The 50,550-nt window shown below is 28.7% G+C and overlaps 5 protein-coding genes across 7 annotated transcripts; 4 read left to right on the top strand and 1 right to left on the bottom strand.

The window, feature by feature from the left end:
• Positions 1–1,093: 1,093 nt before the first annotated feature.
• Positions 1,094–2,609, top strand: LOC124928924 (alcohol acyltransferase 9). The gene is made up of 2 exons (XM_047469178.1): positions 1,094–1,565; positions 1,647–2,609. Exons 1-2 carry the CDS (start codon positions 1,131–1,133, stop codon positions 2,607–2,609), a joined length of 1,398 nt encoding a protein of 465 aa, XP_047325134.1. The 5' UTR covers positions 1,094–1,130.
• Positions 2,610–22,343: 19,734 nt separating this feature from the next.
• Positions 22,344–25,353, top strand: LOC124931468 (transcription factor bHLH110-like). The gene is made up of 7 exons (XM_047471938.1): positions 22,344–22,659; positions 23,078–23,699; positions 24,069–24,290; positions 24,384–24,449; positions 24,572–24,637; positions 24,745–24,810; positions 24,931–25,353. Exons 1-7 carry the CDS (start codon positions 22,502–22,504, stop codon positions 25,078–25,080), a joined length of 1,350 nt encoding a protein of 449 aa, XP_047327894.1. The 5' UTR covers positions 22,344–22,501; the 3' UTR covers positions 25,081–25,353.
• Positions 25,354–30,767: 5,414 nt separating this feature from the next.
• Positions 30,768–33,696, top strand: LOC124929387 (bifunctional nuclease 1-like). Its single transcript, XM_047469738.1, has 10 exons — positions 30,768–31,035; positions 31,274–31,556; positions 31,657–31,827; positions 31,908–31,957; positions 32,026–32,082; positions 32,155–32,220; positions 32,301–32,375; positions 32,458–32,576; positions 32,661–32,752; positions 33,393–33,696. The coding sequence occupies exons 2-10, from the start codon at positions 31,280–31,282 to the stop codon at positions 33,443–33,445; spliced, it is 960 nt and encodes a 319-aa protein (XP_047325694.1). The 5' UTR covers positions 30,768–31,035; positions 31,274–31,279; the 3' UTR covers positions 33,446–33,696.
• Positions 33,697–34,862: 1,166 nt separating this feature from the next.
• Positions 34,863–37,803, top strand: LOC124931118 (phosphatidylinositol/phosphatidylcholine transfer protein SFH6-like). Of its 3 annotated transcripts, XM_047471509.1 has the most exons (11): positions 34,871–34,941; positions 35,014–35,098; positions 35,331–35,628; positions 35,751–35,850; positions 36,101–36,367; positions 36,445–36,522; positions 36,630–36,731; positions 36,812–36,861; positions 36,933–37,038; positions 37,433–37,498; positions 37,577–37,803. In XM_047471509.1, the coding sequence occupies exons 2-11, from the start codon at positions 35,065–35,067 to the stop codon at positions 37,694–37,696; spliced, it is 1,221 nt and encodes a 406-aa protein (XP_047327465.1). In that variant the 5' UTR covers positions 34,871–34,941; positions 35,014–35,064; the 3' UTR covers positions 37,697–37,803. The 3 variants fall into 3 exon arrangements, with proteins under 3 accessions (XP_047327466.1, XP_047327464.1, XP_047327465.1); XM_047471510.1 differs by having other exon boundaries at positions 34,863–35,098; positions 36,149–36,367; XM_047471508.1 differs by having other exon boundaries at positions 34,866–35,098.
• A 7,127-nt stretch (positions 37,804–44,930) lies between these two features.
• Positions 44,931–45,668, bottom strand: LOC124928923. Its single transcript, XM_047469177.1, has one exon. The coding sequence runs from the start codon at positions 45,666–45,668 to the stop codon at positions 44,931–44,933; it is 738 nt and encodes a 245-aa protein (XP_047325133.1).
• Positions 45,669–50,550: the final 4,882 nt, after the last annotated feature.

The following is a 50,550-nucleotide window of genomic DNA, read 5'->3' as shown; positions in this document are numbered from 1 at the left end:
AAAAAAAAAAAGTCTTGGGTTAAAGTTCTTTCTATAGTTTGCTTATGACCTATTTGTCGGCCCAATACAATTGGGCCTAGTTCACCTTATTTGGATATAGTGGACCTTCATGAGTAGAATTATTGTCATTGTAACTGTTATCTAAAACTAACAACTGCCTGCGGTACCACCAGTTGACAGTTGAAGGAGGGGGGGGCATAGAGCATTTCATGCATGTTAGTTATTTGCTTTAATTTTCTCTCTTATGTGACAACAAAAACTTTAAACCGTTCAAATTGAATTCATTTATTTCTGTGGTTGATGTTTATTTATTTTTCATTCATTCATTCATTTATATAGTTATTCTCTTTCAGATGCTTCCTCTTAGGCGTCAGAAGTATATAGATATATAGCCAGAATATGTTCTTATTTTATTGATGCTAAATTATTTATGTGTACATTTTTACCCACACAAATTCAACAACTCATAGACTATTTTTGTCTATCAAATTGAGATTCCTATTTATGATATAAACTAGCGTAATCTTCTGACGATTACTATGACGTACATTTTAACTTGAGTCATTCTAAATAAGAATTATAAAAAACATTCAGATTCAATTATCACTAAAACTTTCTCGTGTTTAGAGGGGGTCACGATAACAACCAAGCCCACCACCTAGAATAAATCCCAGAAACATTAAGAAAAAAGTGCAGAAGAATGATTAAACACCACAATATGATAATGAATTGATTCACATAAGAGTCATATATAAGAGTCTCACAGCAGACAGGTTTACGTGGAATATGTAAATAAATTAATATAGTACATGATGAATTTGCAAGAGGTGAATAAAAGGGAAACAATTGTGGGGTTCAAGAGAGATGTTTCATTCAAAAAAATGTATTAATTAATTAAAATGCAATCGCATAATATAGAGTAAGGCTCAGTCTCTTTTGTTAGTCTTTTTTTATTATGTATGGGAATCTAGCTAGCTAGCTAGCTAGCTTTTTAAATCTTCAATCTTGATGACCACCTGCATATTATTGCTCCGCATGTACAAACCTCTCTTCTTAAACTTCTCTCTTCTTAATTCCTCGTTTGTCTGTCTGTCTGTCTGTCGTCAAGTCTCAATCCTCAATCGACCAATATGGTAAAATCTGATCAAGCAGAGCTCCCAGATATATTTCATTTAAACCCACCCATCTTAATTTGTCCAAAAAATCCAACACCGAAACATCCATTGTACCTCTCAAATCTAGATGATCAAAAGTTTCTTAGGTTCACCATTAAATATGTTTATCTATACAGGAAATCAGTCAGCTCAGAAATGTTGAAACACTCCCTTTCGAATGTTCTTGTTGAGTATTACCCATTTGCAGGGAGATTGAGATCAAACCCAGATGATAATGAGAAACTTGAAATCGATTGTAATGGAAAAGGTGTTGTCTTTGCTGAAGCATTCATGGACATGACTGCTGATAACTTTCTTTCACTTTCTTCTCATCCTAACCGTTCATGGAGAAACCTTCTCTATAGAGTTGAATCTTCAACTTTCCTTGATGTTCCTCCTCTCGTTGTTCAGGTAGCTAGTAATATTTATTTATTTATTTTTATTTAGGAGAGGGCTAATTTCGTCATTTACTCTGTTTGGGTTGGGCTGCAGGTTACGAATCTCCGGTGCGGAGGAATGATCCTGTGCACCGCATTCAATCATTGTCTATGCGACGGTATTGGAACATCGCAGTTCCTTCACGCCTGGGCCCATCTGATCACCTCTACCAAACCCACATCAGATTTACCAATCACGCCATTCCACACTCGCCACGTGCTGAAATCCAGATCCCCACCACCATCAAAACAACATACCTTTCTTCCCCAATTTACCAAAACTGCCACTTCCAAGCTTGATGATGATCATGATCATGATGATGATGATGATGGTGATGGTCTTCTTGACCTAAACCAATTCCTCCAATCCCAGCCAATTGTTCCTGTTTCCTTAACCTTCACTCACTCCCATATCCTTCACCTCAAAAGACTCTGTTTTCCATCCTTAAAATGCACCACTTTTGACATAATGGCAGCACACACGTGGCACTCATGGGTGAAAGCACTTGGACTCTCATCAGTTCTCAACACCAAACTCCTTTTCTCAGTCAACATTAGAAAACGAATCGAGCCTTCATTACCAGAAGGGTATTATGGAAATGGGTTCATATTAGGATGCGCCGAAGTTAACGTTAAGGAGTTTATAAATAGTGGTAGTAATTACTTGTACAGTGGAGTGAAATTAGTGCAACAAGCGAAAACATCGGTAACCGACAGTTGTGTAAGGTCGGTGGTTGACCTTTTAGAGGATAGAACGGTTAAACCAGACCTTTCAACGAGTTTGGTTATATCACAATGGTCAAAGTTAGGGCTTGAGGATTTGGACTTGGGACAAGGTAAGCCCTTGCAAATGGGTCCTCTTACAAGTGATATTTACTGCTTGTTTTTACCCGTTGTGGGTGAAATCGACGCTGTAAGAATTCTCATTTCTTTGCCTGAGGCCGTGGCAGATAAGTTCAAATATTACATGATGAACATGGACTACTTTGATCGATCGATCGATGGACTCGTCAGTTAATGGGCATTGGCAGCCAAGAAACTGTTAATGGAAGGTAAAAAAGTTAATATATATCTTTTCTAATTAATAAATGGCTTTTTTAATTTGTTTGAGTGAAAGAGATCGAGATGATCATCTATGAATTATTATTATCGAGACAAGAAGAGGAAAAAGTAACGCACGCTAGAGAAAGAGGATCGACTTGGATGATCTCCTGCATTATATTATTATTATTATTATTATTTACTAAATTAATGGGCTAAATAAATTAATTAAAGAATAAAAAGATGTGATTCTGTGTGTATGATGTTAACAGCTAGCACTATCTTTTTTTATAGTGCTTTTTCTACTTGTACCAGTATCAAATTATGAATGAAGAATAACACTTCACTACGTAATAATTCTGAAATATTTCAGCATTTTAAAGTTATTGGATGGAATCGATGGGACATCATTAATTATATTATGGAGAGACACTAATTAATTAAGCCTTGTACAATTAGTTTATTTATGTTATATTGAGATAACCTAAAAAAATACAAATGAATGTGTGACAGATAGATAATCATTATTGGAACGTAAAAACCCTACTATTACATTCTAAATAAGATGATTCATCAAAGCGAATAATCAAGATTAAGAGTCATTTAAATTATCAAATGGGAGATATCTTACACATTCGATCACAATTGGGCAGAGAAGAGAGTCCAAACCATATTTAACCCTAATCACATTTTCCCATACACCATTTTGAGAGCAAAAACTGTATTGATCAAAGTCCTGTCCAAGTGTTTTTCCTTATAAAAAATATAATGATTCTCATTTTTTAAAACAGCTCTTAAAAAAATTATCACAAGAAAAAGACTAATGATAACAAGGCGAATTAAAATATCATAGCAAAATAGTGGAGGTACTTAATTACCGAGCTTCCGATTTAGACACTTATGGCTTCAAAATGGCATTAAGAGAGCTCAACAAGAATATACAGCTCCATCATGAAGCTTTTAACAATGGATTCTATGATCTAATAAACATTTCATAAATAGATAGATAGACAGACTAAATGGTTAGAATTTAAAATGAATGATTCCTTTAGTTGACTAACAATTATCAATAATAAAAAGAGAAGAGAAAAGAAATGATTTATATTGTAACTGCATGTGTGTAAATGGTGTATGAGATCATCAACTTGATTCTTGTCTTGGATAATGCTCACTATCTTATAATTACTTTATATATATATATATATATATATATATATATATATATATATATATATGATCAAAAATATGTATTTTTAACCGATGTTTTTCAAATAGTTAATTTCATTGTGTTTGAGTGTGTTTGGTGACACTTTTGAGACTGGTATTTTTCAATGTATTTGTCGTTATACTTAATCTACTCTTCATTTATATTTGAATTTTTAATTAATATAGATATATATAATATTAAGACAACTTAATAATATATTTTCATAAATTAAGCTATCTTAATTTATTTGTGCAAATGGATAGAAACATCTCATACTCATAATAAAAGAGTTACAAGTTGTCTTTAGACTCAAATTATAAATTGGTGAGATGCAAAATATAGTGATGCAGCTCCTAGTTCCTCCTTTATGACTACAAATTAAAGAAGAAGAGACGGCAATATCTTTATATATATATAATATATTTCAAGTCAGATGAAGGTGTCATAAACCACTATACACATCTCAATCTTAGTGATCATGATCTTATGTGTTTGATTATCATACATGTCTTAGTCTATAGGATATGATTCATCAGCAATTCCCATATTTTCAATCTATATAGAAAAGTATATCTGCAATCACAAGTAATATGATCTTAAATCTTACAGAGACTTTTTTTTTATTAATCTTTATGCATGGATTAAGCACATAACTTGCAAACACATTTAACTAATTAATCAGACAAGCAAAGTTTAGACGGGTTCAAACCTATACCTCAAGAAGACTAAGTATATCCACGTCTTGTCGTGACATTTTTAGAATTTTCTTGTTTTAACATTGTTGTTTATTCTGTTAGACTAAGACTCTAGTTTCTATTTGTTGCTTAATTTACCATTAACAACTTTTAAAATTAATTTTTCTTAGAAAAAATAAAATAATATATATATATATATATAAATTTTCTGATTTATCATATGGGTATTTATGTAAAAATAGTAATTAAAATATATAGAAATTAGTGTAGAGAATACGAGGTTTTATTCGTTGGCAAAAGTCAATGAATGGATTAATTAGTCATAAGAAGTTGAAGATAATGGAAGCCATAATCCAAAGTTCCCCTAAGATAATGGTTTTTATTTTATATTTAATAGAAAAAGGGGGTGAAAAGCAAATCCCATATCATAAAATGATGAAGAAATTATATATAATTAATTGTGATCATGATCATGATCATGATTAACAAATAATAAAATGATCCCACTAGGCCACTATATAGACCACACTTTATAGACCCACATGGAAGATCATATACTATTATATTATATCTCTTGCAAATCTAAACCAGGTCATGCGCGAGGCTTAATTTCTTGGTTGACCATTACACTTATCCAAGGGCTCATCGAAAAAGTAAAGTATTTGGATTTTTAATAGGTTAAATTATTATAATATTATTTTTAATTCAAATTTTATAAAAATAAAATAAAGTATTTTAATATTTTAATTAATAAATTAAATGAATTAATTATTATTATATATATATATATATATATATATATATATATATATATATATATGTGTGTGTTTTTTAGATTAAAAAAATATATATAACCCATATCAAATAAAAGATCTCTCAACGTGTTAGTTATGTTGAGTTATGGAGCCTACACTTATAATAAACTCTACATTGTTAATTAGAGTTTATTGGGTTTATCTTTTTTTGGTTTTGGGCTTGGGCCTGACCAAAGTTATTTAGGTTTATTACCTGAATGTTTACCCTATAAATATGTGATTATTAAGGGTTTACATTAGTAAGACAGAATTCTAGAGATAAAGTGTGAGGCAAAAACTCTGTATTCCTTCTTCTTCTTCATAGTAAATCTGGTGGTGGCTGAAGTGGATGTAGCTCAATTTGAGTGAACCACTATAAATCTGTGTGTTCTTGTGTTCTTATTTCTTGTGTTTTTACAGATTGTTTTCAAGCTGGTAGGATTTGGGAGATACAAATCCTAACAACTGGTATCAGAGCAGCTAGGCTAGATCTGAGCATTGGAAATAATGGCAAGTGAGAATAGTATAAGACATGGGATTGGAAGATTTGATGGGACAGATTATGCCTTCTGGAGAATGCAGATTGAAGATTATCTCTATGGAAAGAAGCTTCATGTTCCTTTAAGTGAGAAACCAGAGAAGATGGATGAAGCTGAATGGAAACTCCTTGATAGACAGGTTTTGGGAGTTGTCCGATTGACGCTAGCCAAGACAGTTGCTCACAATGTAGCAAAGGAGAAGACCACCATGGGTCTGATGAAAGCTCTTTCTGATATGTATGAGAAACCATCTGCTAACAACAAGGTACACTTAATGAAAAGACTCTTTTACTTAAGAATGGTTGATGGTACTTCTGTCACTACTCATTTGAATGAATTCAATACAATTGTGAATCAATTGCTATCTGTTGAGATTGATTTTTGGGATGAAGTTAGTGCCCTGATTTTGTTAGCATTTCTACCAAATAGCTGGGAACCTATGAGGGCAGCAATTAGTAATTCAGTTGGAAATGCTAAACTGAAATTTATTGAAGTTAGAGATCGCATTCTTGTTGAAGAGGTTTGTAAAATTAATTCTGGTGAAACGTTCAAAGGTTCTGCTCTGAATGTGGAAAACAGGGGCAGAGGTAATGATAGAAATTTCAACCGAAGTAAGAGCAGATCTATGTCAAGGAGCAGGAGGAGTCAGTCAAAGTCTGGGAGGACATTTGAGTGCTGGAATTGTGGTAAACAGGGTCATCTGAAGAGGAACTGCAAAGCACCGAAGAAAAACGGTGATGATAAAAATGATACAGTCAACGTTGTTACAGAATCTGTCACTGATGCGTTACTTTTGTCTATTGATAGCCCGATAGATTCATGGGTTTTGGACTCAGGAGCGTCTTTCCACACCACTGCTCACAAAGAATTAATGGAGAATTATGTGGCTGGAAACTGTGGGAAAGTTTATCTCGCAGATGGTGAGCCACTGGATATTGTTGGCATTGGTGACATCAAATTGAAGATGACAAATGGTTCTGTTTGGAAGATTAATAAGGTGAGACACATTCCAAGTTTAATGTGCAATTTGATCTCTGTTACACAACTTGATGAAGAAGGTCACAATTTCAGTTGTGGAAATGGTGCATGGAAGGTGACTAAAGGAGCAATTGTTGTTGCTCGAGGTCACAAAACTGGAACGTTATACACGACTTCAACTTGCAGAGAAACAATTGCTGCTGTAATTGATGACTCGAAGAACAATGAGCTATGGCATTGCAGGTTGGGCCATATGAGCGAAAAAGGGATGAAAATTCTTTTGAAGAATGGACAGATTCCAGAACTGAAGTCTGTTGAACATCAGTTATGTGAAAACTGTATTTTTGGAAAACAGAAACGAGTGAGTTTCTTAAAAACTGGGAAGGAGCTCAAGGAAGAAAGACTAGAGTTGGTACACACTGATGTGTGGGGACCTGCACCTGTTTCTTCTATTGGCGGATCATATTACTATGTGACTTTTATAGATGATTCAACAAGAAAAGTATGGGTTTACTTTATGAAGCACAAGTCTGAAGTATTTGCTATTTTCAAGAAGTGGAAAACTTTGGTTGAAAATGAAACAAATCAGAAAGTTAAGTGCTTGAGATCCGACAACGGAGGTGAATATATCAATTCAGATTTCAAAGAGTATTGTGCTGAGAATGGGATCAGTATGGTGAAGACTGTTCCCCAAACGCCTCAAGAGAATGGAGTAGCTGAAAGAATGAATCGAACATTGAACGAGCGTGCTAGAAGCATGAGATTGCATGCAGGGCTGCCTAAAACCTTCTGGGCAGAAGCTATTAATACTGCTGCCTATTTGATAAACAGGGGACCCCCTGTTCCTCTTGAATTCAGAATTCCTGAAGAAGCTTGGAGCAATAAAAAGGTAAACCTTTCTTATTTGAAAGTGTTTGGATGTTTATCATATGTTCATATTAATGAATGTGATAGGAGCAAGCTTGATCCAAAGTCTAATAAATGTTTTTTCATTGGTTATGGTGATATCGAGTTTGGTTATCGTTTATGGGATAATCAAAATCGGAAGATCATTCGTAGCAGAAATGTTATCTTCAATGAACAGGTTCTCTACAAAGATTGTGTTGGGAAGACATCAGGTGGTGATTCCAAGTTGGAAGAGACTGGTACAGTCGATTTGAGAGATTTTTCAGCTGAATATATACCGACTGTCGAAGAAGAACAATGTGTTGTTGAAGATGAAATCGTTGAGAACGTGGCCCCAGAGGTAAATCAGCAAACACCGGTTATACAGTTGAGAAGATCATCAAGGAATCGAAAACCAGTTGAGAGGTGGTCTCCATCTCTAAATTATATCTTGTTGACAGATAGAGGTGAACCTGAATGCTATGAGGAAGCAATACAATCTGATGAATCGGTTAAGTGGGAGTCTGCGATGAAAGATGAGATGGACTCTTTGATGTTGAATCAAACTTGGGAGCTCACTGAGATACCAAAGGGAAAGAAAGCACTTCACAACAAATGGATCTTCAGGATTAAAGAAGAACATGATAAAACCATGAGGTACAAGGCAAGGTTGGTTGTAAAAGGATTTCAACAGAAAGAAGGTATTGACTACAATGAAATCTTCTCTCCAGTAGTTAAATTGATGACAATTAGAACTATTCTGAGTTTGGTTGTGAAAGAAGACCTTCATCTTCAACAAATGGATGTCAAAACTGCTTTTCTTCATGGTGATCTAGATGAAGAAATTTATATGCGACAACCAGAAGGATTTGAAATCAAAGGAAAAGATGAGCTTGTGTGTAAACTTCAGAAGAGTCTGTATGGTTTGAAACAGGCTCCAAGGCAATGGTACAAGAAGTTTGATAGCTTCATGAAAAGTAACAATTTTTTGAGGTGTGAAGCTGATCATTGCTGTTATATCAAGAGGTTTGATAAATCGTACATTATTCTTCTTCTCTACGTTGATGACATGTTGATTGCTGGAGCAAGCTTGTATGAGATTAACAAGCTTAAGAAAGAGTTGTCTGAAAAGTTTGCAATGAAAGATTTGGGTGCTGCAAAACAAATCCTTGGGATGAGAATTTTCAGGGATGAAGAAGTTCTCAAGCTTTCACAAGAAGAATATGTGAAGAAAGTTCTTAACAGGTTCAACTTGTATGATGCAAAACCAGTTACTACCCCCTTAGCTAGTCACTTCAGACTATCTAAAGATCAATCGCCTTCAACAGAGGAGGAGAAAAATTACATGGCCACTGTTCCGTATGCCTCTGCCATTGGTTGTATTATGTATGCGATGGTTTGCACAAGACCAGACATAGCACATGCAGTGGGAGTTGTTAGCAGATTCATGAGCAATCCGGGTAGACAACATTGGGAAGCAGTAAAGTGGATACTACGATACTTAAGAGGAAGTACGGGTCTCGCTTAGTGTTTTTGAAAGTCTAATATGGGTTTAGAAGGATATGTTGATGCTGACAATGGTGGTGATATTGATAGTAGGAAGAGCACAACAGGGTACATTTATACTCTGGGAGGTACTGCAATCAGTTGGGTATCAAAATTGCAGAACATTGTTGCTCTTTCTAGTTGTGAAGCAGAGTATGTTGCTGTGACAGAAGCTACTAAGGAGATGATGTGGTTACAACCCTTTTTGCGAGAATTGGGTCAAGACTACGAGGAAAGTGTGTTGCGATGCGACAGTCAGAGTGCCATTCATTTGGCAAAGAATCCTGTTTATCATGGTAGGACGAAGCATATACAGGTTCGTTATCATTTCATCCGTTCAGCTTTAGAAGATGGAGTATTAGCTCTTGAGAAGATTCCCGAGAGTGAGAATCCAGCTGATATGTTGACGAAAGTTGTGACAAATGAGAAACTGAAGTTGTGTGCAACTTCAGTTGGTCTTCTTCGTTAAGAAACCGAATGGAAAGCCACTACCGAACGAGAGATGATGAAGTTAGTCTCCAAGTGGGAGATTGTTGAGTTATGGAGCCTACACTTATAATAAACTCTACATTGTTAATTAGAGTTTATTGGGTTTATCTTTTTTGGTTTTGGGCTTGGGCCTGACCAAAGTTATTTAGGTTTATTACCTGAATGTTTACCTATAAATATGTGATTATTAAGGGTTTACATTAGTAAGACAGAATTCTAGAGAGATAAAGTGTGAGGCAAAAACTCTGTATTCCTTCTTCTTCTTCATAGTAAATCTGGTGGTGGCTGAAGTTGATGTAGCTCAATTTGAGTGAACAACTATAAATCTGTGTGTTCTTGTGTTCTTCTTTCTTGTGTTTTTACAGATTGTTTTCAAACTGGTAGGATTTGGGAGATACAAATCTTAACAAGTTATGGAAAAAATAAATCAAATAACCCATCAAACTATTATTTATGACTTAGAAAACAAAAATTATACTTTTTTTTGTTTTTATGTAAGGTGTCTTAAACCCGCCATCACCATGACACTTAATCAAGTTATTTTTAATGAATGTCTTATGTTAATAACATGTGGCTTTAGGATAGTAATTAACTCTATTAATTAGCTTAATTCATTTTTAATTTAACTATGTTGTGTTTGTGGTTTATTATTGTTTTCTAGGGTTTATACCATCCTTGTTAAAAAATAATAATTAAAATTATTGAATTAAAAATACCATAAATTTAGTCAAAAAAAAAACTAATAAATGATTTAATAACTTGCGCAATAATTAATGTAATTGGTTTAATTAAAGTATTATTATGATTTTGGTTGTATTAGGGATTAGGGCATAGGTAGCGGATCTCTCGTGATCTTGACTTATGAGGAATGATAGAAGAATAAATTTTAATGAGATGGGGGAATGTTAAAGGACAAGAACCTATATATGAAAATAAGCAAGAAAGACAGCAACTTTTCCCTTTGTTTAAGCAATAGAAATGACTAGAATTAATTAATTAATTGCCTAGCTCTCAATTTCAAAATAATTGATTCTAAATATATAATTGATTTTTAATAAAGTTGGTGTTGTGACTGTGAGATGAAGCAGCCACAAACCAAAGGAATCTATCTTGATGGCCAACTTAAATAAATGGGTGCAATTCTTTTGTACAACCATGATCGATGCCATTGAAATTTGAGATAATTATTATATGTTTTTGTTGATTTTGGGTTGAACCGGTTTTTTTTGTTAGCTGTTTTTTGGTCCGATTTAATTAATTGTAAAAACCGGGTCATTCATTTTAAGTTGATATAAGAAGATAGGTGGTTAAGTCTTTAGAGTAATTTCTGGTTTTTTCTTTTCTATTACTTTTTTTAAGAGATTTTGGTGAAGAATTTTTGCAAAGAAATGTGTGTAAGAAAAGGAAAGATAGTGTGAGTGATTCTAATCTGATATTTTTTCTTTATAGTGGAATCAAGCTCTAAGCTGAGCTTGACGGAGACGTAGGTTCAATTTGGGCTGAACTCCGATATCAAATTTGTGTCATCTTCTTATTCGTCTTGTTTCTGTTTGGATTTCTGGTTTACATTGGAAGATTGTGTTGATCTAACAGAGTATTTTTGAACAGTTTCAATAGTCAATATTGCTTATATTAAATGTTAATTAAATAAAAAAAAGGGGGATTGATTTTTATTCACTAAAAATGGCAACAAATACAAGTTATGAAAAGTAATGTTTATTTTGTGATAGGATTGATATTGTTCAATAATATTTGGAATCATTTCCTCCGGTCATGTGTAGGATCAATGTGATAAAAAGCTTATAAATTAAACTACTATTATATATATGAATGCTTTTAACAGTACTTAAAAAAGAAGATGCCTTATAATTAGCAATATATAATTATTTCTTTTTGGGAATAGCCTTTAATTTTAATTAGTCTTTTTATAAGTAATCAACAATACTACTACTAATTGCATGTTATATAAATATTATAGTATTTTTGAAATAGAGCATCAAACTTAAAAGCAGAAGAAAAAAGTGAGATTAGTCATAGTTTTCTTCTTTTTTGTCATCCATATATTTATTCCTTCACTCCTAGGTGGAAAATATATATAGATCCATATACTTCAAAGTTAATTTCAGTCACACACATTATATATATATATATATATGCAATAAAATAATATAAACTAACAAGAACTATATATGCCTCACACGATTAATTGAGTTTAAAACAATTGATTGGAATTGAAGAGAAACCTAGCTATTTAAAGTAAAATCATAAAGATCCCAGTAAAAACATAACATAAAATAGAAATGTGACAAAAAAAAAATAAATTTTTATAAGAAAATAAGAATACGATTTTTAGATAGCAATTTTCAAATTTGAACTTTATAAATTAAATTATGCTAACTCTAATATTAATTCTCATTAAAAATTAAATTATATATATTTTTTTGTTGTATTTATTATTTAAACAATTTGTATTTTTATTTAAAACTAAATTATGCTAGTCAAATCACAAATAAAAATAAGGCATACTAAAACTAAGCACAATAATATTTACCAATTACCCAATTCTCTACTACTAGTTTAAAATAGAATGGGCTCTCCATAATTGTATCGAAGGCTTTTTAACAATATTTCTTGGAGTCCAATATATTGGGTTCATATGGGTCATTGGCCCATTTTCAGAATTGAGGCTTTTTTACTTTTAACTTACACACGGAACAGACTTTTGTTTATTCTAAAACTTTCTATTTTTTTATTATTGTATTACTACTCATTGTGATCTCAATTTTAATTTGTGGCCTCAAATTGTTAATTTTTTTTAATCTGAGATGGATGGCAAATTTGAGAAATATATTCTATAAATTAAGACTATTTTGGTGGATTGTTCTAAATTTTGGTATTTTAAGTAGTTTAAGTGATAAATATGGCTTCTAAGAAATCAAAAAGATTATATATATACACTATGTAAAGCTCAAATAAGAACATTGCATATGTTAGTTGTCACATAAATAACATGCAAATATTATATCAAAGTCATTCTCAGGCATACTTTAATTAGAAAATTCAACAAAATCAATAATAATAAAAAAAAGTAAGTCTGAGAAATCTTTTGCTCTGTTCTTCAAACAATTTCTTCTTGTTGTTGAGTTTTTTTAATTTCATTGTTTGATTAAACCACAACATGCCTTAAACCTTTAGGATGAGTGTTTCAATTAGTTCGTAAAATGCACGTGTGCACTGTTGATTTAAAGATTCCAAACATTGCCCTACAATTCCGGAAGATATCCTCCCATTAGAGATCGGACTGTCCTTGATTTTTGGGGCATGTAGTATATAGTCTAAAGATAAAACCTTTATCTTATGGAGATTCATTCAATGATCTTTTTCTCTTGTCTGTCTTTTCTCATGTCATCTTCACATTTTCTTAAGTAATTTGTTGGCCCCTCTATAAAGTTTTTTGATCTATATATCTAGTCTTCTCACTGAACAGGTTTTGACGTCAAAAGGTGAATTCTACGTACGTAATCCCACTTTATCATATCTATATATACTTTATCTTGAACAGCTGATCGAAAGAGAGATCCATTAATAAAATGGGATATTAGAACGTTATAATTTTCATGATTAATTTTATGAAGCAATAATAATTCCGTCAAAGATATACTTTTTCTTTAATTTGTTCGTTCGTGTGGTCGTCTAACTTTCTAGTCCAAGTCCTAATTCATCTTTCTATCCCTTTATTAATATAGCAGTATGTAATATATATAAAGCAATTGGCAAGCAAGAGATCATGATCGATCGATCAGCTGATGAGGCCTCTCCCTTTATGCTTTCTACGTACCATGTCCGATCGATTAATCAATCTCATGAATTCAAATTAATTTCTTCAAATATTATATCAATTCTATCACTAGCTATATATATATATATATATAGCATTAGATTTGATATTGACAACCAACAATTACATTGTCTGAGGTTTCAAATATGCCTGGTATATTCCTAGTAATTCATTTTCAAATAGGCGTTCGATTTTCGGGTTATTCGAATTTCTCAGTTCGGGTTCTTCTAATTTTTTTAAGCCATTCAAAATCTGAACCAAATTCGAAGTATGTATAACCGATTCGAATTTAATTTTTGGTTTTGGTTCGAATTCGAATTTTAATCAATTATATATAATAAAATGTATAAGTATTTAATTATATCTAATAAATTATATAATAAATAATAAATAATGTATTCAGTTTTCGGTTTGAAACCGATTTGGTTTTCGAGTAAAAACACAACTCGAAAATCAAATCGAAAACCTTATTTGAATTCAAATTTATTTAAAATTTAATACAAAAATCAAAAATAAAATTTAAATTCGGTGAATTCGAATACCTTCTTCGTCCTAGAGCATCAATTCTAACGACAAATCATTATTTAAAAACTAAGTAATATCAATATATACTTTGTAATTACATGAACCTGGCTTGACAAGGTCTTTTCTTCTTCAATTAGAGCTTGTTTGATTTGATTTTTTTGTGTGCTTTTTGGGTTTTTGTCAAAATAAACAAATAAATTGTTTGATAAAAAGTTGGTTATTTGAGTTTTAATTGATTTAATTATTATTATTTTTTTGTATTTTAAATAAAAATAATAATGTAAGGATATTTTAGTTTTTAGTTTAATAAGATGATTGATTTAATGATTAAAATGATATTGATGTGATATATAGAGAAAATCTAAAAAAAAAAAAATAGAATTTCGAAAAATTTATAAAATTCGTATAAACAACCTCTTAGAAAAATAATTAATGTGCATACCAAATTTATGAAAATGTTCCATATATATAAAAAATTCAAAATCTTGAATATTAATATCTAGACTTTGTTGTGAAATATTAATTTGAATGTTGTAGTTGATTTTTGGGATGCTATTAATTTTGTAAGGAATTATTTGACGAATTATTACTGACGTGGCAATTGACTCAATTTTTCTTTGTTGGTGAGATAGTTGCAAATTGTTATGTAATATTTGTAAGTCTCTCTTGTATTAAAGCAAACTCAATAGAGATAAAGACTTTAGTAAGTACAATATCAATAATTTGTTCATTACTAAGGATAGATTAAATAAAAGATTTTTAGAGCAGTTCTTTCACTTACAAGTTGAATTTCAATGTATTTAATACGAATAATGTAGTTTAAGTGAAAATAGTGGTTTTTAAGAGACCAGTGATCACGAGTTCAATTCTTACTTAGATGGCCTTAAATAGAAATGGAAGTCAAGATAGCGCATAAATAAATAAAATACGAGAAGATGACATTTACAGACAAAAAGTGAGCTCCAATATTATCACACTATAATAATGAGAAGATGCAACAAGATGTGGATATCCTTAGCTTCCTTGAGTCTTAAGTTCGAGCCCGTCAGGCGGCACATTCTGCGTCTGGTTAAATGACTAAGTGTGTTTGCGGGCTATATCCTTAACCCGCGAGGATTAGTCGCATTCCATAGGAAAAACAGAACCCAGCGTTCTAAACAAACAAAAATATACATGAAAATGAAAAGATGACAATAAAAGTTAGCTAAATTAATTCAAATGTGACCATGTTAGTTTATCATTGGAGTTAGTTGTATATGTTTTCTAATATGAAACAAAAAGTAACATTATATCAAATAAATATAAAAAATACATTAAAATCATAATACATAATACAAATCCTTTTATTCTTTTACCATTTTTTTAAAAGTTATTAGGAAGACTCAAATACTTACATTATCAACATATATACTATTATTGCACAACAACAACTCACATTTCTACTCATTAAAGGTAAAATGATAATAAATTTAAATGTTATATATATCACTATTCATAAAAAAAAAAAATCGTCAATCCAAATCTTAATGAATGCTAAATACTTCAAATAAGATTTTCGTAACATAGTAGATACACCTCAAAATGATTATATATCTAAACTATGACAACGTTATCACACAATTGAACTCTTTTAAAATTTATTTAAATTGAGTTTAGATGTGAGAATACTGAAAAATATTAAAAGTAACATAAAAAACATACATGATAAACAGATAAAGTGTAGTATACATAAACCCTAACTAATTATACATAAAATAGAAGAGGGGATGTATTAATTAATAGTAAAGGTGGGGTGGGGTGGGGAAATGGAAAGCAAAGAGGGATGGCCTTAGCATTGGGTTTCATGCCCCAAAGTTAATGAAAGCATATATTCCCCAACTCCAATGCTTTGTCTTCTTATGAGACATACCTTTAAATCCCCAGCAACTTTAGACCTCCTTTCCCCATTTTTACTACCCTTTCTGATTCATTTTTCTTATTTATATATTATAATTATTATTATTATTATTTGTCTTCTCTATGCTAGCTAATTAATTATATATATACATATGCTTCAAAATTGATGATCATGAGTGGGATATCATTACGTGTACTGGTGATGAAAATATTCTCAAAACATGTGCACACTTACTTAATTATGAATTGATCTCTAGGCTAGCAGCTGCTATAGTTATTATTAGTATAATTGATGAGTACATTCTACTAATTAATTAATTAATTAAAATCTCAATAATATTATTGATAAGTTCGATATAATTGTTCTTTCAATTTAACCTAGCTAGCTAAAAGCGCAGTTGACTGAATGTGACCTAGCCAAGCTACGTACGTACCTTTTTTCATAAAAAAAAGAAGTTGCCTAGTCTATTTGAAATGATAGTGATGAATGATGATGATGATATTTGGCCCCTAGCTAGCTAACACCCACATCAATAATGCTAAATATCTTTGAGAGGATATTAATCAAGATTCAAGATCTCCTCTTTTGGATAGTATATGTCCATATGATCCAATAAAACAATATTGAATTTAAGGCTTGTATATGCCTAAAAATAATTTGAAAACGTTACAATATCATGAATTTCTGACCTATAGCCTCAATAATGTACAACTTGTTATAGGTGACCAAGGGTTAACATGGTTTCCTTTATTTTATTTTATTTTTAACCATGGTACACTAAAAATTGTGCATAGTTAAATTGTTCATGAAAACCAAAATCATTACCATTAATCACTAATTAAACAATATACAATTGAAAAGAAATGATAAATAATAACATCAAACTCGTAATTCGGTGTTTCAATTGAATTGATATCGATTGTTCGACCCTTCATTCATTTTTTTATGAGATTAAATTAAAATTGGTCCCTTCACTCATTTTTTTATGAGATTAAATTAAAATTGGTCCAATAATTAGGTACCTTAATTTTCTAATGCTATTTTTTTAGGCTCAAACGAATGTATATATATATACCTTTCTTTATGTTGTTGCCACATATTCTTTTGTCCTAATATATTTTAAAATTCGGTCGGTTCCTCATTTTCATTTGCTTAGAATAAATAGTTTTTTTTTCAATTTTTTATTTTATTTTAAAGGTTCAATGTAATTAATATTAAAAATAAAAATTGTTTAAGCATAATAAAACAAATAATGACATCAGAAAATTAAAATAAGACAATAAAAGAGAAAAATAAATATCGAAGGCCAAAGACAAACAAAATAACGTGCACGAAAGTCTTCAGAAAAGGCCGGCGATGGACTCTCCACCGACTTAAAGTGCTTTCCAGAATGAATCTTAGATAGTCTCATAATAATGACGTTATAAATAATACGCATGGATCGAATATCATTTGACTACCGAGAGACTTAGGCATCATCCACTTAATTTCAGTCATGCTCCAAAAAAATTCTAAATACCCGTCACCTCACGAAAATGAATTAAAAAGAAGGTGAGACGCGGATTCAACTTCTATAAGAAAATCAACTTAATTATAATATAATATTTTTTCAAAAGTTTAAATTATTTATTAAAATAAGCTTATCATAAATTTACAAATAATTTTACAAAAATAAAATTTAATATCACATAAATAAGAGTTGTTTAAGTATACGAAATAAAAAAATAAATAAATAAGAACACAAGTTTCAAAATGTCTCCAAATTAACCTACGCCAATTAATCAAAATATATATATATATATATATATATATATATATATATATTTTAAATAATAGTAAAGATATATACATCTTTTGCTGTTTAATCATAGTTTTTAAATATTAACATTAATCAAAATCGACTCAGTAATGGGCACAGTTAGAATATTGTGCTGAATTAGCTAGAAGGAATAACAGAAAAGGAGCTTCTAGAGACAGAGCTCCACTCATGTGAATCATTTTCATATAATTGTAAGTTATAATAATGTTTTAACCGCATAATTAATACAAAGCACACGATCGTTTATATATATACTGTTAGTTATAATTTATGTAGGGGTAATTATATTATATAAATATATATCAAGTTAATTAATTGTTTATAACTCTAATTAATTTGTAAATTAATTAAAAAAGGTGATGAGAAGGTACAAATATAATAATATAAAATATAAAAAAAAAAATGGGTTCCATCTTCCATTAATTGTTGTTATGATTAATGAATTATATAATAGGAGTAAACGTGAATATTTGATCTCTCTTTTGAAGAGAATATTCTTCTGTTTATATTCTTGATCAGATTACATATAATATAATAGAATATATTATACGAGATTCAAGATTTAAAGACAGACAGAGTACTGACAGCCTTTGTGAAATCAATGTTGGAAGTTTGTTAGAAGAGAGAACTAATTAATAATGAAACCATATAATATTAATTATGGTAAACTTTTAACTAAAATATTTAAGTAAAACCTATTTTTCTTAAAATATAACTTTGGCAAACAAAAAATAAAAGATTACATAAATTAAGCTCTGTAAAAAAAGAAAGGTTGTTTCCTTAATTTGTTGATATATTTCAGAAATTTTGGGCATCCAATAATTCATGGAATTAAGCTCTACAAGCTCTTTTGGTATCAGCTTGTTTGTATCGTTTCAATTTTATTGGATTATGGATAATTAAAGCAGGGTTATATTAGGGGAAATACCCTACATAAAAAGATATGCACATTTAATTTATTAGAATGGTTTAAATGTAACAACACATAAGATAAGAAAATAAAAAATAAAGAAAAATGAAAAAGAATATAATATAATTAACCACGTTATGTCGTTACCAATAAAATATTATTGAGCTATTAGGTACTCGAGAAAAACGATTAATTTCCCGACCGACTCCACCGACTTTCCAAAAACATTATTAATAATACGCATCGAACGGCTACGATCATTGATTTCTCTCATATCAGATAATCCATTAGAAAATAATTGTAATGGTAACTCAAATATATATTTCTATCCTATATATATACGAGTGTTCATCGTTTTAATTTTCGGGTTATTCGAATTCCTCTGTTCGGGTTCTTAATTCGAATTTATTTTTTTATCTAATTCAAAATCGAACCAAATTCAAAATAAATTCAAATAAAACCAAACTGAATTCGAATTTTATTTTCAGTTCGAATTCAATTTTTTAATATATTATATAATAAATTACATAATATATAATAAAATATATAATTAAAATAAATAATAAAAAGTAAATTTGATTTTCGGTTTCAACTCGGAAATTAAATTGAAAACCGTATTTGACTTCGAATCGGTTTAAAATTCGATTAGAAAACCATAAATGAAATTCAAATTCGGTCGAATATTCAGTTCAGACTAAATATTGAACACTCCTAATATCACCTGCATCACTCTAGACTTCCTAATAACTATCTAAATATTCATACATCACCAAATGAATCTTAGTAAATACTCTACCAAAAATTTCAAATACTAGTCACCATTGACAATGTATAAATAAATAAGTTTTCGAATTTCATTATTGTCACTTTCTTCCTCAAACGTTTGTGTCCTTGGAGAGCATTTTAGAAAATTCAAATTTTAATTATTAGTTGCAGTTCATTTAACTAGTTTAGAATATGTATATTAAATATTTGGGATTTTAATTAACATTTCTAATTAATGACTAGCTAGGGTTAACAAGTTTTAGCCTTATAAAAAGTCTAGCCAGTTCTAGGAATGATGTCAATAGTACGTAATTGTTACGTCCCAGGGCTTTTGTGTCCCTGTCCTTATATGGCGTGGGCAAGAGCGGCAGATTAATCCCAGAAAACAAAACACTAGAAAATAAATTAACTTCAAAAGCCTATCATTGCCTCTCCTCGATCACGGGTCCCCTTCTTATATATATATGTCTTCTTATATTTGTTCATTTAGTTTATGAATGATTGTCTCCCTTCAAATATATATATAACATAAAAAATATACAATCTTCGCATTTAAATTATCATCTATAGAATATCTTAGAGTAGTTGTCCAACAAAATATATATTGTATTTGTCAAGTTTTTTTAATCTCAATTTGAGCTCTTTAATTAGAAAAATCTTAATTAGTTGGTAAATTCTGTGGCTAATTTGGTTGCATAATATAAAACACCTAAGTTTTTCTTTTATCTAAATTTTCTTCTTCTAATTTTATTTCGTAGCTATAAATCTCCACTATTTTAAACCTAATTACACTATATTAAATTATATGCAAGTATTGTTGAAAATTTTATAATATAAGATATAATAAATATCTCAGTTTTGATTTCTACTTATAGAGTTGCAATTTAAATGACTTTATGAATATGAGGATATTGTGTAAATGGCCACTCTGAGAATAAACAAATGTAAAACTAAATATATAAGCGTGACGTGGACATTAAACTCACAAAAATAACTCAAGTAAAAATTATTGTCTAAATTACTATATTTTTAAATTCAATTCTCATTAAATGTTATAAATTAAAATGAGACTAATATCATCTAAAAATTTTTATATTAAAAAAGAATAATATAAGTGAGAACATGAACTTTTTGTTACAAATTTACTTCATAACTTTTTACTATAATAAAAATTGACAAAACTAGCTAGTATTATTGTAAAATTTTGTATACATATTATTAAATATTAAAATAAATAAATTTTACAACAAAATCATTTTCATGTTATAGTTGCATAAATTTGTGCTGCAAATAATTCAAAGTGAAGCTTGTTCTTAAATTTTAATTTGGTTGCTTTTCCAGTCATTTTTGCAACATTTTTAAATAGTTATTGAGATACTCGATCGGTGTCTAAAAATCTTAGAATATACAGTGGCATTAATATATTATATAATTTTTGAGTTTATGGTACAGTGTTCCTCAAAGTTATTTATAATCTATTTTTCTTACAAATAACTGTATTGTCAGATTTAATGAATTACACACATAATTATCAAAACAAATCAAATATGTGGAAACAATGTAACACATGTTACTTTTAAAGTCATAATCTGAAATAATCTGAATGAGAATGCAACGAGTAAATTAATCACAGTACATGTGAACTCTCATATATATACTATAGATAAAGATTGAGTTTGAATTTAAGTTTGAGTTTGAGTTGTGGTAACTTAATGGTTTAGTTGTGATATTTGTAGTTATTTTGTCATCCATGTATTGGTGCTTAGGATCGGGTATTACAAATGGTACTATTATAGCTGACTTCGGTAGTGGTAAGAACCATATCTTAAATCTTGTAGAAACAAAACAATATTGCAGTACTCAATCAAAGATTGTCACATCCAAATAGAAAAATTATAATAAATTACAAAATACTTATTTTTTATATTTTTTTTTATGAAATTATCAAATTCAAGGCCTTTTTAAGTAAGAGTTGCTTAAACAGTTATAAGTCCTATCCTTATATCTATTCCTTATGTTGTCAAATTATATGCTTGTCAAAATGTTTGTATGATTTAGAATGTATGTTAAAAAAGGAATGATGATTTTAGCAAGCATGCACGACCAAAAAAAACCAGTGCATTAGTTTAAGATATAATTTAGATTATCTTGATCATCCATTTTTTTCTTTTTCATGAATTTTTGAAATCTAGGGCGGCCTTATTTTTAAGGCGTTTTAATGTTTAAGCCTAGCTATATATGTTGTTCTTAATTGAAAAAAAGATGTTAGTGAAATGAAAAGAGGATAGAAATGATTATTTGAGCAAGCATGCAGGAGGCTCCTTGGTACAATTGCTACTAATAAGGTCCCATCCAAGTGTTGTAACAACCTTATAAAAGGGTACGTCCCTTTGAACATGTGTTTGAAGAGAGAGAGAGAGAGAGAATGGGTGGTATGATTTCTGTCAACAGGGAAGAGTGTACCTTTGATTAAAAAAAAAAAAAAAAAGGAAAAACCCTTGGGATTGAAGGAAGGAAACTTAATCATATCATAAGGAAACTTAATCATCTTCCTGCAATTGCAGACAGAGAGAGTGCTATAAAGGTTGAGGAGGGTCAAGCTAGAAATTATAAAAGAAGACATCAATGAGATATATAACAAAGCTTTATTTTTTCATCAAGGCGCAAAAAGTTTGACTGAAAAAGATACTCATAAAATAAAGGTGGAAAGAGAAACAAAAGAAAAAGAAAAGAAAAGAAAAGAAAAGAAAAGAAAAAGATTTAGTATTTCTTGTGGGGTGTCTGTCTGTCGTCTGTCTGTCTGTTTCTTTCTTTCTTTCTTTCTTTTGAAGGTTTCTAATAGATGAGATGAGATGAGATGGGCTCTTGTGAAGATGATGATGATGATGAGTAAAGAGAAAACTATATGAAACTCCCTTAAACCAACAATATCAGAGATATATATATATTATCTAATCTATCTATCTATCACTCTTTTTTATATATGGACTCCTCTAATCTCCATCATCACCTCCATGATCATCATACACAGTTTCTGGTTTCTTCTTCTTCTTCTTCATCAGCAACAATATCCCCTTCTTGCTTTGGACTTGCTCATGAAACCACCCCTCTTCATCCCACTTCTTCAAGCATCAATCTCCTGTAAGTGGTTAATATTTACCTACCTCTTGAGTTCCTTCTCATTTCATTATAAAATTATAACCTATGCTTTTGTCTTTTCAAAAAAATAATTTGCAAGTCATTAGAATAGTAACGTTTTGGTAAATTATCATCAATTAAGCTTGTTTCATTTGATTATATCCAATATCATCATGCATAGACATACAAATGTATATATAGATTTAGAAATTAACTTGTTTAAGTGTTATGTTTCCAGTTTTGTGATTTATGTGGGAACCCTTCTAATCTAACCTTGTTTTCACTCATACATGACTACTCAAACTTGTTTTGATTGGTTTTTTCAAAATAAATAAATTAGGGTTTTCTCATTCCTGTTTTTTTTATATATATATATATATATATATATATTTAATTACTAACTCAGTAAGAGTACTTGCAGGAGCCATGGCAACTTCAATCCAAGCAATAGGAATCCTGGAGCTCATCATGTTGATATATGCTCGAGGGAGATGAGGGTGCAAAATGACATTTCAGCCCCTAATTCTCTGAATAATTCCATGGCCCAGGATTTTGGTTATCATCAATATTGGGGATGTGGTGATTTAGTAGGAGGAATCAATAACAATAATAATAATAATAATCATTCTGGCCATGATTATGGATCATCATCTTCATCATCAGATTCATACCCAAAATTCACAGACTTGCTGTTGCAAAGTTCATCAGCACTACCAGTAGTAGTTAATAATAATAATAATAATAATAGTCTAGGGCAAGATCTCAACATGCAACCCACAAGCTATGATCTATATTCGAGTAATATGATCTTCCCCACCATAAACGTATCAAATCTGAACCAGCAGCAGCAGTCTACGTTGGAGATGAATCTTGAAGCCTTGGATCTCTTTTCTTCTGGGAGATTTGACCATAATCTTTCTAACTTGTACAGATCACCCGATTCTAATTTCTCCTCTTATCCCGGCCTTGCCCAATTGCACCACCACCACCAACAACAATCAAGTCACGGTTGCAGGCCCAGCTCCATTAACACCTCTACTAAAGTCAGTACTCTCTTCTATACTTTCAATTTTTTGCATGTATTTGTCTTTGTTAATATATAATTATGAAATAAGGATATTGATATATGTATTAAAATGAAAGAGTTTGCTAAAATTTCCTTTAATTAGTTAAGAAAAGCCAAATGACTTTTAATTTTGTCCATAATTGTTGCTTTTGTTAATGTTCTTGGGAGGAGATATATAGTATAGGGGAGCAAAAGCAAATGGCTTTTCTTTATTTGACATACAAAGAAAGGAGTACATATAATGCACAGCTTTATATACATTATAAGAAGCATTTTTCCTTTTTATTTACTGTTTCCTGGTCCCGGATATGAATATGTTGTTAATTTTGTAATTATGAATTAATAGTTATCAGAAGCAGCAAACTTTAGCTTAATTGGTGGTAATTATGGAGGAGATCGTGTAATTAAGAGGGCAGCTTTGAGTGATCCGGCCGGCAGCAATAGTTTTTCAGAGCCAAATTTGATGATGAAACCTAATCATAATAATAATAATTCTCTCTCTCATAACCATCCTCCTCCACAAAAGAAGTCCCGTTCTGACTCGCGTGCTTCTTGCCCACCCTTTAAGGTATACAATTCATTATTCTATTTCATATCATGTCCTACTTTCCTTCTTTTTTTCCCTTTTTCTTTTCTCGCATTTTATTCATTTTTACATCAGGTTAGAAAAGAGAAGCTGGGAGATAGAATTGCAGCACTTCAGCAGTTGGTTGCACCTTTTGGCAAGGTATATCTAATTTATAATTATTTCTACTCTATCGATCCGAGTGATTGACCAAAATGTTACGAGTTCGATTATCACTGTAGCGTCAGGTGTAATTAAAAAAAAATTGTATACCTGTTTTGCAGACAGACACAGCATCAGTTTTAATGGAGGCTATTGGCTACATCAAATTCCTTCAAAACCAGGTCGAGGTAATGTATTTGGTTTAATAATATTGAATAAAAACTACATCATTAATTATATGCTTCATGTTCATGGGTACGTGATTAATTTGTACATTACAATGACTAACAAACAGACTTTAAGTGTGCCATACATGAAGGCATCTCGAAACAAGCAAGCTGAACGAACAAGACAACAAACGGTAATTTAATTAATTAATCAAGCGAAATACTGTCACATACATAATTGTAAAGGAAAAAAAATTAGAGATTTTATATACTAGTTGTTGCATTATATATCTTGTTACAAATGATGATGGCAGATGATGAATTCAGAAGATCAGTTAGAGAAGAAGGAAGAACCGGGGAGAGGACTGAGGAGTCGAGGATTGTGTTTGGTGCCATTGTCGTGTTTGTCATATGTTACAGATGGAGGTGGTGGCATTTGGCCAGCAAATTTCAATGGAGCTTAAATTAAAACCCTAAGAAGAAACAAGTGCAATGATCCATGCATGGCCATGGACTACTACTGGTGCTTCTTTCAAATGGAGCAAATTTGGTCAACCTGAAAACTAGGATAGACCAAATTTGATCCATTCAATGTTGTCAAGAAGATCAATATGTCTAATTACTTAGTTTGCTTCCCATGGATCTTATCGCTTTCTCCAATTTTAGGACAAAATTATTGTCTTTGCAAGGAAGAATTTATCGGCGTGCTAACATAAATTTAGAGATGTTTAGTTCAATTTATTATGTTCCTTCCATCTTTACTTATGGGGATATTAATGAAAAAATTGAACCATTCAAATAAAACCATTGTAAAGGCCAGCTGGACAGGGGAACAAATTATATTGATCCAAATGGAAAAAATCATTTTGTATAATATTAAGAGTGAAAAAATGAATATGATTAGTCTCATATTAAATTAACGACTTATTCTTATAAAAAACATAGTTATTTTTAGCTCAATATTTGAAAACTAATCTCATAGTTATTATTCAGTAACATGAAATATATGATTGGATATTTTGTCCATATAATCAAATTAGACTCCAAAATGGATATGCATGGATGATCAATATTTATAAATGTGTATATGAACTTAGAATCATTTGCTTTCCTTTGTTTTGTTTTGGCTCTATATGCTTGGAACTTTATATATATATTTGTGTAAACTTTTTTTTGTTTGCTCAATACTTGTGTAAATTAAACTGCATTTCAGATATGTAACATTAATTACTAATCTTTTAAAATTTCTTACTTGTAAAATGAAACGGAAGCGCGAAGAGACATTGCTAACATATTAATAATCTAAAATTACGAAAAGCTACTCAATGAACAATTATAAGATTGACGAAAGATTGTCGACTAACCAAATTATAAATACAAATTAAAATTGAATCAAAATCCAACCAATCTAGACTCGAAAAAAAACACATAAATAAGATAATGTCATAATAAGGAGTAAATACGACCCACACACTACTGCATATATTTTGTGTTTATCCAAATCAAGTCAATATAATTGTCGACAGACTATGAAGTTAACTATATAGTGTATTGCCACTAAGAGAAAAGAGATTATTAAATCATTATTTAAAGTCAATACCCCTTCAATATTATTATAATTCCACTAAATTACCAAATCTATATATATATATATATAATGATGCTTAATTTTTAAAGTGTCCGGATTGCCGGGTTGAGAGCTGTGGTTAATTTGGATATATGTGAGAGTAAATGGATATTTGGGTCGGATTGTGGGTTGACCCGCCTATAAACTTAAAACGGTTAAAAAAATAATTAAAAATGTTATAGGTATGGTTCGAACTTGCAACCTAACAAAATAAGTATAACCTTTTAACCAACTAGGCTAATAACACTTTATATTTTAAATTCAACCCAAAATTTGATAAACGCGTGACTTTTTAATAATATAAGTTCAACTTTTTAACTAACTAATCTATATATATATAATGATGCTTGATTTTTAAAGTGTCCGGATTACCGGGTCAAGAGCTGTGGTTAATTTGGATGTATGTGAGAGTAATGGATATTTGGGTCGGATTGTGGGTTAACCCGCCCATAAAAATTTTACCGTAATATTTTTTTTACGGTTTTTTATATTATTACTCGTGCAAATGCACGGGATACATGCTAGTTCATATTTAAATTGCTAATTATTATATCTTTTGTTTTTTAACCTATCCCACCATCTAAAAGTTTTCAAAGAAATCACAAAATTTAGTTGTTGACGTTACTAATTCATTTTGCAAAAAAATATTATGTGATAAATTAAAATTTTATTATTTTATTATATTTTAAATTTGTATGAGATTTTTATTTCGCTTTGTTAATTGTATTTGTTTGAAAATAGTTTGTATTTTCACTTTTTCTTTTCTTTTCCAAAACTATCTTATGAATTATTTGGAATTCAATAACTAATAATATGTCCTTTAAAAAAAGTTTTCATATTAGTTCTTAATCTAGTTTAATCAAACTCCAGTTAAACTATACAAACAAAAGTGATATAAACTTAACAAATCAGCTTTCATGCGATGCAATCTCAAATTCAACATTAAACATTAATTATCATTAATTAAATATTACCTGTTAGGCTTGTTGTGTATTATGCAATTAGTAAATTTTTTTTTTGAAGTTTTACTTTATATATATTAAGTTTTTTTATTATTTTATTAATTATTTTTTAAATTATCAAATAAAAAAGTGTATGGTAGAAAATTACCGATATTATCGGTATATTGAAAAGTAAAATATCAAAAATATTGAGTTTTTTCGATATACCAAAAAAGTAAGGTATGGTATTGATATTATACCGAAATTATTTATACCGTAAAAGTGTGAGATTTTCAAAATTTTGGTAAAATTGATAGGAAGAGGATAAACAATGATGAGAGAGAAGAAATATAAAGTTTGTTATTTTTTTAACCAAAGCCATCTAATTTTTTCTCAAATTCCTCTCCAAATTTCATTTTTCAATCATTTTTATAGCTGAAATAATATTTATAAATTAAATATATATATATATATAATATTTATAATGAAATAAATAATGACTAGTAAAATTATGAATAATTATGTTTTAATTTTTATTTTAGAAATTAAATTGAAGGAGTCGTGAAATTTTCAGGAAGTCATTAATTAATTAATTTTAATAAATTTATTTGTTTTTCAAACATATTTAAGATCCAATTTTCAATGTATCTGTTTTGTCTTTTAATATAATAAATTTATTTTTCTTTAAATAAATTTGATATTAATTTAATTATAAAAATATAATTTTTAATTTTATTTATATTTTTTTGTAATAATTATACTGAATTGATTTTTTTGTTTAACTATATATATTTTTTCTTATGAACAATATAATATTCCTATAGTATTGAAATAATGTATGATAAATATATAAAAAAAAATATACTGAATTTGTTTGTTTTTTTTATTTTTTTTTAAAATATAAGGTATAAATAGAAAATGATGCTGTGACTAGCCCTAAAAAGTGACTGTACATAAATTATTTGCATTTAGTCTATAAATATGATTAAATTATATAAAAATAAATAGATTTTTAGATCATGATATAAAACATTTACTGATTAAAAAACAAAAACCCATTATTATAATTTCTACTTTGGAGATGGAAATTCAAATTCTCTCCGTCTTCCATTATTATTACTATATAATTTTGTCAATTTTTGTATACCATTTAAAAACCTTATCCATAAATTATGGGTAGGATCCGTATTTACCGTACACGTGGCACCGCTATGTGCACTTAGATTTCACATCTTTATCTACTACTGAAACCACCGCCTAATTCCGAGCTATTTCCTGTCCTACCCACCTTTCAAATAATTTTTCCCAAACTACCCACCTTTTCATTCATATTCCTAAACTACCCACCTTTCTCTCTCTAAATCATTAATCAACCTATTAATTAACTTACTCTCTATCTTAACCCACTAATTAACTCACTCTCTCTCTAAACCCATTAATTAGCTTCCCTCTCTTTCAACTATTAATTAATATCCTCACTTTTAAACTATTAATTAATTCAATTGAAATATATTATATAAATATTAAAATAAAATAACACAAATGTTTTATTTTTATTTAAATCTATAAATATAATATATATAGTTCAAATTAAATACACTAAATTAAATAATTTAAATAGCTATTATAAATTAAAATAAAATAGAATACATTACATAAATGGGAACTTGAAATAAAATATATTACATAAACATTAAAATAAAATACATTACATCACAATAAAATACATAACATAAACATTACAATAAAATAAAATACATAATAAATATTAATCACGTTCAATATACAATAAAATAATAAAATGCATATTTTATCTTTATAATTCAATTTTTTTATATATATTTGAAACTGCGACGTTTAATGACCTTCAAAATGGTCAAATTTATTGTCAAAGGTCAAGAGAATTATTTGAAACTGTTGAGAAAAAAACATCATCACACAAGGTTATTCCATACAATGAACAAAAAGGAGTCTTTGAAATCGTTACTGCGCAATATAGAATCATAAATGGATATTGGAAGGGTGGTAACAAACATAATGTGGATTTATATAGAGGTTTTTGCTCTAGTGAAAAATGGAGTAGATATCATAAAATTGAATTATAAAGATAAAATATGCATTTTATTGTATATTGAACGTGATTAATATTTATTATGTATTTTATTTTATTGTAATGTTTATGTTATGTATTTTATTGTGATGCAATGTATTTTATTTTAATGTTTATGTAATATATTTTATTTCAAGTTACCGTTTATTATGTAATGTATTCTATTTTATTTTATTTTATAATAGCTATTTAAATTATTTAATTTAGTGTATTTAATTTCAACTATATATATTATATTTATAGATTTAAATAAAAATAAAACATATGTGTTATTTTATTTTAATATTTATATAATATATTTCAATTGAATTAATTAATAGTTTAAAAGTGAGGATATTAATTAATAGTTGAAAGAGAGAGAGGAGTTAATTAATGAGTTTAGAGAGAGAGAAAGTTAATTAGTGGGTTAAGATAGAGAGTGAATTAATTATTGGTTGATTAATGATTTAGAGAGAGAAAGGCGGGTAGTTTGGGAATGTGAATGAAAAGGTGGGTAGTTTGGGAAAAATTGTTTGAAAGGTGGGTAGGACAGTAAATGGTTCGCCTAATTCCCTTCTTCTTCTTATGTCATCACCACTTCATTCGCCTTCCTAATTTAAGTCAAACTTTGTCAGTGAATTTTAGTTTATAATTTCTAAATTCATTTTTAAAACTAATTATTAATAATTATTCTTATATGTATAACTTTGTTTGTTTTTTCATTTCACCCAATTATATATATTTTAACTTAAAGAAAAAATAAACATTTTAAATACAATTACATTTATGCAAAAAGAAAAACATAATTTTCAAAATTGGTTAAATATTATTATATTTGCAATATATAACTTATATATACATATATGCTTCCATTGAAGCCAAGTATAAAGTAATACCATAATTAAAGCAATGTACATGTATGTTTATGTGTTGAAAAAAGTCATAATTAATTTTTATTTTATATAATAGTGTGTGAAATTTAATTAGACTAATTCAATTATTCTAACTCACAAAGCAAGCTTAATAATTAAGAAAGAACACAAGTTACCAAAACAATACAAAGACGAAATATAAGCAAGTTGACACGTAACATAGAGTATAGATATCTTTAACTAATATATATATATATATGATAACTTTGTTGACATAACAATTATGTTACGTACGTGCTTATTCGTTTTATAATAATAATAATAGTTATTAGCTCTAACAAGTGCACAACACGTATATTATATTATTTGTTTATTCGGTTGGTATAATCTTTATGTTTACAATAATTTTGATAAAAAATTTAAAAATATTAACCTACAATATAATTTTTTTTATATCATGTTTAAAATAATTTTATTTTATTTTTAAACCAGCTGTGTTTAATGTATTAGTTAATTAGTTGAAAATGAAACTAACCGCATGTCTGTTTTATCCTCACACCATTTTTCTTTCATCAATTATCCAGTATTTCTTGTCGGTGGTTATCAATTTGACACACCCTCACACACACACAAACACATACATATACACACACTATTTCTCTCTCTATATATCGATCTTCTATTTTACTCCCTTCTTATTGATCTCCCGTCCCACTAGAAAGCTTTCTACGAAACGGATCGACGATCAAATTATCAATATCCTTCATTGTTAATTCATATTCAATTGTTTAATTAATGAATATCCACGGCCAGGAATAAATAGTCTTTTCTGGAAGGCGATCGTTGACTGAAAGAGATTGATCATCAAAAATTCCTTCGAGGCTCTTCAGGTTTGTTGTAATTCGATTCGTCCTACTCCTTATATATATTTGTATTGATATCGGATCAAACAGAGTTTAATATACAATAAAATTGATGAAGATCGGTTACTGATCAACTGATTGTTGATCGGATGCAATATCATGTTTGTTGTAACTTGTTGATTAGTCTAGTTTAGGGCTTCTTATCATGATTACTTTAATCTGGATCTTGATTCTTGTCTGTATAATATATATATATATATTGAAGGTGGAGATGGCTTCTCTGCAAGGACCTGTAATTTGTCCCACTGTTCGACCTAAACTAAGCGGCTCTTACATTTCGTCTGACCTCCTCAAAAGCAGATTTTTGGGATATAAGGGGGGGATCAACAAGGGTGTGAATGCTAATATCAGTTATCTTCCAAAGCTAAGGAAATGGAAGAACAGAGTGAATTGTAGTTTCAGTTCATCTTCTAATGATAACAATAGCACAGCTGAGAATTTCAATGAGAACGACGAAAACTATGTCAATTCCAGTATAGTGGAAGCAGGTAGCTGTAATTTTGCATTTTCTTTTCTCTAGTTCTTGCTTGTTAGGTAACATATATATCAAAGTTTTTAATGTATATATATACTTGTTGTTTGTTATAGTCGAAGTGAAAAGTGGTCCAGATGGTTTCTCGATCAAGATGAGAGATGGTAAGCAACTAAGGTGTTCTCATAATAACCCTCAGGCTGGACGTCAGCCTGATTATGCTCCACATCCTGCAATTGTACTCAAGATAGAAGATGGGACTGGTCTTCTCCTCCCTATAATTGTTTGTAAGTATTCTTCTAAATCCTTCTTTACCTCCAAATTGTTTAAGTTCTTTATGTGACACAACGTTTGTTTCTATTTACAGCCGAGATGCCAAGTGTTTTGCTCATGGCTGCCCTGCGAAATGTCCAAATTGTAAGCTGGAATTTCCTTCTAAGATAACAAATTTGGTATATTTATTGTGATTTTTGATTGGTTTCTAGGCTAGGCCAACCATGTATCAAGTTGTGCAGGAGATGATCGATAAGATGGGATATTCAGTGAGTGTTTCATAAATATTTACACGCTGATAATGCGAGTTCATGTGATTAAGGATTATGAAATTTGTGCAGGTGAAGCTTGTTCGTGTAACCAAAAGAGTACACGAGGCATACTTTGCTCAGTTATACCTCACAAAGGCATATATAACTAAAACTTAAACATCATTTGTATGACTGAAGTTAATTGGTATCTAACTTACAATGTTTTTTTATCTCAGTTGGGAAGTGAAACTGAGAATGTAAGCTTTGATCTTCGCCCTTCTGATGCCATTAACATTGCTGTGAGATGCAAGGTATGCATCATCTTCTTGCTTAAATTAAGAAACTTATTATTATGTATAATCACATAACATTGTTTGATGTGTTCCCTTATAGGTCCCTATACAGGTCAATAAGTACTTGGCATATAGTGATGGGATGAAGGTTATGGAATCTGCAAAGGTGTGGGCTAAGATCAGTCCTACTGATGGTCGTGTCACCATAGAATTGGACAGGTAGAACTCCCTCCCCTGTTTGATAAACACATTTAGTCGTTTAATTAATACTTTGTTTTTTATTTTATCTATTGCAAATTGCAGGCCTGATGAGCGACCATGCATGGAGACAAAGGAATTTGATCTTGCAAGGAACATGTGGACTGCTGCTGACGAGGAGCGCTATAAAGATGCGGGTATTTAAAATAAATTGCGTTACAATTTGATATCAACTTTAATATAACTAGGAAATTTCCGTACGGATAAGAATAAAAACAAAATAAATTATAAAATTATAAAATATGTATTCAATGTTTAAAATTATTTATAAATCACGAATAATATATTAAAATAAAACAGAACGCTCTCATTCCACATTTTATTCACTTCGGTAAAATAACTTATTTTTTCACATGTTTCATCACATATTTTTTTCGAATAAATCTCTCATCTCGTGACTTTACACTTTCACTTTGTCAATCAAATATTTGATTCATATTTTTTAATAATTAGCATCGTGACCTCACACTTTGGTCAATCATTTTCAAATGATAGTGGTCTATTATCCATCGGCAAACCACATCTCAATCACACTTGGTTAAAGGTTGTACTTGTTTTTGTTAGGTTACAAGTTCAAAACATACAAATGACATTTTTTATTTTATTTTTAACCATTTTAAATTTATGGGCGGGTCAACCAACAATCTGACACAAATATCAATTTACTTTCATATATATATCCAAATTAAACATATCTTTCGACTCGGCAATCCGAATATTTTAAAAATTAAGCATCATTGTATATATATAGATAATGATGATGTAACATATACACAGCTCTGTGGAGGGACAAACTTATTCAATTCAAGACGGACAAGAATTGGACATAGAAGGTGAAGGAAGAAGATCTTCTCAATCTTTAATATTTAACTAGTAGCAGTTCAAAATGTTTGCCTTTTGCTTTTCCAGACGAGCAATGGACTGTAAATAGGGTGTTGACTTCCTGTGAAGTTGATGCAATTGGATCTAAAGCTTGTAAATCTGTGTACATATCATATATATGAACTCGAATAATCATAAGTTAATAATCCTTCTGGATGATAATAATAATAATAATAGAACTATGATATTTAATGCAGTTGTTGTTTTGGTCCTTTTAAACAAGGTTTTGCTAACAAAGGGTATGAAGTGTGCTGAATGAAATAATAATATGCGACAGAAATTCATATTTTAAGGCTTATAAAAATTCACTTCTTTTTAAGTATTTAAGGATCAATTTTTAATGGTTTGTTTATTAAAGGCAATTTGGATGCTTAAATCTTACATCTTGATCAATTTACCTTTATTAAAGACAATTTGAATGCTTAAATTTTTCATCTTATCAATTTATCTTCATGTGATAAGTTTGGTTAGAATGATTTGTGTTTCATATACTAAATTCATTCTTTATTATGTTGTTTATTAATATTTGTTTAAACTGTCTATTTATATTAAAATAATTGATAGACCCGTTAATCATAACTCATAGAGAAAAACTTAAAAAACTACAAAAACGTGAAAATAAAAAAAGAATAAAATATGTTGTCAAATATTTAAGAATGACGATTAACTCCTTGACCTACTTCGTTCTAAGTTCAGAAAATGTTATAATAATAATAACATTAATAATTGATGCGTATAGAACGCCTATTATAATTGAAAATCCGACAATTTTTTCTAACCAAATAGTATATTAGAAAGTAAATGGAATGGATATCCAAATATTTATTTATGTTATACCAACTGTTTTAATTCAAATTTTCCAACAAAAAATATTGTGTAGTAGAATTTTAATATATTAACGGGTAACCACCACCCTAAAGTTGGTAATATTTTTTTTTATTGAATTTGATTTTTTAGTGCCATAGATTCTAAATCTTGTAATATACTAAAAAGATCCTGAATCTTGTAATGTATTGATAGGGTTAGAATAATTTTCTTGTCCATAATTTTGTCACGTAAAGGCAATTTAAAAAGTAATGTTTAGTGACTTATTAAGAATTTAATAAAAAAGGATAGGAATTTAGTTTAGTTAAAATTCAGTTTATCTTTAATAATTTATTTAATGTATTTGTGAAAGAATTTTTCAATGATAAAAGCGATAATGAAAGGAAAAAGAAAAAGAAAGCAGGAAAAGAAATGGCGTAAAGGAATTGCAACGAAGCTGTAATTGGCATATTCCCGCCATTCGGCTCAAATACCTCATTCTTCTGCCACGTGTCCCAGCACCATTTCTACTTCTAACCGGTTCAGGAAGAAATTCCGGCCCCATCTCTCTCTCTCCCCCACTGTCACCGACGTTATCCGTCTGGAGATTGGAGATCGGAGATCGGTTCGATCATTTACAGTAATTTTTCGTTCAATTTCTTCTCTTAAACTTCATAATTCGGGAATCGAGTCATAGTTTCGATCTCTGCAGCCAGTAGGGAGCTGATAGTGTTCTCGGAGTAGCTTTCTGGAGAAAATCAGAATGTCAGAGTTGAATGAGTTATTCTCTAAGGCTTGTAAGTCTTCACTCCACCTCTCTTCTCCAGATAACTCTATTTCCAAATGAAAGCTTCTCTCTTTTAACTGTTCCTGCAAATAATAAGCTTTCTGTGGGCCGATTAGATATGTATGTTGTAGTATTTGACAAAATGATAATGGAGAAGAAGTGACCACAAATTACTTGTATTCTAGTGCATATATGGATTTCCAACTTGTGTAATATTCTCATTTCTCGTCTGGATTCTTCAGGCGTGGATGGATCCCCAGACCATGATGAAAGGAAAGACCAAAAAGTAGATTTTGAAATATCCGAGGATGAGAAGAGTAGTCGGATTGGAATGTTGAAGAAAAAAGCAATGGGTGCATCTAGTAAATTTAGGGATTCAATAAAGAGGGGCAGTAGAAGGAATAGTGAGGTTCAAGCTTCTATTCCCATAAAAGATGTTCACGATGCTAAAGTGGAAAAGGCAGTAGATGCTTTCCGACGTGAGCTGATTTCAAATAACTTGCTTCCCCCCAAACACGATGATTATCATATAATGTTAAGGTGACCAATCTTCTCATGTCCTTCCATATATGATAGTTGTGGACTTCTTGAATCCTCCACACATTCTGTTTTTCTTGTATGAACTTCTTGACCCTGTATACATTTTTTTTAATCTTTTGCAGATTCTTGAAAGCACGAAAGTTTGACATCAGAAGAGCGATACATATGTGGGCTGAGATGCTAGAATGGAGGAATGACTTTGGAACTGACACTATCATGGAGGTAATGATTCTATTGACTCTCCTGAGTTTTTTTATTTTACTGACATAAGTATCTTATTTCTTCCAGTATTACATAATAAGTTTCCTCTCTTTAACTAAGAATTGTTTTTAGTACTTAAGTCACAACTTGTGATGTTTATTCTTGAGACAATTCCTGTATCAAATATCTATTTGGGTGTTTTTACTGGCCGACCTTTGCAACCGCAGACTTCATTAATGTTTACTTGCTTCCATATTTTTTTTTGCATCAGGATTTTAAGTTTAAAGAGTTGAACGAAGTTCTTGACACTTACCCCCAGGGTTACCATGGTATAGATAAAGAAGGGAGGCCTGTATACATAGAGAGACTAGGAAAAATTGATCCAGTCAAACTTATGCAAGTGACAACCTTAGACCGATATGTGAAGTACCATGTTCGAGAGTTTGAGAAGACTGTTTGTATTAAATTCCCAGCATGTTCCTTGGCTGCAAGAAGGCATATAGATACAAGCACAACAATATTAGATGTGGAAGGCCTGGTATGCTCTACTCTCTTCATGTTTTTCGCATGATCCTATCACATATTTTCATCAGTGAATGCGACTTTGATGTTCAGGGTTTAAAGAACATGACAAAACCAGTTAGAGAAGTTATCATGCAGTTGCAAAAGATTGATAATGATAACTATCCAGAGGTATGTTTCAACAGTTCCATTCCTCGATAGTATATATATATATATATATATTTTTGTAGTCATACCTTGATGCATGTACCACTGATGTTTGGCTTAATGTTCTGCAGACACTTGAACGGATGTTTATTGTAAATACTGGTCCTGGGTTTAGGTTGCTATGGAGTACAGTGAAAACATTTCTGGATCCTAAAACAGCTTCAAAGATTCATGTATGATGAATGGATTTCAGTATCAGTCAATGAAATAAATAACGTATATCTGTTACTTGTTTTGTGAAAATATGTTTCAGGTTCTCAGTGCAAATTATCAGAGCAAATTACTAGAAATAATTGATGCAAGGTAACAACTGAAGTTCTAAGGGCTTTTGTGGATTCTATTGCTCATGTGTTTGTTTTCTGGTATTTGTTCAGTGAACTGCCTGAATTTCTAGGAGGTAATTGTACCTGTGCTGATAAGGGAGGTTGTTTGAGATCTGAGAAAGGACCATGGAAAGATCATGATATATTAAAGCTTGTGGTATATTGATGGTTCTCTCTTGTACTTGTTTGATATTTTATTTTAAATAAACAGCTTTTTTGGAAGAAAAAAAACTTTGTTGATGAAAAAGAGGGTTATTTAAATAAATAAAATATGATTTGAATTTATATTTTAAAATGTTCTAAAAAGAAAGTACTTATGATGGGATATAACTCTTTAGTAGACAAGGCTTGGTTTCATAACACAAGCAGATGCTCTCCATCTCACATTCTGTAAATTATTTAACTGTGTGCTTTTAGCCGCCTTATATTATAATAGCAGAGAACAACAGTCCAGATGCCCCACTGAACTTTTAATTTGAACTTAGTTTGTCCTTGGTTATATAGTGACAATATTGAGCTCCTACTGAAATGGCATATGATTGGTTGGACAGGTGAAAGCCAGTGATACTTCTGCTGAAGATATAGGTCCAAGGTTGGCTCCTGTCCTTGAAGAAGAAGTAAGTTATTGTAATAGGTAATCAGACAGATAGTGGATCTCTACTACTCCAGCTAAACCAACTTCATCATTTTTCCAGGTTAGGGCGAAGGGAAACGCAGAATGCGGAAGTGGCTTGTCTATGACTAGTAAAGTTGATGTGATCAGGGGATCAGAAGAGATAGGATCATTTCAAAGACATAATGGTTTTAGAGGTTAGAGAGTCATCTGTTATTTTTTTTTTATGAAAAAAAAATTGATTTGCAAGTAAAGCAACTAGTGAATTAATTTGGCCATTTATATAAAACAATAATTCAGTTTCCATTTATATATTGTGCACAATATAATAGATTTTTCTTTATCTGCCAATTGAAGTAAAAGTTGATATGGAATTGTAAATAGGCGGTACCCTCTCTTTCTTTATTATGAGGAATATTAGGCATGTATGTTTGTTCAGAGAATTTTTTTCTTCAAATATGGGCTGGGTTTGTTGCCTTGCTGGATTATGTTAGTTTGCTTATTATACACTGTATAAACAAAAGATTTCCAGTCCTGTTTGCGAATCATCATGTAAACCTGGTTTCATTCTACTCTCACCCAGTGCCGGCCAGCTTCGGGTAAAAAAAAAAGATCGAAATATTGTTGCCCTAAGTCTATTTTAAAAATGGATTAAAAAAATAGTTTGTAATGAGTTTTGAACCCACAATTAACTAAATATTTTAAATATTTATCTTTCACCACTAAGCTACACCACTTTTTTTGTTAAAAATTATAACAAATTGGTCTGCCCTGGAGAATGGGCTGCCCTAGCCCAAGGGCTTACCCCAGAGCCGGCCCTGCTCTCACCAAGGCATCCTCCTCCTCCAAGGCTGGGTGAGGAGGAAAGTGTAGTTAATGGTTGCAGACTAATAAGCCGTCAGAAAATCTGCATGACGAGAGAAAGGAATTGTCGAATCCTGTGAATGCATTGGAAACCAAATTCATTGCGACAAAAAAAGGTAACAACTCTAATTGTAAGGAGGGAAATGATAGTTTATGATTTTTGTTGAACCTTTTGCAATGATTTGGCTTGCACTTGGTTTTTGGTGGGGGGTGTTTAGGCCTCTGTATTATGCCTTATTAAAGCAAGAATAGTTATTTGCTTGCATCCATAACCATAGGCAGCATGAACTGTGAGTGTTAATCTCTAATTACAATGTTTTTTGCTTAATCTGGTTAGAGAATATATACCCTTTTTTTTATATATAGTTTTTGGTTTTGAGTGAAATAATAAAGGAATAAGTCTTGAAATACCATCTCTTCTTTATGGGGATCCTCTGCAACCACTCATGTATGTAAGCACCAAAATAATTTACTTATATTTCTCTTTTTTAGGTCATATTTATAGAAAAAATTGTGATAGGAAAGAAAATTAAAGTATACCAAAAGTATTTACATGCAAATTAAAAATAAATTCTAAACCAATCTATATAACATTAATTTCTCAACAAATAAATTGAAAGGAAAAGAGCTCCATGATCTACAAAACTTGTAGATTGTCCATGAATCATTTCTTAGATCTTCTATCAAAAACAAGTCAATGGTTTTTAAGTCTTGATGCACCAACCATCTTGAAAATTAAAAGGGCAGTTGACTTGACTCAGCTTAGAAATAATATACCAAAGATGTTGAAATTTTAGCCATGGAATGACTTTTTTCTTCCTGTTTGCGCTAGGCTTGTGGGGGTCTAGATACACGACCTGTTGACCAACTCTAAGAACTGGTTGGATGGATATTGATTTTTTTTATATAAAAATTCAGTTATCACTTTTTTTTTTTACATTTATGGTTCAAAATACTAAATACTTTTATATAATTAAATATTATAATAATTCCAAGTCATTAAAATTTTAAATAACTACCTAATCAAGAATTTTTTTTAAAAATTCCAAATTAACACAGCATCAAACATGCTTGAATTTGGAGGCCTAATGACTTGTCCAGCCTTGTTTAAAAAAAAAAAAAGTTTCAATGTGCATTGAAAATGAAAAAAAAAAAAATGTTTAAGCAAAATAACAAATCTTAATATGAAAAAAAAATAGTACTTAATAAGTTATCGAATTCGTAAATTTTCTAAAGGAACGATTAATTCTTTGACACTCTATTGGCTTTTTTAAATGAATTTCAGAAAACATCATAATAATAGTATTATAAATTATATGCATCAAACGATTACGATAGTTGAAAGTTCGACGATTTTTCTCCAAATAGTTAAAAAAAAAAAATTGATATGGTAATTTAAATTTGTAGGTCTGCCATATCATGAGTTACATTAATCAGCAATTACTTAAAGACTCGGACATTACTCAATAAATTTTAGTATTAATTTTAGTAAAGCTCTAAATACTAATCACTCTTCTTGTCATCAAGGTCGACCTTTGATAAGTCTGGCAAACCCTCGGGTTAGGGTTTAGGGAAGTCCATTCTCCAGGACAATCCATTTATTTCGAGTATGCAAATATATTGTACAAATATATGTTTTAGATAAATAAATGGGTCATTTAATGCTTAAAATCAACAAAAATATATATGTACAAAGATCTTGCAAAATGATCACATGCAACACAATTTTTTTAAAAAGATATTTTATAATTTACTAATGATAAAATAAAAAATATTTTAATATTTTAATTAATAAATTTAGTAAATTAACTAATTATATATTTTAATAACCTATTCTGAATGAACTTAAAGTCTTATGATTTGTTTTATATTTGAGTTTTGAGATAAATTTTAAAACTCAAACATCATATTAAAAATTTAATTAATAATTAATTTTATTCATTTAAATATCAAAATTATTCTTTAATTTTATTCCTTCTCTTTCTAAGCCATCATTTTCTCACATAAATTATATCTTCTAAAGAAGTATAAATTAGTGTTCAAATCTTAAAAATCAAATTTTATCAAACAAAAGATTTTTCCTAAAAAAAACTCTTCCGCAAACAAGCCTTTAGTAAGAGATACAATAATGAGAAGGTAGGCTTGATATGACAAAAGCACAGCGAGTTAATACTATTCACAAATAGCAAGTTTTGAGTTTTGACATGTCTCAACAATCAACTCCATCAATTTTTTTCTCTTTTTAATAGGAATTATATTTTTATTATTATTTTATTTAATTTTCATATATAAATCGAATTATAATTTTATTCATAATATTAATATTTAAATATAAATAATTTTATAGTTTAAATTATTATTAATATATATATAATAATTTAAATTTTATAAAATTATAATAATATATATTTATAATAATAAATAATAATAATAAATTTATTTTAATCTGGATTGATACTAAATAAATAAATAATTTTAAATGTGATTAAATTGATAAATATTATAAAAAAAATAAAAAGTGTACATGTAGAATTATATTATTTTGAATATATAATGTATTAATAATTGAAAAGTTATATTATATTTAAGTAATTTTTTTTGTCTTTAACAAAAAAAATTATTTTATATTATTTTATTAAATATTCATATATTAGTAATCTCAACTTAACAAATTTTTAAAGTATTTTTATTTAACTAACTTCTCAAAATTTCATTATTTCTTAATATTAAATTAAGTTTATTAATTAAATAAAAAATCTAATTATAATTTAATATTTTATTATAATTTGTTAGGCCTTAATATGTAACTTTTCTTAGACGAGTCAGGGTTTGAAAAAAAAATAGATAAAGAGAGATCACAGAGTTATGAGGTGAGAGGAGAAAATTCAATACATAGTTCATAATTCTCCAAAGATCCTCTTGATATTCAAAATTTCATATAATTTGATTCTGAATATTCTTAGGCCTAACATTTTGTTAAAAAAAAAAAAAAAAAAAAGTAAAGGTGAATTTGCATAAATGAACACACAGAAAAAATACTTTGATGACTTATAATAAAAAAAAACTATATTTTATCCTAAAAATAATATCTACTACCATTTACAAATATATTAAAATATAATAAATAACATGATTAGATATCAATTTTATTAATAATAAATTAGTTCCACTGCTTTTAGAATATATAGTATTTATGATAATAGTGATTGTAATGAATTTGATTTATTTAGATTATTTTATTTCACAATAATAATGATAAGGTCCATAGCCTAAGTCAGTGACTTTCATTGCACATAAAAGGGTACTTACATAAGATCAGCCCATTGTGGTTGATTCTATGCCATAATTTGTTGATGAGGAAAAAAAGGATAATAATATTTGTGATTTTTTTTCAAAATAATAATAATAATAGGGTACTTTTATTTTGATAATTGTAGACAAATTATGAGAAAAGAAAGTAAAATTATAATATATATATATATATATATATTTAATAGTAATAATAATAATAATATAGGTTCACATCACCAGAACCGGCGTTAAATAATTACAACATAATTGAATTTGTGCACAAATTAGCATGAATGAGTTTTTTACACAAATGAGCATGAATGAGTTTTTAGACACAAATTAAGATGATACGAAAATCCGTGAGCCATTATATTTTAAAATCAAAACACAATTGTGTATAATGCTTCAATAAGACACAACACAACTTAAGGTATTACAAACAATTGGTGTGTATTGACAGAGTAGTAGGCGCACATAAAGCCCAATTCTAACATCTCATTCCTAAGCAATCCTTAAATTTTATAAACATGAAGTCCTCAACTCTATTCAAAAGGTGAGCAAACTAACAATATTGTTTAATTTAATATTAGTTTTGAGTTATTATTTTAATATCTTTTTGTTAAAAACTTAACTGTCATTGTTTAATTGAATTATTTTATTTTATTTTGTTTTAGTTATTCTTTATTTATTTAGTTAATATTTTTTATTAAATAATTATTATTTATCACTAATATTTAAATATTTGTTTTTTATGTCTTTGTTAAATAAAACAATATTGAAATTATTATGTAAATTTCTATATACTTAATTATATTTAATAATTGTTTTTAAGTTAAAGTAAAAACATATTGAAGGTGTATTATTGTATTTATATGGTTGAATATTTGAAAATTTATTAATTTAATTGTCTAAGACTTCTTATTTGAGATTAGACATTTTTTATTTTAAACCTCATAATTTTAAAGTTATACAAAATAATATATTGTTTTTAACTTTTTTTTAACTATGATAATTTATTATCTATGTGACATTATTTATTAAAAATAAAAAAATAGACCTCACTAATTTATTGACATATCATTTTAAATTTAATTAATATATATATATATATATATATATTAAAAAAATAATTTGATAATTTGAAAGTAGTTCTTTGCGCGTTTTCGATCTCCACCACTACATATGTTCACTTTCCTCTGTCTCCACTCTTTACCAAAAATTCTAACATTCTTTACTTCGCGATTCTCCGGTCATCCTCCCTTGTTATTAATTCATACATTCCCCCAACAACTCAACCTAGAAAGACTTAAATGGTTAATTTAGGATTTTAGTTTATAAAATTCAAATTCAAACTATAATTTTTAATTTTCAATTTGATTTAGTTTGTTTCTTGTAATTTAAATAAACATTCTTTGAAACTGAAACTAGTGTTTTTTTAAATGTTTTACATGAAATTAATCAAATAATGTTTGTATAGTATCTAATGAAATATAGAGTAAACTTTGGTTGAGAAAAACAAAGGCCTTAAACACTCATTAAGTTTAGAAAAACTCTCTCAAAATTTTGTACGGTATTAAATTTAAATTTGTTTTCTCTTTAAATAATGTTTTTATTGAAATTTCTCAAATATCACACTTGAATTTAATAGATTTATTAAATTCATACATAATGGTCAAAAACATTTGATGGTCATTAGAGTTGTGGATAATTATTGTGTTAACAAAATTATTTCTATATTGTTGGGTGATTTAAGTTTCTTCAACACTGATTTATCTAAATGTTACTATTTATTTAACATTAATAGTATATTAAACTAAATTAGAGCTCATATTAATGTGATACCTCCACAAGTTTTTTAAAAATGGTGGTGAAATAAAAGAAGGGGAAGAAGATGCTAAATTTAAAGACGAAGAAGATGTTCGTGTTTATGAATAATAATTATTTTTAAATTGAATTTCTTATAAAACTTAAAAAAAACTCAAATTTCAGTTTATAAAAATTCTAAATCAAAATAAAAAATCATATATATATTAATTTAGTTTTAAAAAGTTATATGTAAATAAGTTTAGTGACGTTTATTTTTTTTATAAATAAGGTCACGTAGATAACTTAACGATATTAAAAATTGTTAAGATAATTTTAAATAAAGAGTCCAAAACTTTATATAATTATTAAAAAAAAATATATTTTTATCCACTTGTTTTATCCAAGATTTTCTAGTTATTTTTTTAAGTTCACCCAAACTCTAAATTTTGAATCGTTCCAATATATATATATATAATTTTTTTTCAAAACAAATTTATATTTAATTACATTATTTATCAATAATTCTTTGTTTGAAGAAAGAAAACCTATTGAATCGCTAAACTAATCATCGAATCGATTAAACCGCATCAATCAAAAAAATGAAATCAATCGACCGAATAGTTAACTAATTTGAAATTATTCAATGTTAAAAATTAGTGAAATACATAATATTAACATTCATTTTTAACTATTCACCCCTCAAATACTCAAGAAGAATTAAAACCTTCTTCAAAACACATATACCTCTCTCAAAATTAAGAAACAGGTTTAACATCATCTAATTCCTATTTCTAAATTTTCGAAAATCTCTATGGTTTAGGAAGACTAATTAAGATTTTATTTATATTTATAATATTGTTTATTAATACACAATTTATCCTTATATTGATTCAATTCTCATTAAATATATATTTATATATTAATTTAATTTAATATTATAAAATAAATATTTTGTTAGTATTTATTATTAATTTAATAATATTATGAATAAACATAATTACACAAATAGTATTTAAAGAAAGACTTATTTTAAATAATAATAATTTTTTTTTAGTTAATTGATCATAAAAGAATCCAAACTTAAACTATATAACAAGGTTGACTTAAATTTATCCCAGTCAAAACGTTCTAATAAGATAACTATAGCTAACAATGATGTTTTGGACATATATGTCAAAATATATATTTTTTAAAATTCGAAAATCCAAATCTTTTTTCCCATTTCCTATCAAAATAATAATAATAATAACTAATAAATTATATATAATAGAATAGAACAGGAAAATGGTGGAAAGAAAAGAAGAATCGGTCGTATATTCATTCATTGATTGATTCATATTTCAGTTTCCGGTGACCGGAAAAGGAAACAAAAGCAGGAGGGAAGAAGAAGAAGATACCATGATTCTTCTGCAGACTTGTGCTAATAATTCCTATACTATATAATATGTAACGGTTTCTGAATTTGAAGCTTTTTATTAAAAGATCTTCTCTGCAATTCTCTGTGCCCTAATTTGATTCTTCTCATTCTCAATAAACTTTTCAATCTTCCTTCTGAACTCCTCGTTGCTCAAATCATTCACCGACGACGACGAAGACGACTCATCTTCCCGGCTACTTCTCCTAACTCCGATTTCACTCTCCGATCGCCGGAATCTCTCCCTCTGCTTCGTCCGCAGTTCGCGTCTCAACTTCTCCGATTGAGTCCTCTCGAAACGCCGTATCTGCTTCGTCGCGTCCTCAATCGCGTTCGTAACCGCCTCGCAGTGCACTAATTTAGCTTCCACGTCGACGATCTTCTCCTCCTCCTCCTCCACCACGACCGCCGCCGCCGCAGGACAAGACGGAAACTCTGTTTCAATCTCAACAACATTGGACACGGTTTGAGTTTCCTCATTCGAATCTAGATTACTTTCATTAGAAACCTCGTTTCCTCCTACGTTGTTTTGGCGGGAAAGAAGGAACAGGACGACGATAATTGCGTTTCCGACTATAAAATTGATATGCGGATTGAGAATGATGCCGGTTATTCGCCGGAAACTGAAATTATAGAAACTGTTCGTCGAGATTGGAAGGCTGATTAAGGGGAAGGAAAGTAGTAGAATGATTGCGACGAATACCTCAACCAACCACCAGATCCGAGCAAATTTTTGAATCCGGCGATTCCTAGAAATGGCCTTCGCCTTCTCTTCTTCAATGCTTGATTCGTAATCCATTCTGTATTCTCTCTAAAAAAGCGAATTATTGGAGATTTTTGATTGATTACATGGTTCAGAGATGATGGGAAATTAGGGTTTAATGAATTCGGCTATGTTAAGAAGAAGAAGAAGATGAAGAAAATCTCAATGGAAATGGAATGAAATCCTTATATATATGCCCAGAGAGAGAGAGATACAGAATCATATTAAAACATAACAACTAGTGCAGTGCATATTTATATACTAAACTATTATTATTCATTCCTATATTTCCACTATAAATATTGTAAGTTTAATTTTAAAAAATATTATAATAATAAAATGGAAGAAAAAAGAATCCTTGATTGAAAATTGATAATCTGTTGAAAAGAAAAAGCTCCTAAAATCTTTAGTTTAAATCTTGATAATATCACAAATAAATAAGTTTAATGTCTCAATCAATTGTTATTAGATTAATACTTATGCACATGCTAAAAGAGGGTGACTTGCTAACTATTTGGACACAAGTGATTTAATCTCCAAATCATTTTCTTCTATGCCTCTGCCCTTTTTTCCAAGGAAAAGATGTTTGTCTGTGTTATAAAATAAGAACAAAACATCATATCGAACTCGATTGATCTTTGGAAAGGATGGTCAAATGAATTGTTCAATTATGTTAATCTAATAAGATTCGTTATCGGGTCATCTTTTTGAAAGTATAGTCAATATAATAATCCATTAGTTATGTTAATCTCATCGGATTTGTTCGAGAACGTCAACTTTCTTTGAATTTAATTTACAGAAAAAAGTTTTAAAATATATTTATTATGAATTCAAACAAAATAATGCATTAGAGCATTATCAACATTCTATTGTGCACAATTGATCTTATTTAACATTAATTAATTAATTAACTCAAGTTTTATCAATCAATTAATCAATTGTCACTCTTCACAAAATGGATATATTATTACAATAAATAAACCAACTCACATAAGTGACTTATTTTTTTTGTTATAAAATAAATAAAGTTTTGGACAAAATGTACATATAAATTGAAAGGAGGTAAGGTTTAATGAAGGTTTAGGTAAGAATATATAGGTAGAGGAATAATAATATTGTTTCTTCATTTGTCTTTTTTGTTAGGATAAAATACCAGTTAACTTAATTTTAAATTTTTAAGTGGGAATCGAATAAGTGACATTTGATTTTTTAGATACATTTTTGTCATTTGAACTACCTTATGTGGGTATCGTGAGAATAATTTATTGATGGAATTCATTCGGGTGTTTGAATTTAAAATATGTGTGAAATTTAACTATGGATGAAAGGAAAGGAAAGGAAAAGTGATATCCTTTTCATGTGCATGGGAAGGCCATGATTGTTTGTTGTTATGGTTTGAAAAGGAGTAGGACAACGTTGTAATAACTCCACACTTGTTACATCTTGTGAATGCTATGTTTTTCTTTATATATATTATAATATATTCCGGTAATTTCTTAATTTGTACTCAAAAAAAGTTATGGTCATTGGCTGCCGGGCGCATGTGATTCTTAATTCCTCCCAATTCCGCAACTAATTAACTAACTAACTGAAAAACAATTACTGGCCGAGACTAAAGTTATACGGCACAGATGATTAGTTTTCTTCGTCTTGAGTATTTGAAAGTCATAAAATGTTATTTTATTTTAATGTTTTTGAATAGGAAATTATAGTTAAATAAATCAACAGTACTGTAAAAACATGAGTGAAGAAAGTAAAACTGAAATCATCAAATGTTTGGTTATTATAATGGTTAATAATTGTCTAGAGATAAAAAAATAAAAATTAAGTTAACATTTTTTTATAAATATTTCAAGTGAAATTCGAACTCACTACTTCTCAAAACATGAGTTTTGTACTATATCTCCTCTAATCATGCTAACATTAAAAACAAATTTTTATTATACCATTTCTCAATCACATTTAAATAAAAGCACATATCATTTTAATAATATTAATTGATTTACAACTTAAATAATTAAATGACAATAATATGTACATAATAAAGTTAAAATATTAAATATCAGGAATTTGATTACCACTTTAAACTCTTAAAACAACTCATTCTCTGACATTGATAAATTCAATTAGAAAATATATCAATTAAATGTATGCCACGTGTGTTGCTTCTTAATGCCATCGAATCACTAAGTTTGATTTTTATTGTGTTGCTACTTTAGAATTTGATCATGTTTGCAAAACTATGATACCATGAAGTTACAAAGAAATAGAAGAAAACGTCAAACACAAATCTTTATTGTATTGATTAATTTCCTTATAATTATAGACATATTTCCTTGCCATTGACATTATACATTCAAGTAAAATCATATACAATTACAATAAATTATCATTTGTAACCAAATTTGATATACTAATTTTCATTACAATCAGATAAAATCATATATATTTACAATCAATTAAGGAAATAAGAGTTCATTCTCTATAAAAAATTAGCACGATAAATTTTATTTATGATATTTCATTTATATAAAAGTGTTCTTGATTAAGATCGAATCAAACAATTATTTACCAATCCAGTGTGTTATAATGCATGATTGAGTTAAATAAATGTTTAGACGTTATATATATATATATATATATATATATTATTAGAAGTTGTTTTATAGACGATCATTTCCATATTAATATTTGTAAGGAATGTGATGAGGTGACAAATAAAGTCAAATATAATTACAATCAATTAAATTAATTAATACACTGATTTGCATATTTCTAAGATTTCCCTGCTTTCCATATTTTGATTGCTCAACTTACAAGAATATTATTATATACTTACTCCATTAACAACTAAGTAAACATATAAAGAATTGATGAAAAATAAAACACTAATTTAAATTTGAGGAGTGTTGTGAAACAATAATGATTAGGGATGGAAAAAAATTAAGTTAAGCGTACATTATTAGGATTAGGTAAAGAAGGCAAATAAATTGTTCATATATATATAGTTTCTAAAGTTAAGTTTTGCATCGAGAGAAGAGCCGAAATTCTGATGGGGTCCCATATTATGAAAAAATGTTCATCCTAAGATAAGAATTAATTAGGATCCTAGAGCTAGCCAGCCCCAATCTGTCAATAATGATTGTGCTTTTTTCAAATAATTAAATAACCCTTTTTTTCTACTCATCATTTTGCTCCCCCGTTTAATTAGATTTATTTATATATCGATTATGGACCTTCCCCACCATTAATTATACGACTAATTCTTTTCCTAATTAATTTTTCATGCTTTCTTAATGCTCCAACACTTTCTTCAACCCAAAAAAAAACTCTCCCCGTCCTCCCTCGGTTCTTACTTTCTTCGTAATACATGTTGAATAAGTTTTATTTGTATTATAAGGTCTTGTATGCAATTTGATACTATTATTTGAATATATAGCTAGGTTAGAAAATTGCGACCAATTTGAAAATTAAAAGTTAGAATAGTTAATAAATAAACACATAATAATAACTTAATTAAGTGATAAGAATTTTATATAAGTGATTAAATATTTCATACTCAATTCTCAATAAAATTATTTTAAGGTGAAATAATGATTCATTATTTGAGGCCTCGTGATAACTTCTTCAAAATAATAAATATGATTTATGATTTTTTTTTGGTATGATGTTCTTCTTCATTTAAAATAAAATAAAATATGATTTTTTAAAACAAAATTAAAAAACAAAAAAAATGGTATGATTTAGAAAAAGTAGATAAAAAGTCTATGAAATAAAGATATTGTCTGATTTTGGGTGATATAATATTTGTAAATGAATTCTACTAATGGGTGACAATTTAATAATTAGTTAATTATATCGTTCAACTTTGTGACACTTTTAATTTGTTAAGGAAAAAGAACTTACAAAGAGCAGAAAGTAAGGAAAGTTGGTAATGATATTGAGGTTAATTTAAAGGGTTAATTATTACCACGTGTCGTGATTATAGTAAACCTCCCTATTGTTCATATCAAAATAGTAAAATGTAGGCTGAAATACATTTTTCAATTACTTTGAAAAAGTTAACCCAATTAATTAAATATATACTTTTTTATTTAAATATTTATTTTTCAGTTTAATAAATTTTATTTATTTTATTTTTATATATTTTTAATAATATAATAAAATTTATTATTATTATTTTTTTTATCAATAATAACATGATATTATAAATTTTGTATAAAAAATATAATAATATTATAAATTAAAATAATAAAAAATTTCAACTTTATCTATCCAAATATAATATTAAATAAATAAATACTTTTATTTTATTTTTTGAATATATATATATATATAAATATTTATATTATGTATTTATTATATTTTACAAATATAATTATATATATATATATATGAATAATTAATAATTTTAAAATATCAATACTAAAGAGATAAAAATAAAATATTATAATATAAAGAAAATTTAAAAATAATTTATTATATTATAATATTTAAAAATAATTAATAAATATTTATTATTTTAATCTATAAAATTATTGTTAACAAAAAATATTTTATATTATTTTTAAAATATTATTAAATTCAATTTAATAAAAAAAACACAAATAAAATAATTGATTTTTTTATGAATAAAATTAATTAAAAAACAAAAATCAAAATATTAAAAAATATATTTAACGGTACATTATTTACTTTAAAATTGAAAATTATACCAAATTTATTATTTAAAAAAAAAATAACAATTATTTCTATACATCTCTCTATATATTATTTTATTTTTTCATTTAAAAAAAACATGTCTTTTAGAGTTTGTTAAAAAAAAATTAAAGCTATTTCAGATAAAATTTGGTGGAATTTGTCATTACTAATTATACTGAATAGTAAACTATATTACATTTGCTCAAAGATTGGGCTC

This window comes from Impatiens glandulifera, chromosome 3 (assembly GCF_907164915.1).
Source record: "Impatiens glandulifera chromosome 3, dImpGla2.1, whole genome shotgun sequence".
Classification (NCBI taxonomy): Eukaryota; Viridiplantae; Streptophyta; class Magnoliopsida; order Ericales; family Balsaminaceae; genus Impatiens; species Impatiens glandulifera.
Note: the sequence above shows the minus strand (reverse complement) of the source record. Positions and strands in the feature narration are given on the sequence as shown.

What these genes read in the sequence shown, in the direction of transcription:
- LOC124931118 (XM_047471508.1), top strand. Translation starts at nt 35,065, where the DNA reads ATGTCAGAGTTGAATGAGTTATTCTCTAAGGCTT. An exon ending in GATTATCATATAATGTTAAG is followed by an intron (nt 35,629 to 35,750) that starts GTGACCAATCTT and finishes AATCTTTTGCAG; the next exon opens with ATTCTTGAAAGCACGAAAGT. An exon ending in AAACAGCTTCAAAGATTCAT is followed by an intron (nt 36,732 to 36,811) that starts GTATGATGAATG and finishes AATATGTTTCAG; the next exon opens with GTTCTCAGTGCAAATTATCA.
- LOC124929387 (XM_047469738.1), top strand. Translation starts at nt 31,280, where the DNA reads ATGGCTTCTCTGCAAGGACCTGTAATTTGTCCCACTGTTCGACCTAAA. An exon ending in TTCCAGTATAGTGGAAGCAG is followed by an intron (nt 31,557 to 31,656) that starts GTAGCTGTAATT and finishes TGTTTGTTATAG; the next exon opens with TCGAAGTGAAAAGTGGTCCA. An exon ending in GTCACCATAGAATTGGACAG is followed by an intron (nt 32,577 to 32,660) that starts GTAGAACTCCCT and finishes TGCAAATTGCAG; the next exon opens with GCCTGATGAGCGACCATGCA.
- LOC124931468 (XM_047471938.1), top strand. Translation starts at nt 22,502, where the DNA reads ATGGACTCCTCTAATCTCCATCATCACCTCCATGATCATCATACACAG. An exon ending in TCTTCAAGCATCAATCTCCT is followed by an intron (nt 22,660 to 23,077) that starts GTAAGTGGTTAA and finishes GAGTACTTGCAG; the next exon opens with GAGCCATGGCAACTTCAATC. An exon ending in AACGAACAAGACAACAAACG is followed by an intron (nt 24,811 to 24,930) that starts GTAATTTAATTA and finishes TGATGATGGCAG; the next exon opens with ATGATGAATTCAGAAGATCA.
- LOC124928923 (XM_047469177.1), bottom strand. Translation starts at nt 45,668, where the DNA reads ATGGATTACGAATCAAGCATTGAAGAAGAGAAGGCGAAGGCCATTTCT.
- LOC124928924 (XM_047469178.1), top strand. Translation starts at nt 1,131, where the DNA reads ATGGTAAAATCTGATCAAGCAGAGCTCCCAGATATATTTCATTTAAAC. An exon ending in TTCCTCCTCTCGTTGTTCAG is followed by an intron (nt 1,566 to 1,646) that starts GTAGCTAGTAAT and finishes GTTGGGCTGCAG; the next exon opens with GTTACGAATCTCCGGTGCGG.